General features: G+C 35.5%; 3 pseudogenes; all 3 read left to right on the forward strand.

Moving 5' to 3' along the window:
- The first annotated feature begins 9,556 nt into the window (after positions 1 to 9,556).
- On the forward strand, positions 9,557 to 10,753 carry LOC125866183 (ERAD-associated E3 ubiquitin-protein ligase HRD1B-like; annotated as a pseudogene).
- A 17,248-nt stretch (positions 10,754 to 28,001) lies between these two features.
- LOC125863807 (uncharacterized) lies at positions 28,002 to 36,028 on the forward strand (annotated as a pseudogene).
- Positions 36,029 to 47,878: 11,850 nt separating this feature from the next.
- LOC125863808 (uncharacterized) lies at positions 47,879 to 55,878 on the forward strand (annotated as a pseudogene).
- Positions 55,879 to 72,089: the final 16,211 nt, after the last annotated feature.

A 72,089-nucleotide genomic window follows, 5' to 3' on the forward strand; every position in this document is an offset into this window, starting at 1 on the left:
CAATCATTACCTATCGCTATTAGATACTGATGAACTTCTTTTGCAGTTTTTTTTTATCTCCGGTAGCTATGCTTTCTTGTGAACCTTTCAGTGGGAATTTTCCCTTTCAAAATTTTTTTCTTGTGGAAGTTGGCTTAATGTTGACTTAAATTGATGGATGCTCCTTGTTGAATAGAAAAGAGGGATTTTTTGGTGTGGGGTGGGCATTGACGGCTCCGGCTAATTAGTTGCCTAAAGGCAAAAATAAATCAGAGGTCTAACTTTTAATTTGTTATTTTTGAAATGCCAAGTTATTTCTCTTTTTTTTTATGAAAACAATGTGTGTGTATATATCTATATCTATATATATATATATATATATACATATGAAAATATTTTTTTAATTTTGTTGTCTTAAACATGACATGTGGAAGATAAATTTAAAAAGTGAGTAAAAAAGAAAAAAGCTATTCTTTAATATTTCGAAATGAACTAAAAATAGACAAATAAATTGAAAGGCACAATATAATGTTTTCTGTTAAAAGAGACTTGAAACAATTCTATTATTACTAAAATTGGGGGCTTCAAATTTGGTGACCTAAGACGGATTCCTCATTTTTAAAGGATTTATCCCCCCTGGGCGGGGTGAGTATGACTTGGAATGGGGGATCATTTTCCCCGCGTGCATGTGGATTGCGGTTTGGGGAAGTCTTGCGGTGGTTGAACACTTTAAGGATAGAGTTTTCCCTTTAGGTAATCTCGGGTATGATATAAGGAAATCCAATACAAGTTATAAGTTATTCAATATGTCAAATTAAGTTCCTTTGTTTTCCTCCGAGTGCATTCGATTCTCAATGAAGTACTTCAGTCATATATCCAAAATATATGTGGACAAGATAGTAATAACGGAAAGTGATTTTCTTGCTAGGAGCTCCAACAAGTTACCATTAAATTTATTATATAACATTAATCTATTACTAGTACAAGTGTAACGACCTGATTCCGTCGTATGGAAAAGCCAATGGAGAAAGAACTGGGGCCAAAAAACATTTTCGTAGTAACTTGAGATTTCCCAACCTTGTCAAGATTTGGACGAAATCGGAGTCATTGAGGTGTAGGGAAATCTGGTAACAATTGGGTGAATCATTTATGATTTAGATTACATGAGTAGTTAGATAACTCATTAAGGAATCCGTACGACTTTACGGAATTGAATTCGGGCGAGTAGAACTCCCAAAATCGTTCTTAGCGTAAAGGGTATTTACTAAGCGTCATGGGTTAGAGGTGTGTTATGAAATAAGAATTTTGGAATTCTTAAAATAACTCTGTCTCTAGAATGCCACTTTGGGGATGGGTTTTGCCGCTTTGGTGGGGTCGTTGTGTCGGGGTTGTGGCCGTTGTGGCGGGCCCGACATGAATTAAAGTCGTTAATAAACCCCTAAACGACCTCATTATGTACTTTTCAACTTTTAGAGCTAAGGAACGACCCCCAGGTGACTCCTACTCATTTTCACCATTCTTGAGGCTGAAGATAAGGTTTTAACTCCCTGAATCTGTTTTTCGATCCGTAGAACGTAATCTAGTGGGTCATTATCGATGGGGGAGGGTTTTGATCTAGAATTTATGGTGGAAAAAGCCCTAAATTGGGTATTAGGATCTTGGGTTCGGTCTAGGGTTATTGGGTATTTTAAAATCTGGATAATTAGACCTTTGATTGTTAATCCTTGCATATAAATTGTTGTTTGCAGTCCTAGAACAAGAGAAAAGAATTCGAAAAGGGAAGATCCAACTGCCTTAGGGGATTCAAGCTTGGATTCGAGGTAGGTGATGGTTGTGATTCTATGATTGTGTGATGTATGTTTGTTCTTGCTTTATTTGATACATGTATGTATGCGAATATTGCATTATTGATCACAGTTGTTTTAAATGAGGATAATTGAATAATTGTATGCCATGAATCACCTTTTGTTGTATGATTGTGAGAATATACATTGTGAATGTGATTGTGGTTTGTTGAATGGGCGGGTGTCACGATCTGACACACTAACTGGGATCGGTTGCCATGTTCTGACATAAATATGGGATCGGATTGCAACGTTTCGACATATATATGGGATCGGATTGCCACGTTCTGGCATAACTAACTGGGATCGGTTGCCATATTCTGGCATAAATATGGGATCGGATTGCCACGTTCCGGCATAAATATGGGATCGGATTGCCACGTTCTGGCATAACTAACTTGGATTGAATTGCTACGTTTCGGCATAAATATGGGATCGAATTGCCACGTTTTGGCATGCTAACTGTTTGGGTTTGGGTTTCATGAGAGGACCATTAAATTGGGTTCCGTGAGAGGACCATTGAATTGTGTTGTGTATCTACTTGTGATGAGTTCGTTCATATCTAATGATGATTGATATTGGAATACCTTATGTTGCTCTAAATTGATATAACTATGATATGTGAGAATCGTGAAGTTGTTCGTTGTTCATATATGTTGATGATATTGTATATGTTCGATATGTACATGTGATTATATTGTTGTATTGACTAATGTATGTTACACTTAGTGGGATAGCCGCGTGATCCTACCAATACACGGTGGTTATGTTCTGATACTGCACTTGCTCTTTCTTTGTTGAGTACAGGGCATCTTCAAGTGTCTATTGATAGACCTCAGCTAGGTGACTATGAGCATGACCGGATTCAAGGGTGAGCCAGTTCTTTTAGCCTGCCATGGATCTTCCTTGTTTAAGTCCACTCTTTTCAGACTCAGACTTTTGTTTAAGGTGTTGTTTAGTTTTGGAGTTGTACCCCTTGTTCTTAGACTTGTCGCTAGTAGAGTTTTGGTACATTGACTTTCAGGTTCTAGGTTAATTCTTCCGAATTTGTTAGTTATTGTTGAAGTTTTGTTAGAGTTTATGGAAACTCTACTTTCTTTCCTTAGTATTTGACTTAAATGCCTTAGTTTTTAGATTGATTGCTTGGTTTGGGTTGTAGTAGTGGTTCTCCCACCGGATGGTTAGTGTGGGTGCCAATCACGACGGTCTGGGTCGTGACGAAGTTGGTATCAGAGCCCTAGGTTCATTTATCTCATTATACCAAAACAAGGCTAGTAGAGTCTTGCGGATTGGGACGATGACGTTCGTACTTTTCTTCGAGAGGCTATAGGACTTTAGGAAAAACTCAATTCTTTCTACTCCTTCGTGCTATGACTTGAATCCAATTGGTATATGGGTGATACAAATTGGTATCTTTCCTCCTTCACTCTATGATCCGAACTAGAGCAACAAAAATAGTTACACCATTGCTAGCAAGAGAAGATGTGTATAGACTACTGATAGTTGAATAGGGTCGCCATTTAGAACAAGTATCCATTGCCTCAGATAATGACCTTTTTGACCAATTGCAAGGTGCATCAGTTTTCTCTAAGATTGACTTAAGGTCTAGTTACCATCAGTTAAAGATTGAGGCGGTTAAGAATTAGGTTCGACCGAGTCCCATGTTTGAAATTAGCAGTTTGTAGGGATCGCTAGCTACTATTGTCGCTTGTGGTATGAGTTGAGTCCAATTGGTATCTCCCGATTCCAATTGGTATCTTAACGAAGTGAACTAGATGTCGTGGTCACGACTTCGGGCCCCCAAGCAAAGTAAATTAGAAACTGAGAAGGTTCCAATTGGTATCTGGCCTTAGGGGTGGTGTGAATGCATAGATGATTAGGAATGGTCATCCATGGAGTGAAATAATGAATTAAGAATTTGGACTTATCCGTGAATTGTATCTTGGAAACTTTGAATGTGTGCTTTTGGTTGTCTCAAATAATTGTGAATGTGAAGTTGTAATTGCTTGAATGTGATGAGGTGATTATGTGCACAATAAATGGGTGTCTGAACTTTGATAGGTACAATATTTTGGTCTGGTCGTTGAAGTTATGCAAGTTGTAAATACTTGAGTATCGTGAAATTCGTTGTGAAAGGAAGATCTTGACTAATGATCGTGTGAGTGTCTCGGTGTATCCTGGGGATGTGTGGGTTGTGGTGCTGAATTAACGAGAATGAATTGGTTCGTGTATGGTGGGATTGACTGGGTAGACAACGATTATCCTAGTTATGAGGATTATTTTAAAATTGCTAAGTAAAGTTAGAAATCTTTGTGGAATTTAGAAAACAAAAGAACCCAGAAAAATTTATTCTTGGGTTCTATTTCCATTATGGCCGCTGGGGCGGGATTCTTCCCGCCAAGGTGAGGCCTCCAGTGCAGAAATTTTCCCGCCAGAGCGAGATGAGGTGAGGCAGAACCTCAACATGTCTCCCTTGTTTTCCCTAGTCACAACTATGGACCCCAAATTGTACCTGAACTAACCCCCGCGATCTAATTCATTGTTCAACAATCAAATATAAGTTGTAAAGTGTTTTAAATTGTGGAGAACCTAGGCATATGAGGAGGGAATCAGTGAGTGGAGGCTGGGGAAATGGTAATACGGGTAGAGGAGTAGTGCAGCCAGGCGAGAAGGTTGCCCGTCAAGATGACAGGGCTCAGTTATATGCTTTTCTAGGCAAAATCGAGTTTGAGGTATGATGCAGTGGTCACTAGTGCTACTCTTTTCTATGCCCGTATGGCTATTTTTTTGTGTGATATGGGTTATTCTTATTCGTACGTGTCAGTTCAATTGCATTGGGATTTGATGTGGTTTGTGATATACTTGATGCCCTCATCCATGTTTCTACCCTAGTTGAAGAGTCAGTCATAGTCACCCATGTATATCGTGTTGTCCTGTTGTGTTTATGGATTTTCATATTTGGGTTGATTTGGTTATGTTGGATATGGCTGACTTGATATAATCTTAGGCATGACTTGGTTGTCCCCTATTATACCAGGCTTAATCGTAATACAAAGCTGGTAACTCTAGAGATCCCTGTTAGGGAAAGGTTAGAGTGGGAAGGGGGTACAAGCCTAAGTCAGCTAAGGTCATATCTTTCGTGTGGGGTAGGAAACTGGTGGGGCAGGATTGTTTGCGTAATTGGCTCATATTCGGGATGTTGAAATTGAATCCCCCTCTATTGAGTCTATTCATGTAGTGTCAGAATTGAGAGAGCTTAAAGCTGAAATCCATGGGCTTCTTGAAAAAGGTTTCATCTGTCCTAGTGCTTCCCCGTGGGATGCTCTTGTCTTGTCTTGTCTTGTTTGTTAAGAAGAAACAGGGTAGTATGAGGACTATTGATTTTATCTTGAGCCATAAAGGAGTGAATTGATACTGGAATGACAAGCCTATGGATAAGGAAGGTCCTAATGAGTATACTTGAGTTTGAGGATGAAAAGGTTGACTTCGTAGTGATAGTCAAGGATGACGGAGCGTAATGGTAATAAGAGTTCGCGATGGATTGTGATGGGATGCAACTATACAATGAGATTGTTGATTAAGCGAATTTTGTATAGTAATTACAACTTGTGAGTACCTAAGGTTGTGGTTTCCTAATATTTGGTGAGTAATGTGGTTGTATGGAAAGTTTTAAGAGATGGTGGGATGCCACTTTATAGAATTTAAAAGAATTAGGGTCATGACGAAGAAACATAGTGGGATGTAGTACAACCTTTAGAGAGAGGCGAGAGGAAGAATATTTTATTTGATTGCAAAAGATAAAGAGATATCTTCAGAGGGGTAGATAATTGGGTTCATAGACGCATGATTTCATTCGTTTTGATGTGGCTATGCTAATAGTGTCACAAGTCCATCAGATGGGTCAAAAACTATTGAAAAGACTTGAGAAAGGAGTGTACGAACATTAGCTTGAGTGTGATGACAAGTGCTTGGTTTTGTTTTTTTTTAGTTTTGTAATGAGTATGATTGAAATTTTAGTGAAATATATGGTAAGATCGATGAAGATGCGATCAATGATAAACAGAGATCCATGAATTCATAAAAGGCTTTAAGGTATAAGCTAATGTTGATAGAGAAAGGGATTGTGTTATATGGTGGAATTTACAGTTCAGATTTTTCATTGTGAGTCTACATTCATGGTGATGTATTTTTTCAAGGTATGAATTAGTAAGGTGAGAAATGATCAATTGTATGCAGTATTGAGCATTTGAAAGGACTTACACCTGGGTTGAGTCGTAAGTTTACTACTATTGATTGTTAAAGTACCTAAGAAAGGTTTCATTTAAAAGTGTTGGTTTATAATAAGGTAAATGGTCGGAGTGTTTATGATGGTTGCTAGTATTGTGAGTATGATTCACTAGCTATGCTTTTCTGTGTTTTCACTTTTGTGGGTGGATCCCTAGTGGTGGATTAGAGGTACCAAATCCTGCGATGTTCTCTTGGTTGAGTGGGAAGATTAGGAACATTTGATTACTTCGAATGACATAATTGGTGTTGTCTTAGAGTTGTTAAAGCATTTTAGTGGGTCTACATGTACCGCCTTGCTTATGAGAATTTATAGAAGAGTTACCATGCGTATTTGTAATTATTCGACAATCTTAATTTTCCTCTAGTCGTCGAGGTCATGTATCGATTATGTGTGGTTGAATATAGGGATAATTGGATCCAATTCTACTGTTCTTAAGAGGTAATCTACAATTACTTATTCTAGCATTTCAATATTGTTGTTGTAGGGTTTGTATGCTTGGGCATATCCCTCGATGAGTATTTGATGTCTAAGGATCAAATTTTTATAGCTTAAACTCATGAGAAATTGGGTTGTGAGATGGAGATGTTGATAAGAACTATGATTGTTTAGGTATTAGGATTGTGTGTTGGTTGGTTTAGGTTCACCTCTAATTGTGGCGAGTTTTGATTTAGGATTTTATCATGCTTAAGTGCTAAAGGATTCGTCCGGATGATTGTGTCATGATCCTTGATAACATTTGGCAAACGTGTGTACGATCAAATTTGGTGGTTATTGGGAATCGCTTTTGTTGTAGTTAAGTTACATACAATAATATTTATCACTCGAGTATTGAGATGACTTCATTAAGGCATTGTAGGGGAGGATGTGTAGGTATTCAATTGGTTAGTTTGAGGTTGGAGATGTGAAACCTTTAGGGGGTAATGAGATTCAGTAAGAAGGGCATGCAATACAAGTATCCCCAGTAATTCGACTGTTCATATACTACTTTACCCTTACTTTAGCCAGTCTTTCCTAGTTGATCACTCGGGGACGAGTGACGGGTAAATTGGTATATATTGTAACGATCCTATTTTCCTCGTATGGAAAAACCAATGGGGAAAGAACTAGGGCCAAAAAACTTTTTCGTAGTAACTTGAGATTTCCCAACCTTGTCAAGATTTGGACGAAATTGGAGTCATTGAGGTGTGGGGAAATCTGGTAACAATTGGGTGAATTATTTATGATTTTGATTACATGAGTAGTTAGATAACTTGTTAAGGAATCCGTACGACTTTACGGAATTGAATTCGGGAGAGTATAACTCCCGGAATCGATCTTAGCGTAAAGGGTATTTAGTGAGCATCGTGGGTTAGAGGTGTGTTGTGAAATCAGAATTTTGTAATTCTTAAAATAACTTTATGTCTCGAGAATGCCGCATTAGCGGTGGGGTTTGCCTCTTTGGCGAGGCCGCTGTGGCGGGGTGGTGGCCGTTGTGGCGGGCCCGACGTAAATTAAAGTCATTATTAAACCCCTAAATGACCTCATTATGCACTTGTCGGCTTTTAGAGTTAAGGAACGACCCCCAGGCGACTCCTACTCGCTTTTCACCATTCTTGAGGCTAAAGGTAAGGTTTTAACTCCCCGAATACGTTTTTCAATCCGTAGAACGTAATCTAATGGGTCAATATCAATGGGGGAGGGGTTTGATCTATAATTTATGGTGGAAAAAGCCCTAAATTGGGTATTAGGATCTTGGGTTTGGTCTAGGGTTATTGGGTATGTTAAAATCTGGATAATTAGACCTTTGATTGTTGATCCTTGCATATAAATTGTTGTTTGTAGACCTACAACAAGAGAAAAGAATTCGAAAAGGGAAGATTCAAGTGCCTTAAGGGATTCAAGCTTGGATTCGAGGTAGGTGATGGTTGTGATTCTATGATTGTGTGATGTATGTTTGTTCTTGCTTCATTATGATACATGTATGTATGCAAATATTGCATTATTGATCACAGTTGTTTTAAATGAGGATAATTGAATAATTATATGCCATGAATCACCTTTTGTTATATGATTGTGAGAATATACATTGTGATTGTGATTGTGGTTTGTTGAATGGGCGAGTGTCACGATTCGATACACTAACTGGGATCGGTTGCCACGTTCCGACATAATTATGGGATCGGATTGCCATGTTCCGGCATATATATGGGATCGGATTGCCACGTTTTGGCATATCTAACTGGGATCGGTTGCCATGTTCTGGCATAAATATGGGATTGAATTGCCACATTTTGGCATAAATATAGGATCGGATTGCCACGTTCCGACATAACTAACTTGGATCGGATTGCCACGTTCTGGCATATATATGGGATCAGATTGCCATGTTCTGGCATGTTAACTATTTGGGTTTGGGTTCCATGAGAGGACCATTGAATTGGGTTCTGTGAGAGGACCATTGAATTGTGTTGTGTATCTCCTTGTGATGAGTTCGTTCATATCTAATGATGATTGATATTCGAAGATGGTATATTGCTCTAAATTGTTATAACTGTGATATGTGAGAATCGTGAAGTTGTTCGTTTTTCCGTATATGTTGATGATATTGTATATGTTCGATATGTGCATGTGATTATATTGTTGTATTGACTAATGTATGTTACGCTTAGTGGGATAGCCACGTCATCCTACTAGTACACGGTGGTTGTGTACTGATACTACACTTGCTCTTTCTTTGTTGAGTACAAGGCATCTTCAAGTGGCTATTGATAGACCTCAGCTAGGTGACTATGAGCGTGATCAGATTCAAGGGTGATCCAGTTCTTTCAGCCTGTCATGGATTTTCCTTGTATAAGTCCACTCTTTTCGAACTCAGACTTTTATTTAAGGTGTTGTTTAGTTTCGGGGCTGTACCCCTTGTTCTTTGACTTGTCGTTAGTAGAGTTTTGGTACATTGACTTTCAGGTTCTAGGTTAATTCTTCCGAATTTGTTAGTTATTGTTGAACTTTTGTTAGAGTTTATGGAAACTCTATTTTCTTTCCTTAGTATTTGACTTATATGTCTTAGTTTTTTGATTGATTGCTTGGTTTGGGTTGTAGTAGTGGTTCTCCCACCGAATGGTTAGTTTGGGTGCCAATCACGACGGTCTGAGTCGTGACAAAAAGTAACTCTACATGTATTTAAAATGTTGTAAGTTATGAAACTACTTTCCATATGGTAGTGAGGAATAAGTTAGTATGTAACAATATTATCTTTATAGATGATAATATACACTAGACTTTCAACATGTTGCTTTAAAGATCTTTTTGTGTGACACACGTGTTCTTTGTATGTGCTAACCATTGTTTGCTCATGTCTCTCTCATGTGCTTTGTGCACACTTTAGTTTTTTTCATTTCAAAAGAAGATTTCAAAATCTCAACCAACCAGTCTAACACACAACAAACCATTGTTCGTTGCAGCTCAGATGGAGAACAACAACTCTAACGTTGACAACTCGACCTTTAGTGGGAATTCAATCCATGCTAATGTGCCAAGAGATGTAGGCACAACTGAAAGTATTGTTGGTAATATCCTACCCCAAATCCAGGAATATTGGGCTGCCTACTAGGAACTTTATCGTACATATCTTTCTTTTTTTCTTACAGAAAACCTTATTCCAGTTAAGTTTCTTCACTTAACCAAGGTTGTTTTGTTTATCTTTTCCATGCCTTATCAATTAAACTGTGTTTGTCACTTGATTTGAAACTTAATCATATGCTTATATTTAATTTAGGTAGTTGTTGCTTAGATAAAAAGATGCTATCTCAGAAAACATTTATTGTTATTTTTCAATAATTCTTGGTTGAGTTATTCTCAATTGAAAATATTCCAAAAATTGTCACATGTTTTGATAGCATTCAACTTCTAATTGTAACCTAAAATCTTGTGGTCCTAAATTAATGTTATGTCAAATGTACCAGAATTCCCTTTAATCATGTGGCTTTAAACATGTTACATAGAAAGTTGAAATTAAAGTGTTGGTCTTTTCATTTTCTTGATGCCTTTGATATCCTTTTCATCTCCTTGTTAGTTAATGGTTCGTAAAGTCTTGTGAACTTGTATGTTTTCCATTTAGATGTTTTTTCTATTTTTTTGTTCAATGAGTCTGCTCCTAAAGGAGTTCAATATTTCAGGAAAGATATGGAGATGATGGGCAAGTAATGCTTTGAAAACACAATAATTGAGAGGTTGACACTTGAATTTTCTTTTTATGGATATGTTATCTTGTTACATGGTGTTTTATCTTTTAGGCCATTTTGGAACTGCACAGGTGTATAACTGCTGGATTAAGATTAATGGCTTTTTACTTAAGCATTAATGTCCATACATACCAATTGCCCAATTCAACATGTCTTGACAACAAGGAGCATTGATCCATATGCTTGGTAAGTGACACCTAATTTTAGAACCCCCACCCCCGAGTCTCTAAGCTTATTTAAGTTTGGTTCTGACCTTCTCCTTTTTTGGGACATGTTTGTCTTAGGATGACTATTACGACAAGGAAAAATTCACTGAAATCAATTGTGGTCATTTATTCCATTTTGGTTGTATTAGAGAGTGGATCAAGCTCAAGAATTCTTGCCCTATTTGCAAGAGGGATGCAGCTGCAAGAATCAGTTAATTTTCTGGTTGGATGGACTAACTAGTGGAGTGGCACGGTTAAGCTCAAGAGAGTTGAATTAAACTTGAAATTAAGGAACCATTCTAAGTTTGATAAAAACAAAGAATGGTTTTTAAGTTTGATGTGTTTTTCTTTCTTTTTCGACTATACTATGTATTATCCAGACTTTTAAGATGAGCATAAGTTGGTACTCATGTTGCTTTGAGTTGTTGATATCGAGCAAAATTTTTGTTCATAATTGATGCTTACTGCAAGTTTGATAACCTCTTGATTTTTAGTTTTGAATGCCTCCCGATTTTGTTCTTATATAGAAGGTAGGCATTCTATTCAACTAAAGACCAACAACAATAAAAGTATTTATTGTCATTCCAAACCATCAATAACAAAAATCGCTAGGCTGATTCAAATCTGTAAGCTTCTCCGTTGCCATAATCATAGAGATAACCCTAGAAATCACAAGCACAAAAATTTGGCTGAGAGAGAGTTCGCCATCAGAGAGCATCTAGGTTAATTAGTGATTTTATAATATATATACTAGGCAGTTAGTTAATTTCCACTATTTTGCTTCAGTAATTTTTTTTAATTATAAAAATGTTGAGCGGAGGTGCAAGGCTTAAATAACTTGAATCGACAATGTCAATGAAAATATAGATTCCATTGTTTGAACATGAATATGAGAAGATTGACATGATCTATGATCTTCTTATGTATTATGCATGATATTAGTTCAAGTCTCTACTTCCTTTTTATTTTGTTGTCTCCGTGAACATCATCTAAAATGAACAAGTTCTGTGTTTGTCATTTAAAATAGATATTCATATCTTTCTCATGCAGCAGGTATATTGTTTCCGTCAGATAAATTATAATCAAAAAATCTTTTTATTTCACCCAATAAGAAAAAATGACACGTAATAATTATTTTTTAAAATAAATAAGTAAACAGGGAACTTATAGTTTCAAGGGTATAAGTATGCCGAAATGGTCAATGAAGGGTTTTTAAAAACCTTTTCCTATAGTTCAACATATTCTTAATCCACATTATTTGAAACTTTTTTTTCATTGTTAGGAACTTTAGTGTTGAGTAGAAATCTCACACAACCCATGGCTAAACCTTTTATTTAAGATTATAAGAAAATGTGATGTTTGATCTCAATATCAAGTGAGTACTTATAGTGACAATGTCACACCCTGAGCATACACCATGGATGTGGCCAACACTGGAGAGTCAGTATTGATCCCCAAGCCATCCCTTGGCCTGGCTAACTACTTAGCAGAAGACTAACTCAACAAGATTTAAGCTATAAAACAGAATATAAAATTACAAGTCTCAAAATAGTATACACAAAAAAATGCCTGAAAAATACTCTAAAAACAATAATAGTTTGCAAAATAGTTCAAAGGAAATACTGAAAGAAACTCAACACTAGTTATCTATGAAGCCTATATAATTCAACATGGATGTCGGGAGAAGACTCATGACACCTCAAAACTACTAAACTGAAAGACAAAAGTTGAGGCCTCCGAAAAGCAAGGAAGGCTCACCAAAGTAGGAATAAGTGCAAAGTGATCTCAACGGAGTGCCTATTGATGATCCTGATCACCTGTATCTGCATCATAAAAAGATGCAGGTCGAATGACATCGATACATTGAATGTGTGAATATGTAATATAACTGAGGAAAATAAATAACTGAACTGAAGAAGCTGAAGTAAGGCACTCAACTAAATGTAAAGCATAAGTAGATATAAAATCATTTTAAAGATTTACAAATAAATATGCTAAATCAATGAACTATACTCATATAAAATTTGATAATGAAATACTCTATTAATCTCACCAAAAAACCATCACTATGATCTTTGTGATGATACATCACCCCGTCCACGCTGTTAGAACTATCATATTCCTTCACAGGGTATAGAACATACTCAGCACATGGATCCATCTAACAGGGCTTCTCAGAGGGAGTGAGGAGTCACTCGAATGTTGCTACGACCCTATCCCACACTAGCTATGGTTTATGAGGAACGTGAGTTGTCTGAGTTCTTCCCCATATCGGTTCCTGATACTACTCCCAAAATATAAAACTTCATGCTCAAGTAAAAATACTCTATCCGGGTTAAGAAAAGTTATCAAAAGGGACTCTTTCAGAGGTAACTGCTCTGTGTCGCGCCCCATTTTCACAAAACGGATTTTGATGCACGACCTAACAAATCTTTTGGATTTTGGGTGAAGTGAAAGTCGCCACCTAACGAGTTAAGGCGCGTTAGGGCACCTATCTAACCTAATTAAATCTACCTAAGGTCAAACGAACCAAAGATCGGGTAAGGGTTCAAATTACCTCAAGGGAAAGGTGTTAAGCATCCCTCAAGGTCCACAAAGGTGGGTCCCGGTCGTATCTCACCAATTTATGTGGGGTTATAAGTATTAATTAAGTTCTATTTTATTATTTAGTTCATTAATTAAACATGCGAAACTAGGTGATACCATAATATTAAATATATATTAAACATAAAACAGTTTTAGAAAATAAGCGAGAAGACAGAATTATACACAAGTATATAGGGGAAAACCATTTTTTTATTAAACTACCCCAAACAATTATGATTATGAACAGATAAAAGGGAAAAGGGAAGGGATACTCTAAACCCTAAACAAACACACTTTATGGACTAGCGATCGGCTTAATATTCGAAAAGACAAAACCAATGTTTGTCGTTTAAGCCTGAGTTGATTTTCATCATCTCCGTAAAGGACCTAACTACCCTTACCCCACCTTCCGCATGCATAATGTCCTAAAAGGTGTCTAGCGTCCCCGCTTAATGTCCAAGAGGCATTGGGCTACTATTTAGGAGGTTTTAGACTAAAAGAAAATATATGCTCCTAATTAGGCCCTCTAGACACCAAGAAAATCATATTGGACAACATTTAGCATGTAAAAGCTCATATTGGCCTCTAGATTTTAATTTGTTAGCACGCTAGAAAAACACATATAATTAGTGACAGGTCTCATGCTAAGTGTGTGGCATACAAACACATAAACAGACCTCCTCTCAAAAAATTTGCCCCAGTGTTGGCTTGCTAGAATAATGGAGTTTTTTAGACCCTCTCAAAAATTATGCCCCAATTGTGGCTTCCTAGAAAAATGTTCTTTTGATGGAATTTTTGAGTCCCTCTCAAAAATTTTGCTCCAGTTACATATTAAAAGGGGAAAATGAATTTTTTATTAGGATAAGACTGAACTCCATAGGAGCACCTACGTATCCCCTCTTAAACGAAAATCAAGTCTGACGCAGTCTCAAATACAAAGAGCATAATTCAAGACATTAAAAGGAACCCTCTTGAGCAACAACTATAATGATAAATTTGACCAACTTTATTGTCCATATGCTAACATGAGTACTTTTCTTAATAGAATTTGATGAAACCTGAATATGGAAAACTTAAACTTAAATGGCATAAGCCTTTATTGGAAACTGCTTCAAATGAACTTCGACATGTTTACTGTTGAGATTCCTTTGGCACAAGGTCTATCCATTGTATAACATTAGCCTCAATCAAGCACGACATGTTTTGGTAGTATGTCCCTTCATCCCTGAATGATATTTACAAATCTTGTTTGGATCATACCGCTTGGATTGATGTTTGGGTTCTTGGCAGGGATAGGTGTCACACAGCCAACCATTTTAAGCCTTTCGTAGAGTTGGTCAAAGGATTTAACATTGAATAGGTTTTTGCAAATATGAGGTTGAGTAAGGGTTTTGACATTGTGGATAGGATATGCTAGTTGTTGATAAGGTAGATGAGGGCTTTTACATGGAGGCATTTGGAATGGTATGAGAGGCGCGCGATACCAAGGAACTTTGTGAAGAGGCGTTTCATATCGAGGAGCTTGCATTGTGGGATTCTGCATACGTGAAGTAAGATATGGGGGTCTAGAAGCATAAGCATGATGTTGGGGGAGGATATGGGTAATTTGGAATGCGAGTGTTATTTGGAAGCATTTGAATGGAGTTTGGCTGATTTTGAGGATGAGAAGTAGGGTGAGTTGGTGGAGGATTATTTTGGAAAATGGCTTGGCTTGTGACAGGCTGCTTATCCATGTTTCTCTCCAAAGTGGGATTGGCGGAGAGTAACAGCTTGGCCCACTCACGCATATCAGATATCTCTTTTTCCAATTCCCTTATTTTATGTTTCAAACTTGAGACCAACTTGTTCAAAGGATGCTCCTATTCAATAGCTCTACCCATAACCTTATCATTAGTCACCTTCTTCATTCCTTTGCGATTCTCACTTGGAAGAGAAGGAGGAGTGCCTTTTGATCGTGTGTGGTAAACCATGGTCTACAGATCAATCATAGGGGAAGGGTAATATAAAAATAAAAGCAAAATAAAGCCCAAGTTAGAACATTGTATAAATTGAGATGTCAAACACATTGTTTTAAGATAAACGCCCTAAATGCAAGGAGTCTCGTTGAGCCAGAGGTAGGCCTAACACGACACATAAGTGATGCATAATAATTAATTCAAGCCTAATTTGCCAATTTGGAGTTTAGATTAGAGGAAATAAACCAACTTTCATTTATTATAGAATTCAATCATTACATCATAATTGAAAAGGAGACATGAAAATAAACTAAAGAGGAAGGGGTAACATGGGACAGTCACCCTAAATTCTGAAATCTTGAAGGTATCGATTCCAAGAGTTTGGCTCCAGTTGCCCTCTTGGATATGGAGTGACTTCATGCCTGATGTTCAACAAGTTGCTCGCACATGTGTTCTCTCTTTCATCAGTGAGCCCATAGTATCCTTCCCCACTCAATTCTCTGCCTTTTGCCTCCTTTAGGATCCAGATGCAGTACTCAAGTGTACAGAAGGCTTGTCGTGCACCCAGGCCACCCTATTGTCTATAGGGCCCCAACACCCTTTAGAAAAATTGCATATTATGTGTCAATGTGGTCATAATAACTAAATCAAGCCTAATTTATGTCAAAATGAAGTTTAGAACTTCTTTGTTTGCAGTCATGGTCGCTCCTAACTTCGCAAACACGCAAATGGTTGTAAAAGCGAATGATCTTCTAAAAAGATGGTGGGTGAGTATCAATGAAGACCATGAGTTGGAAACAAGCAAACTACTGGGTGGATTGACCTTTCTCTTATTTGTTGCTCCTGATCGCTACATGATTATGGCCTTGCTGAAATTCTAGGACCCCGCAAGATTGGTCTTCAAATTTAGGGACTTTGAGCTAACTCCAACACTCGAGAAAATTGGTGGGTTTGTTAACCTTCCCCATAAAGGGCATCAAATGATCGTGCCGCACAAGCAATCACTGAAAAAGTTTTTTGAAGAGTTTAGGGTTGAAGCGTAATCGGAAGATAGACTGTTTAGATTCTGGATGGATTTCAATAGAATTTTTGTATTACCGCTTTTATGACAAGAGCAATCATAAACATTTCAATGAAGAGTTCGGTTGTTCTGCTACACAATGGCAAAAATATCGTCTCAGAGTTTTCGCCATCGCATTACTGGGTTCCTTAGTCTTTCCTATTAAGGGAGGAAAAATTAGCACTACCTTGGGTTACGTGGTTCAAGATTTAGCTCAAAGAGAGGGTGAACCTAGGAAAACCATAGTGCCCATGATCCTAGCGAAATAGTAGAAGTTTGTCGGCATGTGTTAATGGCAGAAAATTCTTTGAGGGATGCAACCTCTTGCTGCAATTGTGGGCGATCGAACACTTCCATAGATGACCTGACATGGTAGACTCTTCCTTGGTTATGGCAACAAGATTGATAATCATCCAAGAAGAATGGTAGGTGTCAACGACCCTGTGGGATTCGTAGACTGGCAGATCTTTTTGACAGAACTCGACAGCTACCGCATCCAATGGAAGCTCTATTGGCTAACCACCCTCCATGTAACAATAAGAGGCGAAGAACGTTATTTCATTGAGCTTATTGGCTTAAACGGCGTTCAAGTACCACACGCTCCCATCTTGGAAGTATGTTGTGGACTTGCGGATTATCTAATCCAAAGTCATACTTAAATTGATCCATGTTGGATCGGGGTGGTATTGCTTGAGTTTGTCCAAATTGATGGAGTACTCGAAGCGGGTCATATCGTTGAACGCCGTTTAAGCCAATAAGCTTAATGAAATAATGTTCATCGCCTCTTATTGTTGCATGGAGGGTAGACAGCCAATAGAGCTTCCATTGGATACGGTAGCTGTCGAGTTTTGTCAAAAAGATCTGCCAGTCTACGAATCCCATAGGGTCGTTGACACCTACCATTCTTCTTGGATGATTATCAATCTTGTTGCCATAACCAAGGAAGAGGTCTACCGTGTCAGGTCGTCTGTGGAAGTGTTCGATAGCCCACAATTGCAGCAAGAGATTGAATCCCTCGAAGAATTTTCTGCCATTGACGCATGTCGACAAACTTCTATTATTTCCGCTAGGATCATGGGCACTATGGTTTTGTGTGTTTGGGATATGGGATTTAAGCATGAAAATACTCAAATAACGGAAAAAGGAAAAGGGTGAAACATGGAAATAAACAAATAAGAAAGAGGGAAAGGGATGGAACATGGAAAATAGACAATAAATAAGGAAACAAACAAATAAGGAAAAACAAATAACAACTTAACATGATAATAACCAAACAAACAATGAAGTAACCAAGAAGGAATAAAACCTACATAAGCATGAAACACGTAATGGTTAAAACCTAGAATCCCCAGCGGAGCCGTCATTCTGTCGCGCCCCATTTTTCAAAAAAAATGGGTTTTGGTGCACGACCTAACAACTCTTTTGGATTTTGAGTGATGTGAAGAATCGTCACCTAATAAGTTAAAGAGCGTTAGGGCACACATCTAACCTAATTAAATCTACCTATGGTCAAACGAACAAGAGATCGAATAAGAGTTCAAATTACCTCAAGGAGAAGGTGTTAAGTATCCCTCGAGGTCCACAAAGGTGGGTCTCGGGCATTTCTCATGCAATTTTTGTAGGGGTTACAAGTAACAATTAAAGTCTATTTTATTATTTAGTTAATTAACTAAACATGAGAAACTAGGTGATAACATATTAAATATACATTAAACATAAAACAATTATAGAAATAAGCAAGAAGACAGAATTATACACAAGTATATTGGGGAAAACCATATTTTTTTTATTAAACTACCCCAAACAATTATGATTATAAACAAGTAAAAGGGAAAAGGGAAGGGAGACCCTAAACCCTAAACAAACACACTTTACGGATCAACGCTCGACATATTATTCAGTTGGCTTAATATTCGAAAAAACAAAACCAATGTTTGTCGTTTAAGTCTGCATCGATTTTCATCATCTACGTAAAGGGCCCAATTGCCTCTACTCTACCTTCCGCATATATCACGTCCTAAAAGGTACCTAGCGCCCGTGCTTAATATCCAAGAGGCATTGGACTGCTATTTAGGGAGGTTTTAGACTAAAAGAAAATATATGCTCCTAATTAAGCCCTCTAAACACCAAACAAAACATATTGAACATCATTTAGCATGTAAAAGCTCATATTGACCTCTAGATTTTACTTTATTAGCATGCTAGCAAAACACACATACTTAGTGACAAATCTCATGCTAAGTATGTGGCATACAAACACGTAAACAGACTTCATAATAATGTAATAATTAGCTTTTAGAAATGGGCAGAAAATTGTGAGTAGACAAAGGTTGATTTTATTCGCTAATTAATAATAATAGGGAAAAATTTTACACATAAGTGGCAGAAAACTGATTAGATGCACAAGTTATCAGTTGATTTAAGTGGACAAATAGTTATGCACAATGCATAAATTTATTTATGTATTAGCAGTAATTAATCATGATGAATCAGTTTAAATAGGCGCAAATAGGGCAGAAATGTATTCAAAACAACAATTAATTTAAATTAGTGATTAATCTCAACAGGGCAGATTTTAAATTGAAAATGCAGAGGCCGATTTATTAATTTTATATCATGAAACAGTGACAGAAAAGGGAACATAAAGCAGAAAATAATTTCATCGTGCAGATTTGGACAAGACAGTTAAGATTTTAACATGCCGAAAAATTAAGAAAATATAGACATGATGTCGAACTGATTAACAAGTGGACAGATGTTGAACAATTAGTTAGACTAATTAGTTAGATCCTAGTTAATTGACGTGTTGCTTTTTATAAAAGGACAGACTAGTGCTTAAATTAATTTTATTTATTTTGTTTTTATCGATTTATCACACGGGCAGAGAAGATTAATTATTAAATATGCTGGTCATACGGGCAATAGTAACAGAGCACAATTATCAGCATGCCAGAATTTAAATTATGTAAGTCTTTAACATGGTTTCTAAATAAAAAAGTATGCATGTACAAACAGATTATTAAGAATTTTAGCATTATATTATTTAACCTCCTACTTAACCTAAGTTAATTTTAAAATCAAACCAAATAAGAAATCAACAACGTGAACAACTATATTACTGTTATCATATACTAGTAAATATACATTTATTAACATCTAACAAAACAATTAGAGAACAAATGATTAATTTTAAAAGTAAGGAGTAATAACAAGCAAAGGAAACCTACTCGGCTATTAAATCTCAACAAGATTGTTTTAGGTGTTAATCAGAATTAAGGCGAGCGCGATAAATTTGGACAAACCAAACACACACCCATAAGCATGATTTCTATCACAAATAAATAACGCTAAATAAACACGTAGCACGTAGATCCCTCCCCCTTTAGACAATCCCCAATTTATTTCATATATATACTAGAGTTAGAGTTTGAAGTTATACAAGTTAATACAAAATCGAATAAAATAAATACTCAATATAAAATAATACAATAGCTTCAATCCGATGTCCCTTCCCATGGCGATTCTTCAAATCCCGAACTTAAGTTCAAAACCTGCTTAAGTAAAGGAGATAGTGCGCCTCCAACATAATATGAAGAAAGCATGACAATATTTATTTAGCACATATGCATAATAGATACATACTGATTATTTCACAACCAACATAACAAACAACAAATATGACATCACATATAAAACATCACACTTATCAAGAAAGGAGAAGAGAACTGACCCGTGTGCTTTTTTATATTTGTTCAAACATACAACAATATTAAAAAAATAATGCGAAACGGAAAATAAACTAATGGAGAGCAACTAACTAATTAGGAAGAATATTTTATCGACAATGAAGTATTTAGCAAGATCTCCAAACCACGACAGCAACACAGCAAAATGAAGCTCAAAATTTACCAGAAATCCTCTTATTTTTAAGAGTAGAGAGTGTATTTTTTTTAAAGTCTGCAAGTGTCTTCCTAATAGTGAAAATAGAGGTCTCTTTATATAGTGAAAGGGAGCGGCACATAATAATGGAAGAAAATTATTTTAAGATCAATTAAATATTTTTCCTTATTTCAAAGAAGTCAAATCATATTTATTAATTTATTTTTATCAAATATAAAAACAAGAAATCTGCCTACTTTTAATTAAGGTAAAGGAAATCAATCACAAATTTAACCAAGTTCAAATTTACGGGTAGTCATGATTTCGCAGGCAAGGGAAGGGAATAATAATTCATAACATATAAAATCAACAAAATATTTACCATAATTCAATTTAAGCAAATAAGGAACCAATCATCGTATTAATCACACTGATTCAATATATCACCATATATATAATCACAACAGAATTTCCAATCAACTCACTATCTATGTAGTCAAAGTTAATAACTAACATTTTTTAAGAAAGCCTATATCACAGCAAGGAAAAAGCATGAATTGATCTGAGAAAAAGGGAAGACAATCAGTAATTTCACACCCAATCTTACCAATTTAGTCAAGAAATCAGCAGCCAAGATAATGCTAGAAATACAAGAGCATATTTTCACACGACCTACTTGTGAAGTAGACAAATCAACCCATCAAACAAGCAGAGATGGAGCAGACTATATTCAACAAGACTCAAATACAATGATATTTCAGAAAAGAAAAATGTAAACAAACATAATTCCTAGATCGGAAAATTCAAACTATTAGTTCAAACTTTAAAACGAAATGATTTTTACTTTTTGTAGAGCAAGCATACACTAAGAAATCTTTAATTCAGAAAATTATTCTAAAGATAAGATAATGCTTAAATAGACGAATGTACCGCAGACGGATCCTTTATCTAAAATTTGGGAAATTATTGGAGCTTTTAGCTTGTTTACTTGTTCTCATAGCTGCTGGTCGTGGCTTTAATGCTCTTGTCGCTATCATCCTCGAACTCACCGGAGAAGAGAGGAGCGGAGGCATCCAGGGGCTCGCTATCACTGCTGCTTACTGGAGTCGCTGGAGCACCCAGACTAGAGGACATCAGAGAAGAGAGAAGGAGGGTGGAGTTTGCCTAGCTGCTATCATCCGCGTGGCTTGTTCTTGCCGGAGCTCGCCATTGTTGGCTGCTCTCGCCAAGCTGCTAGTCGCCTGGGATTTCGTCGAAGAAGAGGGTAAAGAGAGGGAGCAGTAGCAAAAGCTAATGCTGGCGGTTGTCCTCGCTGGCTTTCGCGGCTGCTTGCTGAGGAGCTCTCGCCGGTGGACAATAGCTGGAGCCGCTGCCTAGTGGTCTTAGCCGGACCATGGGAGAGAGAGGAGAGGAAGAGTCAAAATGAAAATTGATTAGGGTATGGATCTTAGTGTTGGAATATGAAAGAATAGTTATTAGATCTCAACCTTTGGATTAGAATAGATGAACGCTTGAGATAAAAAGTTGGAAAGATTCGCTAAGATGGGTGTATGAGATTACACATGAGATTTTAAGAATTTGACTGAAAATGGCTATAATTGCAATGCATAAGGCTTCAATTGAAATGGATTTAATTATGAAAGGTTAGAATTGAAAATGAGAAAGGGGTTAGAATTGAAAATGAGAAAGGGGCTAGAATTGAAAATGAGAAAGGGGCTAGAATTGAAATAATTTTTAATAGATTAGGCTATTGTTTAAAAAAAATTGAGGAGGATTTAGGAAATGCTATCCAATTAATAAAATACTGCACATATTATAATATTTTTATACAAATTAAACACACTAAAATTTAAAACATTTGAGTAAAATAATTATCTCGAGTTTAACTATCGATAAATATAATAATTTAATTTGATAATAATAAATATAATAATTTTGTTTTGTTAATTATGAATACTAAAATATATCATTTTTTAGACAAAATCGATTAAAATTTTAGACTCGAAATATTTTTTTTAAAAATACGTATTTAATCGAATAGCACTTCCAAAAGAGTTATAGGTCGGTCAAAGTTGGGTGTCAACACTCTGCTACTAAATTTCTTGTAAACTCTGAAAAACTCTTTATACCATTCTGAAAAATAGTATTCTCCTTTCAACATAAAAGTGAAACACTTGGGAATCCTTTCGTTCCCTTAAACTATTCTCAAAATAGAAGTTTATAATTTATCTTGCTCTTGAACTCATGGTAACTTTTCAAAAATCAATTTAAGAAAATAATGCTCGTTTAACGATTCTCGATCATAATCACATATTAGGGTTCATGTGGGATTGTCAACATGAATAATAACTCAATGATCTCTGAGCATAATATAGTGCAACTCATAATCAATAGTTTAGAATTCTTAAACAATAACTCGACTCATATAAGAGATTCTTGAAACAAAGAGTATAACCCTAGATTTCACTCTTAGTAATTGAAATGAGACATAGGACATGAGAACAAACTCAGTCTATCACTATGAATAACCTTACATACCTCGAAGAACAAAGTTCTTGACGAAACTCGAAAATTGTCTTGAAAACCCTAGATTACTCCTCTTGGATCCTTGCTCTAAGACAAAGACGTCTTTAATGAATGTAATGAGGTTGATGAACACTGCCTAAACCCTTAATGAGATGGAAAAACATTGGGTTTAGGTTTAGAAGGAGGTGGGAAAGACCAAAAAACTCTTAAATAAAAACTACGGAGGGTTCTACACTTTCGACCTATGACTATTATGTTCTACGTCCCTTACTTCTCATCCATAGAACCAACTTTAGAAACCTAAAATTCCTCTAACTTCCTATGAGATATTTCTATGATTTGTTACGGTCCATAGACCCCTTCCGTATAACGTAACTTTAAGTCCAAAATTTCACTGTCTTGATCACTCCTACAAGTCCCTTCTTCGAACCTTAGATCCTCTCGTAGGTCTAAAATATTTAATAATTTTTTCTTTCTAAATGTGGAACCATTTTACAAGCACCTCCTACGGCCCGTAGAAGTTTTTACGACTCAACTTCTGCCAATCCGTAGAACACATTACTAGGACTTGACATATTAGAAAAACTTAATTTTATTTCTACGGCTCCCTTACTATGGCCTGTAGAACTTCTTACGGTCCATAGGTGGGTTCCGTAGAACCAGTCTCAGCAAAAAAATTTATAACTTCTTTTCCTTCCAATTTCAAAGGTATTACAATATCTATATCTTGGGAATATTCGTCTTCGAATGAGATCAAATAAATCAAGAAGGGGGTGGGGAAAGGTTTATAAACCCAAAATAATGCATAAATACACATAAAACTCATGAACTCAACATGCTAAACAAAAGGATACTTTTAGAAGAGTTAGTACCTTGGATTGGAACTAAATTAGGGGGGAAAATATGAGGGTATCTATCTTTCATATCCTCCCCAGCTTCCCAAGTTTCCTCCTCAATAAACTAATTTCTCCATAAGACCTTGACTGATGCAACAACTTTAGTTCTCGACTTGCAATCAATCAACATAAATACTAGGGCTCAAGAAACTTTAATAATTATACTTAAATAAGTGAGTGTCTTCATTGCTTTGTCTTGATGAAATCAATAGATCTGTCTATCTACTTGAAAAGAGAGTGAAAATTAGAGCAGAACAAAAATTTATATAGTACTAACTCCACTGATATGAAATTGAGGTATAGTTTATTGATTGAGTAAATAAATATCGAAAAGAGATCCAAGGATGAGATTTTCTTGGAACATCTGACTTATTTTATGATTATGCTACAACACTTTCTGTTACATTCTTGTAACGATAGGATTTCAATCCTTTCAACGGTTTCTTAGGGACAAATCCACTATATTGACTAACTCAGGAATCCTTCAACTGTGGGAAAAGAAAAAGGCAGAACCCAATTCTCTTTAGATTCTAATTCCTTTTTTGACTTTCTCTTCCTGTACTCTATGTTCTTATTGGTCTCTCTTCCTATTTTCTCATTTTTTATCAATAAATTTCTTCCTCAAAAGGAGTTAACCTACTCATGTTCAATGACAACTATAGCATAGTTGCACTAGGTTTAGTTGAACCTACTACTTTAAGTGCAAGAAGTGATATATGTAAAAATTTACTTAAAATGCAATAAATAATAGGTATGAACCTATAACTTAAGAAATGTAATAGGTTCAATGCTAAGACTTTTATTGAACTACTAGAACTTAAATCATGAATCCATCTTTGCTCATGTTGGCATGGAAATCGGCTAATAAACTATGGCTAGAACGACCATTGGATTGAGAAATTTCAAATTTTTGTCCCCAGCCAAATAGATAAGTTGAACCATCTCATCGGATCTATATTACATTTAATCCACAATACTCAACCAAAATAAGGAATTGAAGGAAAATAAGAAGAAAACAATACTCCCTAGCTATAGACATTCATATGTTTTTTTTCAATAAGTAGATAGATAGACATATCTATTGATTTCATCAACAAAAAAATACAAGGTGACATTTAGTTATTTAAATATAATTGGTATAGCTTCGAGCCTTAGAATTTCTGTTGACTGATCCATTTATTGGATGAGAAAATCATTGAAGGGGGAAAACATCTTGAGTGATTTCATATTATTTTATGTTTATATTTTTTTAAAAAAAATTGTTCCCAAATTTATTTTTTAGGATTAAATTTGCCTAATTTTCCAAAATATAGTTTAGAAAAGCAGTAAAATTTTGCATGTCATGCACCGCATAAAAATGTTAATGCTCTACAAATTTAAAGCCCACATTGCCCAAATCAAGGAAACAATAAAGTGAAAGCAAGCAGGATCTAAAAAGAATTGTATAAAGAATCAATATCTACATATTAATCTGCTATTAAAAGCAAAATGAGAAGAAAAAAATAGGTAGACCATTCAAAAAAGCTTTTAGGTTTCCTTGCGAATCATTTCTTTGCTTAAACCTGTAGAGAGGACTTCAAATATAGGTTTGATATATAAAGGGTTGATTGGCTAGGTGGTGGAGAATAATGTGACAGAATTGGTAAAACTACATCACATTTTCTAAACTCTTCTTTTTGCTTATTCGATGAAAAATAATAAGAAGTTAATTCATTTATGTAGAGTAAAAACTACATTTTCCTAACATGAGAACAAACATTCAGAATGAAAAGAATTTTTCTAAATAAAAAGAACATTTTGAATGCTTTTTCTCATGGTATGACGGTGCAACTTTTACTCTACAAATATAATTGACTAACTTTCTAATTATTTTTCACCAAATCATTCAAAAGTGGAGATCTAAAATATGTGATCAAGTTTTGTCTCTTCTGTCATATTATTTTCCAACACCAGGTATTGTCCCTTATATATCTCCTACCTATATGGGAAACCCTCAATTCAGGTGTAAAGAAATAAAAAAATCAAAAGGTGACCAAAACTTCTATAAATTGACTAAATGATTTTCTTCTCATTTTGCTTTTATGGTAGAGAAAGATTTAGGTATTGATACTTTCAACCATTCTTTTAGTTTCTTATTGCTTTCACATTTCTGTTTCCCTGATTTGTGTGTTGTGGATTTTAAAATTGCAGAGCATTAACATTATTTTCGAGGTGCCTGACATGCAATACTTCATTTCTCGTCTTAACTAGCTTTTGAGTAATTTTAAAAAATGAAATATGAAAAAGAAACTTTGGGTACAAAATTCCTTATAAAATAGAATTAAAGATTCTATGAAGGCACTCAAGATATTTTTCCCCTATTCTTATTTTTCTCATCCAATAAATGGCTCAATTAACATAAATGTTAGGGCTCAAGAAAATTTTAAAATCATACTTAAATAAGTGATTTTCCTCTTCTTTTCATCTAAATGAAATAAATAGATCCATTTATATACTTGTTGAATAATGAATTTCTACTGCTAGGGAGTATTGTTTTCTTCTTATACTTGTTGTGGTGGATAATTAAGGATAAAATGTGATATAGACTAGATGAAATACTTCAGCTAATCCATTTGGCTGAGAACCCGAATTTGAAATTTCAATCTAGTGATCATTGAGGCCATAGTTTATCAGTTGAATTCCATGCCAACACGAGCAGAGGCTGATTGAGGATAAAAGTTCAATGGGTTCAATATTTTTGTTATGTGTCGCCTCATCTAGATATTTCAACACATAGCTAGGAGATTAGTTTTTTTTTCTTTTAGTCATTATCCCAATAACTAGTTAGAGTTGTTCTTATTTTCTAGGCATGTTAGCAATTTTTTAGCGGTCCTTGTTCTTTTTCAATTATATTGCTCCTCTATTTACTGATTTAGCTTGAAGTTCAATATAGTGAGTTATTCTTATTCAATTCATCTCTCTGTTTCAGTTATAATAAGTATCCAAGTTGTACTTCTTAAGGGACACGTGAGAGACTTCTGAGGTTATTTTCTATTTGTTTCATCAAAATCTATTTCTATAGAACACCATTAAAACAATGGATAATGTTGAATTTTTTTCTGCTATAGCTCAACCAATTTTTGACAGAGAAATTATCAAAGCATACGTGTGAAAATGGAAGCTCCTTGTGATGACCTTCAGGTCATTTTTGTGTTTATGTCTCCTATTCGTCGTTTAGAGCATTCCTGTGGCGACCCAAGTCATTTATGACTTGGTGGGACTAACAGTTCGGTAACCTAGTCATTCATTTGGTTTTTAGGTGTGTTTAAGTGTTTTGGCAGTTTTTGAACCTTGAATGGTCATTTTTGATTAGTAGTTCAAGAAGATGGCCTCAAAATCCAATTCTAACAATTCCATCAACTCTAGAAGGGTCATTTTAGGATAGTAGCATATTCATCATCACTCTCTGCGATTAGGCATCTCAACTTTGAAGTTGAAGCATAAGTTTGGATTTAGTCAACATTGTGAGTAAACAAGCTAGGATGAGAATTATGTCAGGGCGGTTAGCTCTGTAATGTTGAGTTTGGTCTAGAATGACCTTTCGTTTTGTTCCCAAGGTTTCCGGGCTAATTCTAAGGCCCTTTGTGAAATTTGGCTTAAAATGAAAATTGGGTGTAGGACCCACATTTTAGTGAAACGGCCTCAAATTGGAAATTTTATGGTACCATTGAGTCCAGAATGATGTTTCCGATGGGGTAGCTATCTTTTCAAGACTCAGAGGCTAGTTGCTAGTAGGTGTTTGTCATATTTTTCCTTTGTGCGTGATGTGAGTAGGAAGGTTCCTCCAGTTTAGTCCTTTCTTATTGTCTGTGGTTTTGCAGATATGTTTCCTACCGACCTACCTGACCAACCCCTAGAGTGTGATATTGACTTTTTTTATAGATCTTGAGGCGACTAATCTACCTATTTCTATTCCACCATATTGGATTACCCCTGTAAAGCTCAAGGAGGTAAGTGTTCAGCTTCAGGACCTCTTGGGTAAGGGGTTCATTAGGCCTAGTATGTATCCTTGGGGAACCCCTATTCTTTTTGTGAAGAAGAAGAATGGTACGATGTGTATGTGTATTGATAATAGGCAGTTAAATAAGGTGATGATGAAGAAACGTTACCCCAGGGGTAGGATTGATGATCTATTCGTCCAACTTCAGGGTGTTGCAGTGTTTTTGAAGATTGATTTAAGATCTGGTTACCATCAGTTAAGGATTAGAGCAACGGACATCCTTAAGACCACATTTAGGACTATGGCCACTATGAGTTCCTAGGAATGTGTTTGAGTTGACTAATGCCCCTACCACATTTATTGACTTGATGAAGTGGGTGTTCAGGCCATATCTTGATTTGTTCGTCATTGTGTTCATAGATGATATTCAGGTCTGCTCACGGAGTAGGAGTGTTCATGAGCAACATTTGAGGATTGTGCTCTAGACTTTGAGAGATCAGCGACTTTATACCAAGTTCTCAAAGTGTGAGTTTTGGCTGAGTCTATAGCATTCTTGGGGCACGCGATTTCCAAGGATGATATCATGGTAATTCTGGTAAAGATTGAGGTTATTCATGATTGTTCTTGTCCCACTTCAATTACTAAGGTTCGAAGCTTTATCGGTTTGGAAGGCTACTATAAACGGTTTGTGGAGGGATTCTCCGGTAGTGCAACACCTTTGACATGGTTGAATCGTTTTGATGTACCTTTCGAGTGGTCTGAGGAGTGTAAGGTGAGCTTTCAGAAGCTCAAGGAGTTGATGATTACTTCTCTTATGTTAAGTCTTCCAGTTAGGGCAAGGGCTTCATGGTTTATTGTGATGCATCCGACCTTGGTTTGTGTTGTGTATTGATTCAGTGGAGTGGGTTATTGCTTATGCATCGAGGCAACTTGGGATACATGAGCGCAATTACTCCACTCATTACTTAGAATTGACGATGTTAGTTTTTGCGCTTATGATCTGGAGGCACTACTTATATGGAGTCCATTTTGAGATCTACATTGATCATGGGAGTGTCTAGTACATAATGAGCTAGAGGGATATTTATTTGAGGCAGCGTTGCTAGATTGAGCTTGTAAAGGACTATTACCTCTCTATTCTCTACCATCCGGGTAAGGAAAATGTGGTCGGGGATGCCTTGAGTCGGAAGGAAGTGAGTATGGATAGTCTAGTCTCCATATCTACTATGGAGCGACCTTTAGCTTTGGACATTCAGTCCTTAGCTAATCGGATGGTATAGTTGGATGTCTTAGATTCTAGGCATGTCTTAGCCTATGTGGGAGTTCAGTCCTCTCTACTTTATTATATTTGTAGCTGATAATTTAAGGATGAGGCTTTGGTGGCACTTCAAGATCGGGTGTAAGAGGGTGATTCCTTTTAGGTTACCTTGGATTCAGACGGGGTTTTGAGGTTTTCGGGTTGTATTTGTGTCTTTAGAGTCAGGATGTGATTTAGTTGATACTTTCTAAGGCCCATGATTCTAGATAGTCAATTCATCTGGGTACTGTGAAGATGTATCATGACTTGAGGCAACATTACTAGTGGGCCGAAATAAGTAGAGATATTGCAGACTTTCTGTCCTATTGCTTGAGTTGTCAGCAGGTGAATGCCAAGTATTTGAGACCTAGTGGTGAGTTTCAGAGATTACCCATTCTAAAGTTGAAGTGTGATCGCATCACTATGGACTTTGTGGCAGGTTTACCTCGGACTTTTAGAGGTATTGACAACATTTGGGTCATCGTTGATTGATTGATCAAATCAACACACTTCCTCCATATCTTGCCTTCATTCAGTGCCGAGAGGTTAGCCCGTAGTTACATTCGTGAGGTGGTTCATTTTCATGGTGTGCTTGTCTCCATTATACCAGATCAAGGTGCTTAGTTTACTTTTAGCTTTCGGAGGATTTTTCAAGATGAGTTGGTCACCCGTGTAGATCTTAGCATAATTTTTCACCCATAGACTGATGGTCACGCAGAGCGTACTATTCATGTTCTTGAGGACATGTTACAGGTTTCTATTTTGGAGTATAGAGGTCAGTGGGACCAGTTCTTGACGGGGATAAAGGAGCTGATTTTGTCATCCTATCTACAATAACCCAAATCGAGTCATGTTGTCACCGGTTGCAAGGCAAACCAACAATAAAGTCCATGTTCAAATCTTCCCACTTACAATTAGGGATACTAATATCTTAAGATAAACCTCTCGGCTTTTGATGCTCAACTTTCACTTGTTGACAATTGGGACACTTAGCCACAAATTCGGCAATATCATTCTTCATCCCATTCCACCAATAGATCTCGCACAAGTCACGGTATATATTGGTGGCTCCCGGGTGTATGGAATATTGAGAATTATGGACCTTTAACAAGATCTATTCTCTCAAGTCATCTACATTAGGAACACACAAATGACCTTGATATCTAAGTACACCATCTCCCCCTTGGGAGAAGACCTCTACGAACTTTTTAAGCACTGCTTCCTTCAATTCAACCAAAGTTGGATCTAGACCTTGCTTGGCTTTCACATTGGTCACAAATGATGAATCTGAACCATTGTGAACCATAACACCACCCTTGGTAGAGTCAACTAACCGAACACATAATCGGTCCAATCTATGAACATCTCAAACTAACTCTTTCTTATTATCTTCAATGTGAGCAACACTACCATCGATAATCGACTAAGGGCATTTGACACCACATTCGCCTTACCGGGGTGATAAAGAACACTCATGTCATAGTCTTTCAATAATTTAAGTCATCTCGTTTGGCAAAGATTTAGATCTTTCTGGTTAAACACATATTGCAAACTCTTGTGGTCGGTAAAGACATCCACATGGACACCACATAAATAATGCCTCTAAATATTTAAGGCAAAAACAACCGTCACTAGTTCAAGGTCATGGGTCGGATAATTATTTTCACCAATCTTAAGTTGCCTTGAAGCATAGGCAATGACTTTCCCATTTTTCATAAGGACACATCCTAACCCAATTCTTGAGGATCCACAATAAACGACAAAACCATCGGTCCTTTTCGGTAAAGTTAAAACTGGAGCAGAATTAAGTCTATCTTTCAATTCTTGAAAACTCTTCTCACAAGCTTCTGACCATAAGAATTTGTCTTTCTTTTGGGTCAACACTGTCAACGGAGAGGCAATCGACGAAAAACCTTCCACAAACCTTCTATAGTAACCGGCTATACCCAAAAAGCTCCTAATATTCGAAGGGGATATAGGTCTAGGCCAACTCTTGACCACATCCGTCTTCTTAGGGTTTACCTCAATACCTTTTCCGGAAACAATGTGACCAAGAAAAGCCACAGACTTCAACCATAACTCACATTTACTAAACTTTGCAAGAAGTTGTTGGTCCTTGAGGATTTGCAACACAATCCCCAAGTGATTAGTGTGCTTATCTTCACTCCTTGAATATATTAATATATCATCAATGAACACAATCACAAACATGTCAAGGTATTGTCTAAACACCTTATTCATCAAGTCGATAAAAGCTGCCGGATCATGGACATCACCAAAACTCATAATGACCCTACCAATTTCAGAAAGCTGTTTTCAGAAGATTATCTTCTTTTACCCTCAATTTGTGATAACCCGACCTGAGGTCCATCTTAGAGAAGTAACTTGCTCCTTGTAGTTGGTCAAATTAAACAAGTCATCTATCCTTAGAAAAGAATATTTATTCTTTATGGTAACCTTGTTCAATTGCCGGTAGTCAATACACATATAGAGTGAACCATCTTTCTTTCGGACAAACAAAAACACGAGCACCCCATGGAGAAATACTCGGTTGGATGAAACCCTTATCCAACAAATATTTCAATTGCTCTTTCAATTCCTTAAGTTCTGTCGAAGCCATTAGGTAAGGAGGAATAGAGATAGGTTGCGTATCTGGTAGAAGGTAAATAGCGAAGTCTATTTCCCTTTCGGTAGGAATACCGGGTAGATTATCTAGGAACACTTCCAGAAACTTATTTACAGCGGGGACCAACTCAAGAGTAGGGGTTTCAGAATATATATCCCTCAACCTAACTAGATGATAAATGCAACTGTTAGAAATCATCTTTCTAGCTTTAACACAAGAAACAAACTGACCTTTTGGCACATAATTTCCCTCTTTCCACTCTAGGATAAGCTCATTTGGGAACTGAAACTTGACCACTATGGTCCTATAATCAATATAAGCATAACAAGAATGCAACCAATACATCCAAAGAATGACATCAAAATCTAGCATATCAAGCTCTACAAGGTCAACAAGAGTGACTATATGGGATAAGGATATGAGACACTTTCTATAGACCCTTTTAGCCACAACAAAATCACCAACAGGAGTAGAGACAGAAAAAGGATCTAACAACACATCAAAAATAATATGAAACCTCATATCCACGTATGGCATCACAAAATACAAGGTAGCACCCGGATCAAGTAAAGCATAAACACCAAGTTGAAAGACTTTCAACATACCGGCAACCACATCGGGAAAACCCTCTTGATCACCACGAGTTTGAAGTGCATAAAATCATTCATGGGAGCATTGGAACCCAAACCAATAGGAGGAGCTTGATTACCCTCTCTTCCTTTAGCCGTAAGCATCGGACAATCCCTCATCTTATGACCACTTACCACAATCGAAGCAATTATTTGTGTTGGCTAAGAACATCCCCTCGTGCTTCTTTCCAGACCTAGCACAAGTAGACATAGGCAATGAAGATCCACTACCATTTCATCTTTGAGGCTTAGGGTTAGACACCCTATCTTTGTTGAACTTAGAAGGAGCATTGGAGGAACCTTCACCGGAAAACCTTTGTCGAAACTTAGAACGACCATGCCTATCGGACTTTGAATGTGAGAAGTTACCATCACCAGTCTTATCCCTCTTTGTCTCCCTAGAACTTTCCTTAAGTTTCTCCTCTTCTATTTAATGAGCATGAACCATGAGACGAGAAATGACCATATCATTGATAAGCATAGCGAGTACATCGCCAGAGTTGCGCCACCAAATTTGACATACCCCTGAAGAGATTCGTGAAGATTTCATTTCTGGGGATTACTCCCCACACTTCGAGGAATATTTTAGTGAAATTGCCAATCGATTAAATGGTGGAATCACCGACAAAGAAAATATGACCTTTTGGTCAGAGCTTCGGCGAACTCCATAGAAAAAAAAGAAAACTATGAGGACCCAAGGAAGGTACCAAATATTTTACCTGATTTGGGGTTCGTTTGAACTTGAAAATGCGCCCGTTTTCCCCTCGGGACCAACTGGATCCATTAACTAGGTCTTAGCGAGCGTCCATGAAAAATTTCAGCCAAAAATAAACTCAAATCCCGAATCACCAAAAATCCATGGACTATAGCATATGAAAATCGGTAAAATTTGGCTTTACCTGCTTTGGTGCTCCTTTGAGCTTCAAAATGTGCCCATTTCCCCTCGGAACCAACTGATTCTATTACTAAGGTCTCAACGATAGTCCATGAAAATTTTCTTCAGAAAACAAGCAAAAACCCTAAATCACCAAAAATCCATGGACTATAGCACATGAAAATCAGTAAATTCTGGTTTTACCTGCTTTGGGGTTCGTTTGAACTTGAAAATGCACCCGTTAGTCCCTTGGGACTAACTGATTCCATTAATAAGGTCTTAACGAACGTCCATGAAAAATTTCATCCAAAAATAAGCTGAAATCCCGAATCACCAAAAATCCATGGACTATAACACACAAAAATTGGTAAAATCTGGTTTTTCCTGCTTTGGAGCTCGTTTGAACTTGAAAATGTGTTTGTTTGTCCCTAAAGAACAACTGGCTCCATTACTAAGGTCTTAACGGACGTCCATAAAAAAATTTGGCCAAAAATAAGTCGGAATCTCGAATCACTAAAAATCCATGGACTAAAGCACACAAAAATTGGTAAAATCTGGTTTTACCTACTTTGGGGCTTGTTTGAACTTAAAATGCGGTCATTCGCCCCTCGAGACCAACTGACTCTATACTAAAGTCTTAACGGACGTCCATGAAAATATCGGCCAAAAACAAACTAGAATCTCGAATCACTAAAAATCCATGGACTATAGTATACGAAAATTGAAAAAATTTGGTTTTACCTGCTTTGGGGCTCATGTGAACTTAAAAATGTGTCTGTTTGCCCGTCGGGACCAACTTGCTCCATAACTAAGGTCTTAACGAACGTCCATGAAAAATTTCAGCAAAAAAAAAAAGTCAAAATTCCAAATTACCAAAAATCCATGGATTATAGCACAAGAAAATCCGTAAAATCTGGTTTTACCTACTTTGGGGATTGTTTGAACTTGAAAATGCACCCATTAGCCCCTCTGGACCAACTGACTCCATTACTAAGGTCTTAACGGAGGCCCATGAAAAATTTCTATCAAAAACAAGTCGAAATCCTGAATCACTAAAAATCCATAGACCATATCACATGAAAATTGATAAAATCTTGTTTTACCTGCTTTGAGTCTCATTTTAACTTGAAAATGCACATGTTTTCCCCTCAGCAAAATCTAGCTCCATTACTAAGGTCTTAACGGACGTCCATGAAAAATTTCAGCCAAAAACAAGCTAGAATCCCGAATCACCAAAAATCCATGGACTATAGCACACGAAAATCGGTAAAATCTGGTTTTACCTGCTTTGGGGCTCGTTTGAACTTTAAAATGCAGCCGTATGTCTCTTGGGACCACATGGCTTCATTACTAAGGTCTTACTAGACGTCTATGAAAACTTTCAGCCAAAAACAAGTCGAAATCCCAAATCACCAAATTTCATGGACTACAACACACGAAAATCTGGACATAGGAGTTCTTGCCTAATCAACACTTTGCCCCCTATAATATAATCAGTCTAACCACCATATTGTAGAACTTATCTTTAAGTTTTGGTGGCACATTCTTATAACACAAAATACCGGATGTGAGTCTCCCTTTCATCCACCCTGTCCCATTATGATGTGTGACATCCTCATCAATCTCCTCATTATCCTGGTTTACTAACCCCATGTACTTGAAACTTCCTTTCTTGGGGATAATCTGTGAGTCAAGTCTCGCATCCACATCCCGCTTCATGGGTTACATCACTTGTGCTATTGGTGTCATTTTCTGGATTTTAGTACTGACCTTAGAGCCTTAGATGATATTATCAGACATCACTCAAGTGTTATTCAATGGATTCGACTTGTATTTATCCTATGAGTATTAGACAACGATAATATAAAGGTTTTAGACTTTATTGTTTCTGTTAAATCCACTTTCAATTTTCTGTACCTTTCTACTCTGTTTGGTTATGAAAGCATTGATGTCATATGTTTGTAGCTTTTATTTTGAAGTTATATGTTTACGTTTATGATTTGTCAAAATCTTCAGTCTTTACTTAATTGACTAATTTCATTTAAGTCCTGAAGATGGAAAATCCTTGAGGCCTGTGTCTTTGCTTCATCTTTGCCACATTAGAGTAATAATTTATGATTGGTTTGACATTCCTTGGTTCTAGAACTTCGGGTTTGACCACTTCAACATATCCTGGAGAAAAATTGAAATATGGGGTCTTATTGATTGCCTCTTAGGAAATGCTGGTCCATTTGCTTCACGGGATTGGATACTTCCAGATCTTACCCTCTAGGGGTCGATCAAGTTGAACAACCACTTGCATACGTTTCCTAACATGTGCTACTTCAGCTATGCTACCAAGCGTACCGACAAAGTCATGGGTATAACAGTCCCTTTTGGCATACTAGGGATACATCCTCTGTTGTTCATTAGAATCTTGCAAATGAGCCTATGGCGCCATATTCCAGATGTCCCTCCCCTATATAAGGGCTATAGGTGTGCTTTTTTGCTGCCAAATAATAATTCCTATACGAATTATACACAATTTCATCATTTCACTATTTTTGGTTCCATCTAATTCTTGCAGGGATGAGGATTGGTGGGACAATGATGGTGCACTCAACAAAGATTCTGGTTGTTAAAGATTCTGATTGCCAGCCTTTTCTACTTGGCATCTGGTAGGCAACCAGTCTTAATCTTCTGCTATTATATTTGCTTTCCAATGCTTGCAATTGGATATTGGCACCTTCTTGTCGCTGTTTTTTCTCTAATATGTTTTTCACTTAAACCCATCAAAGAAGATATGTATCGGAAACTATGACTTTTATGTTTATTTAATCTGTAGTTCTTAGGTTTATTCTAATTATCTTTGAGATATGGAAACCATTTGACTTGCTTTGTAAATTTGCAACTATTGAACATACTGCATATTTGTTTGACATATCGAATACTTGAGATTGCTATTGTGTGTAGTTGTTATTTGAATAAAATGACAGTTATTTCAGGGAAGCTTTAGTACTAACATTTACTTTTTTTCTTATCTGGAATCAGGTAATATAAGATTGTCAAAGGTGATCATATTCTTTTCATTGTGAATCATGAAAGAGCTGGAGTTCAATTTGATTTGATCTACGACAACATATTTAAGCTTTGCAGAAAGAATGCCTTCAGAAAGAATCCAACAATGCCAAACCATATAATTTAATAGTTAGCAAAGATGTTGCTCTTACCAATGCACGCTACAAAATCTTAAGAGAGTAGGGGCTAAAAAAAAGGGAATATGTGATATCCAAGTACTCTTCTGGCTTCTTGCCTCTTTTTTCCTTCTGAAATGTAAATGTGAATAAACTTGTAGAGGAAAAACTATTTAGTGTCTAGGCTTGCAGAGGACAAATGTGAATTAAGGAGACATGGCACACTGGTCTCTTGTAATATCAAAAACATAAAGATAGATTTTCAGAAGAATATATTAGAGAGGTTTCGATTTTAACTATGCGGTAATCTGCAACATTTCAAACTTTTACATATTGAGCAAATGCAATCCCCTCTTGATTAAGATTTGAATTTTAAGTTAAAACTTGTGGTTATTGTTGCTCCCCAATATACACGCAAGTGTACGCGATCGCTCAAGTAATATAGATTCGTAAAGAAATGAGTTATCGTTCCCCAAGGACTTATGATCAACTTATATTCAACACTCAATTCTACAAATAAAATAGAAGTGACCGTTTTAAGAAATGGTGATGATTGTTAACCACTACTATGAATTATGAAATAAATGAAAGTAAATAATTGGGAATGACTTTAAGATGATGTTTCAAGCAAGTAAAAGACAATTCCTGCACTGCAGCATGCAATGAATCTCATGTATCATATTCTTGGCTTAGAACTAATTTTTGTTGTCAAATTACTAGTTTACAAGGTTAATTGTATGAGTCAGGTCTCTTGACCTCTAGTCGCCTACTCCAGTTAGCTATCTAACTACATCTTGAGCATGGATAAACAGGCCTAACTGGTGAGCATTTATATTTCATCATGTTTCGTAACCAAGCAAGTTTTTCGTCCGGGCCTCACTCCTAAACACAAATCACCTCAACCTAATGGATGATTGAGCTCTCTATATTCTCTGGTCTATCTACCCTCTCCTCTCTTGATTTTAAGAATAGAAAATAGATTTATCTTATGGTGATAAAACATAAAATACTAAAACAAGAATATAGAAGTAACTTATAATGACAACCAAGAATTAATTCATAAACCTTAAATAGTCAACATTCAATTTGTAGCTACAGCCCCAGAACTAGGGCGCTTAGCCATTCATACTATTAGAAAACCACAAAATACAATTTTTCATGCAATTTCCGGAAAATAGAAGAGTTGGAAGATTGAAACCTATTACAAACGATGAAACTTGCTCTTGCACACCAAAAAAATGTTGAACCCCCTATAATATATCCCTAAGGATCTATTTATAGATGTTAGGAAAATTAGAACCAAATTCTACTTCAACTAGGAGTCCTATTTAATACAATTTTGCTGAAAAAATTAGGACACTACTGGGGCTCCGCGTCTCCCATCACGCCTGTCATGACGCTCTAAAATTTACTCATTGGCGTGTCGCGCTTGGCAGTGCGCCAGTCAAGCGTGTCTGAAATTTTACTCTTGGCGCGTCGCGCCTTGCAGTGCGCCAACGAAGACCCTTTGAAGTTCCACCAGTGGCACGCCGCGCCAACCAGTGTGCCAGCCACTGGTGATTTCTGCCTTAGCCATTTTTCGCGTTTCTTTGCTCCTTCTTTCTTGTATCAACTCCAATTCCCTCAAGAGTTACTGAAACAAGTAATCATATGTTTTAGTGCATAATCATTGCAAGTTTAACAAAACCAAGCTAATAGACTCAAGATCATTCATTAATTCAATCAATTCATGGGAAAATATTGACAACTTAGGCATATAAATACGCCTAAGATCACCACCCCACACTTAGACCTTTGTTTTTCCTCAAACAATCTTTAGTCCATCAACTCTTTTTCATATCCCTTGGACTTATCAACCCACCTTAAAATCAACCAAACATTTTTAATCATGATCTTATAGTTCACAATGGATGCACCATTTCAAAACTTTTACAGCATGTTACAATACATATGCTCAAAGAATGACTCTTTTACTATTTTTCCGGGCTAACGCAACTTATAGAAACACACCAATTTAGACAATCCAAACATATGTCATGAATGCCCTCACTTATTTGTGTTTAGTATAGCCTTTCACTCAAGCAATCACATTAACAAGGCCTATTTTTCAAACAATGTACTCACTCTCACCTACGATGACTCTATGACTCAATAACGCAGTAAAACTAGTCCTAGTTGGTTCAAAGGGACTATCCTAAGTAAAAGTACCAAAAATAAACACTGAGGAACCCAAAATAAAAATGTGACATAAACTAAACAAATCTAAAACTAGACTCGATAAAGCATTGAAAAACCTATTTACACAAGAGATATATTTCCCACCCCACACTTAAAAATCAACAGTGTCCTCAGTGCACAAAATAAATAAAGTATAGAGATAAGAATACTCCCTCAGGCCTTTAGGCCTTGTCATCATCACGACCACCATCAAAAACCATTAAGGCATTCGCCTCCTCATCTACAACATCAGCATCCTACTCCTCCTCATCCATCTCCTCATCCACCGTGGCCTCATCGTCATCTAGAGGCTCTAGAAAAGTGGGACCAGTCCTGCATAGAAAAGATACACTATCCGTCAACGGATAGCGATCTGCCAGGGTCTCCATCTCCTCACCCGTGATCGGGCGGCCCCTAAACCTAAGTTGCAATTTTGTCATACCAAACATCCTAGCCATCATGCAGTCATCTCGAGCCTGTCACTCCTGGGCTGACATGACAGTTCCATGGGACTTGTCTAATGCCTTGGTCTAAGTCATATCTACTATTTTACTAGTCAAGTCGGGGTGGAAAGCAACAGTCAGGTCGACCTCTTCTTCCTCAGTTCCCTCAGCCCTCATAAAATGGGTTATCAGCCCCCCGTAGCAAAATCTCCATATCATATTATTTCTAAACTTCATCATATTCTGACTCAAAATTGCCCCAACATTAATAGACATACCCTTCATCAACATATACACTAGCACTACCCTATCCTACATCACATCTGAAATATGTTTGGCCGGCAACATCACACTACATATGATTTTCAACCACACACGTGCAACCTGATTAAAATTAGCAAAATAGAGGGTAGAATGCCTACCAGTATCCTTGCTCCTATCCCACCTAGCAGTCGATTCCACCCCACATAATGTATGATGTATATCTCTATAAGGTACTAGAAGAAGAAAAATGGAGAAAAGAAAAAAATTAGAAGGGAAGAGGGGTGGGGTCGGGTGGGCAGTGGAGTTGGAGAAGAGAAGAGAAATTTTTTTTAGAGAGAGAGAGAGTTGTGAGAAAGAGTTGGAAGATTCAGATTTGAGGAAGGAAAAGAAGGATGATGGAATGTTGGTTATATATAAGGGAGATTGGGGAAGAAGAAATGTTGAGGAATTTGGAAGTTTGAAGGTTTAGTGGGGTTTTAATTGAGGAATTTGGAGAGGAAGGGAAAAAGAAGAAAAATAGTTGAGAGAGTTTAGGGGTTGGGGCGGTGGAATTTTAGCAGTGGGGGGGAATGAATTTGGGATTTATGGACTTAAGAGGGGTTGGGTCGGGTTTGACTGAGTCAAAACCCGGTTTTAAAAAAATTCTGGGCAGTGGGGCTATTGTGGGGCGACGCACCAGTATGGCACCTGGACAGGCACTCTGAAGTTCTCCTCCTGGCGCGGCACGCCAGCCTGTGTGGCAAGAGATGGTCTCTGAACATTAATGCCAGGTGCAGCGTGTCAGCCAGTACACCTGGCTTAAAAGAAATTTGGTTTTTTTTCTTTTTCATTTTTTCACTATTACAAAATAAGTGACAAATAATGCAAAATCCTAACTAGTGAAAACTTAACTAATAATATAAAATTACTTCCTAGATTCTATGAATTGAAAATACGCGAAAACAAAAATTGTAGAATTGAAAACAAACTACCTATCTATTACATATTGTGCATGGGTTGCCTCCCGTGTAGCGCTTAATTTAACGTCGCGGCACGACTCAGCTTGGATCATCCATTGTTTAGCTTAAGAGCCTCCCAGTCACGATTTGAATCTTCACTAAAGTAGTGTTTCGCGCTTTGTCCATTCACCAAGAACGTAGGGCCAGTCTCACCTTTAAGTTCAACAGCCCCATGTTGTATCATTCTCACCACTTCGAAAGGACCACTCCATTTAGACCTTAGTTTTCCGAGTAATAACCTCACTCTAGAGTTAAAGAGTAGTACCTTTTCTCCCGGAGTGAAAGTACGAGAAACTTTGTGCTTGTCATGCCATCTTTTCGTCTTTTCTTTATAGAGCTTGACATTCTCATACACATGGAGCCTAAACTCCTCAAGTTCACGTAGTTGATTCACTTTCTTTCTACCGGCTAGCTCAGGGTCCAAATTCAATCACTTAATCGCCCAATAAGCTTGGTGTTCTAATTCCGCCAGAATATGACATGTTTTACCAAACACTATGTGATAGGGAGAAGAACCTATGGGTGTCTTATAAGTAGTCCTATACACTCATAAAACATCATCCAGCTTCTCAAACCAATCCTTCATTTGTGCATTCACCATTTTCTACAAAATTTGCTTCACTTCTCTATTCGAAACTTCCACTTGGCCACTCGTTTGAGGATGGTAAGCTTAGCAACCTTATGAAGAATACCATACTTAGCAAGAAGATTTTGCACTAGATGGTTAATGAAATGCTTACCTCCATCACTTATGATTGCCCTTGGAGTGCCAAAGCGAGTGAAAATATGCTTCTTGATGAACTTGATCACAAACCTTGAATCATTCGAAGAAAGAGCAACAACCTCAACCCAGTTACTCACATAATTATCAACAGCCACAAGGATATACTGGTTTCCACTAGATGGCGGGAAGGGACCCGTAAAGTCAATACCCCACACATAAAAAATTTCACACCTCCAAAATGTTACTTAGAGGCATCTCATGTCTTTTTGAAATAATACCCAACCTTTGGCATTTATCACAACCCTTCACAAAAGCAATAGAATCTTTAAATAATGAGGGCTAAAAGAAACCAGATTGTAGTACCTTATGCGTCGTGCGCTCTCCTCCATGGTGACCTCCATATTGGCTAGCATGACAACTTTTGAGCACTTTTTTGAACCTTATATTTCGGAATGCATCTTCTCACCACCCGATCCACTCCTTGCTTGAATAAGAACTGTTCATCCTAGATATATAACTTAACATCATGATTGGCTTTTTCTTTTGTTAGGTGGTTGCACCCAGAGGGTAATCGCCACTTACTATTAGATTCACAATGTCTGCATACCAAGACACTTAAGAGATATCTAGTGCCATTAACTGTTCATCTGGAAACTCTTCTCGGATTATTTCACCTTCATGCACATGGGAAAAATCCTCCAACCTAGACAAATGCTCAGTTATTTGATTTTCAGTACCTTTTCTATCCTTAATCTCAAGGTCAAATTCTTGGAGAAGCAATATCCACCGAATCTACCTTGGTTTAGCATCATTCTTGTTAAATAGGTACCTAATAGTTGCATGGTCAGTAAAAACAATCACCTTAATACCTGCCAAATACGATCTAAACTTGTCGAAGGCGAACACAAGAGCTAGCATCTCCTTCTTAGTCACTGTGTAATTAGCTTGTGTAGAATCCAGGGTCTTGCTTGCATAATAGATCGAATGGAACACCTTATTTTTCTTTGTCCCAACATTGCACCCACTGCTACGTCACTTGCATCACACATGAGTTCAAATGGTAATTTCCAATTAGGAGCAATTAAGATGGGAGCCTCAATCAAGTTCCTCTTCAACATCTCAAAAGTTTTCAAACACATATCATCAAAATCAAATTTCACCTCCTTTTCCAAAAGACTACACATAGGTCTTGCAATCTTGGAAAAATCGTTGATGAAACTTTGGTAAAAACCTGCATGACCAACGAAACTTCACACCTCTTTTTACAGGATTGGGAGGGGTTTTTCAATAATTTCTACCTTGGCTTTATCAACCTCTAATCCCGACTTCGACATCTTATGACCCAACACTATCCCCTCTCTAACAAAAAAATGACACTTTTCCCAATTTAGCACTAAGTTAGTGTCCTCACACCTACCAACTACTTTATCAAGATTTTGGAGACATACCTCAAAAGACTTCCCGAAGACGGAGAAATCATCCATGAACACCTCTACAATATCTTCCACCATATCATGAAAAATGGCCATCATACACCTTTGAAAAGTCGTCGGTGCATTGCAAAGTCCAAATGACATGCATTTGAAAGCATATGTACCATAAGGACAAGTGAACGTGGTCTTTTCCTGATCCTCGGGTACAATTAAAATTTGGTTGTATCTGGAATACCCATGTAAGAATCAATAGTACTCCTGCCCTGCTAGTCGGTCAATTATCTGATCAATAAAGGGAACCGGGTAGTGATCTTTCTGGGTAGCATCATTTAGTTTTCGGTAATCCATACAAATTCTCCATCCAGTCACTGTTCTAGTGGGAATCAAATCATTTTTCTCATTTCTTACCACTGTCATACCTCCCTTCTTAGGAACACACTGCACATGACTTAACCACTTACTAGCAGAAATCGGGTACACAATTTCCTTTATTACTTCCTTTCTCACCACTTCTTTCATCAAAGGATTTAGCCTACGTTGATATTGTGCACTTGGTTTGTGATCCTCTTCTATGTAGATTCTGTGCATACATAACGCCGGACTAATCCCATGAATATCAGCCATTTGTCATCCGATAGCTTTCTTTCTCCGCTTTAAGACCCTTAATGCTGCATCAACCTGTATTTTAGACAAATATACAGACAGTATTACAGGTAAAGTTTCGTTAGTACCCAAATACGCATACCTTAGGTGAGTAGGCAGAGTTTTCAGTTCCAACTTAGGAGCTTCTTCGATTGATGGTTTGGGTGGAGGCCCTAACTCATGATCTAATGGCTCCACTCTACGTTTGTGACTATCCACGAATGCCAGATTCAAACATGTCTCTATCTCTTGAGCCTCAGTATAACCATCTACCTCATGGCCTACTGACACTCTTTCTAAGGGATCTTCGGGCATAACTAATTGTGTTTTTACTATATGATCTACAACCGTAATAGCAAAAAACTCTTCATAGATAGAAGGAAATTTTAAGGCTCGGTAGACATTAAAAACTTCAACGTTATGATGTGCCATCATAGTTAATTGACCTACTACTACATCAATCAATGCCCTCCCCGTGGACAAGAATGGACGTCCCAAAATGAATGGAACTTCAGAATCAGGTTGGGATTCTAAGACCACAAAATCCATTGGAAAAATCAAGGAATCTACTTATACTAACATATCCTCTAATACCCCCTCTGGCCTAGAAATAGATCTATCAGCGAGTTGGAGAATGACAGTGGTTCATTTTGGACTACCGAACCCAAGATTTTTATACAATGATAAGGGCATAAGATTAATACTAGCAACCAAATCACAAAACCCCCAGGCATGAACACTTTGACCAATCGTAATCTCCAAGTAAAACTACCCGGATCTTTTAACTTTTTGGGTAGTCTATTTTGAAATCTAGAGCTGCACTACTTAGTAAGTGCTACAGTTTCATACTCCGTGAGCCTCCTCTTATTAGCCATTATATCCTTTACGTACTTAGCATACTTCGGGATACCCTGCAAAATGTCAACCAAAGGTCGGTTAATGTGAACCTGTTTAAGGAGAGAGAGAAACTTACTGAAGCATTCGTCTTCATTCTCCTCTTTGAGCCTTTGTGGAAACAGAGGGGGTAGTTTCTTTTGAGGAACGGGCGTCTCAACATTGGAGTTATTTACTACCTCTTCCACTTTCTTTTCTTTATTACTTGCCTCAGAATATCTTTTCTTTGGAGCTAGATCCTCTAGTTGTCTTCTAGTACTTACCACATTCAGTTGCTTTGGGTTGGGTTCCGTATCACCGGGTAGTCCACCTTGGGGATGCAAGTTCAAAGAATTGGCTACTTGCGCAAATTGTTTCTCTAAACTTATTTGGGACATTTGGATGTTTCTGATGTTGTCATCCTGCTTATCTATCCTAGCATTTATCTTTGTCCCTAGTTCAACCATGAGATTTTAGAGTAACTCCTCATTAGTCACCCCCCCCCCCCATTTGGTGCATTAGGATTTGCACCTTGGTTTGGATTTTGGTATTGTTGCCCAGCCCCTTGTGAAAGGTATTGGTTAGACCCTTGCGCTTGGTTTTGGTTCCCACCCTATGAGAATTTAGGATGGTTCCTCCAACTAGAGTTTTAGGTATTACCGTAGTTTTGCTGACCTCCACCTCTTTGCGCATTACCCACATAGTTTACAGAATCCGAGTTTGCCTCACATAGTTCGGTTTCATGAGCTCCACTACCACATACCCCACACCAATTAGCTTCCTATTGTACCGTGTTAACCGGTGCTTGGTTTAGGGACATTTGTTTGAAATGCATGTTTATATAATGTTGCATTGCATCCAATTTGGCATTTATGGCGGTAGCTTGATCTACATCTAAGATTCATGTGGCCCTTTGGGTTGTGGATCTAGGCATTTCCTCCTCATACCTTGGGTTTCCTTCGAAGATTCTACCGAGTAAGTCTAATAACTCTTCATAGGTTTTTGCTAGGCCTTGTCCACCTGCTGCACTATTAAGAAGTACACGTGCATTATAATCTAAACCCTCAAAGAACACGTGAGCAAGTACCTCATTAGTTTGTATGTGGTGCGGGAAAGCATTCAACAGTTGTTTAAACGAGCCCATGCTTAGTACATATCCTCCTTCTGGTTTTGCTTAAAGCTTAATATCTCACTCCTCAATCGTGTGGTTTTCTTGGATGAGAGAATCGACTCAAGAACTTCTTTTCTAGATAATCCCATATAGTGATAGAGTTTGGTGGCTCAGAATCTAACCACTTCCTGGCGACTCCTAACAATGAATATGGGAGCAACGCCAGCCTCACATAGTCCGATGAGACTCCATTTGGTATGTATGTATCACTAATCTCTATAAAGTTCCCAAGGTGGATTTGGGGATCCTCGTGGGGGAGACCAATAAATTGTCCATTACAATGGAGGAGTTGTACCATTCCCTATTTCAATTCAAATCTACCCCCCCGGTGGTGGTTTCCTTATACTAGACGCCACATTGGCTGTGAGTGGGACTGCCACGTCACAGACTGGTCTTGCTAATATGATTGGAGGTGCCGCTTGGTTATTCAAGTTCTCTTGATTATTCACATTGTCTTGGTTATTCACATTGTCTTGGTTATTAGCCTCATTTTTTCCATGAAGACCTACTCCAATTCTCCTTGACATCTTAGATTACCATTTTCCTGCATCGGCGTAAAGCTATTTCGAGTTTGTTGTCTGGTTCGACAAGTTTTCCTTTCTGAGCCAGACTTGAGAGTCAAGTTCCTGCAATAAAAAGCTAAGGTCAAGTTATTAACACCTAAATATTCTAATGGTAGACTTAAGACAGTCGAATATAAATCAATTTCTAAGTCCCCGGCAGCAGTGCCAAAAACTTGTTGCGCCCAATTGCATGCGCAAGGGTACGTGATCGCGCAAGTAATATAGTGGCTCTTAAAAAAACCGGATTATCGAACCTAGAGGACTTGTCAATTAACTATTTACTAAATTATACTAGTCTAATTATTTATTTAAGAGTGCCAAAAGAGTTTTATTTTTTTATTTATAAAGAAACGAATGCATGAATTAAATAATAAGATTACTTATAGTGATTGAGAAAATTCCAGGGTTGCAGCATATATCAGATTTCATGTATCGTATTTAGTCAATGAACTAATTTTGGTTATCAAGTTACTGATTTACAGGGTTAGTTGTATGAGTCAGGTCTCTCGACCTCTAGTCGCCTACTCCAGTTAACTGTCTAACTACATCGTTGAGCGGGGATAAACAGGTCTAATTGGCGAGCATTTTATTTCATTCTTTTTTGTAACCAAGCAAGTTGTTCGTCCGGGCGTCACTCCTAAACACAAATCAACTTGTAATGGATGATCAAGCTTTCTATATTCTCTGGTCTATCTACCCTCTCCTCTCTCGATTTTAAGAATAGATAATAGATTTATCTTATGATGCACAAGCATAAAATACTAAAACAAGAATATAAAAGTAACTTAAACGATAACCAAGAATTAATTCAAAAACCTTATATAGTCAACATTCAATCCGTTGCTACAACCCCAGAACAAGGACGTTTAGCCACTAATCTCTAAGAAAAGAAAAAAAGAAAAGAACCCTAAAAAGTATTGACAACTTTATACTAGATGCCCAATGATTGATCTCAATTGATCCCCCAAATAATTATTTCTATGGACTATTTATAGATATAGAAAACCCTAAATAAAATAACTGAGTCCAAAATAAATTGGGAAACCAAAACCAAGCGGAACTTGATTTTCGCGTGACCAGGTCGTCTAACCGCTTCAATTCTTTTTCTGCCATCCAAATCTGCCACATGGCAGACTTCACTTCCAATTTTTACTTCGACCAACATATATATTATTTTATAAAGTTTAATCCATTATGTTGGCGGCTTGATTTCCTTCTTCAATCTTCCATCTTTAATTTGTTTTAGCTCCAAATTTCTTTAACTTTACACCAATTTACTCCTACAAATAAAATACACTATTTAGCACAATCAATAAAATTCATGCTCAAAAAGGACAAATATAAATGATAAATGTGAGGCAATAGTGATTAAAAATATGTATTTTTTGTCTCACAATACTAAAACAAGAATATAGAAGTAACTTATAATGACAACCAAGAATTAATTCATAGACCTTAAATATTCAACATTCGATTCGTAGCAACAACCCCAGAACTAGGGGCTTTAGCCACTCATACTATTAGAAAACCACAAAATACAATTGTTCATGCGATTTCCGAAAAATAGAAGAGTTGGAAGATTGAAACCTATTACAAATGATGAAACTTGCTCTTGCACACCAAAATAATGTCGAACCCCCTACAATATAGCCCTGAGGGTCTATTTATAGATGTTAGAAAAATTAGAACAAAATTCTACTTTAACTAGGAGTCCTATTTAATACAATTTTTGCTGGAAAAATCGGGACACTGGGGCGCCGCACCTCCCATCGCGCCTATCATGGCGCTGAAATTTACTCCTTGGCGCGTTACGCCTGGCAGTGCGCCAGGCAAGCGTGTCTGAAATTTTACTCTTGGCGCGTCGCGCCTTGCAATACACCAACGAAGACCCTCTGAAGTTCCACCAGTGGCAAGCCGCGCCAACTAGTGTGCCAGCCATCGGTGATTTCTGCCTTAGCCATTTTTCACATTTCTTTGCTCCTTCTTTCTTGTATCAACTCCAATTCCCTCAAGAGTTCCCGAAATAACTAATCATATGTTTTAGTGCATAATCATCATAAATTTAACAAAATCAAGCTAATAGACTCATGATCATTCATTAATTCAATCAATTCATGGCCAAGATTGACAACTTAGGCATATAAATATGCCTAAGATCAATTATGTATGTAAATGACTATCTTTTTCTGATTGTATCGTGTTAAGAGCCTAGTAGTTCTATCAGACCCAAGAGTGTGGCCCAGTAATGAATGAAGTGGTTGAGATTCATGAGGTCTTAGGTTCAGATTATAGTGGAGACCAAAAAACATTAGGTTATTCTTCCCATTTGTCATATCCTTGGTGGATAGAATTACTTGGTATTTGTTGTTGATGGGAGATTGAGAGTATCTCGTAAAATTAGTTGAGGTGCATAGAAGTTGACCTGGACAAAACGGTTAGTAAAAAAGAAAATATTCTAGTAATTGTATCGTTGTGTTGCTTCAGGAAGCTTACTGAATACAAGATTTGATCCAGTAAAAGTTGATATTACAGCATGAATGGATACACCCTTGATCCTAGTACTTTGTTAGTACATTTATTAGCTACACATTTGTATTCCCCTCAAGTACAAGTAGTAAGGGTTAAATGGAGCGACTTGAACACTAGGCGTCCATATAACTGATGCTAACTTGCTTGAGATTAAGACATAATTGTGAATGGAAGTGTTAGTGAGGAAATTGTTCAATGATGCATGGATTCAACAACTTCTATCTTGTTTTGATTCTTTAGATTAATGGAAAACCAAAGATGACATAAAAAAAAAAACTGGTTACAATTATATCTTTGGGCTCTTAAGAGTATATGGCAACCTAAATAAAAATTTAACATTAAGAAATAACCTAAATGGAATGCTTAAATATGTGTTCTCAGCCTACTTATATTCATTTGTGGGATTGCCTTCTTCTTTACGTGAGTGACCTTGAATAACTCTTTCTGAAATACTGACCTACTTATTTCTTTCTCGCAAACAAAAGAATAGAATATTAAAAAATGTTTAAGTAAAATAATAATAATTGATGACTAAGCATTAAGAAATTAAAATTTAAAAATTGTATTGTATACACATCCCAGATGAAAGATTATACGGCGTAATAAACACATGTCAATATGAATATGATGAAACTGAATATAAACTTTCTTTCTATGACAATCACACTTATAAACTTTATTTTTATGAGAATCACACTTATAGTGAGCAAAATTTACAAAATTTAGACAATAGTGCTTGTTCTTAGTAATTAATCACATGGTTCTTAGTACATATTAATTCCATTAATTATAACCTGAATGATAATTCTTTTTCCTTTATTTGATTTTGAATTCGAGATTTCATGATTATTAACCTATTTCATTGACATTATATTAATAGACATTAATCTTTAATAAAATATTTAATCCATGATGTTTTTTCAAAATATGTTCTATTAAATTTTAGAACTAATTAAATTGAAAAATATTTATTTAAAAAATTATATATCAATTTTGTTTTACAATATTAGTCACAAATATTTGATTGTTAATTAATTGAGAAAATACATAAAAATGTAACGTCATGTTCCCGTCGTTATAGAAAAGCCAATGGGGAAAAATTTTGGACCGAAAAACTTTTTCATAGTAACTTGAAATTTCCTAGGCTAGTCCAGATTTGAACGAAATTGGAATCAGTAAGGTCTAGGGAAATCTAGTAACAAATGAGAGATCTAAATATGAATTTAGTCTCATGAGTGGATAGCTAAGACGTTAAGGAAATCGTACGACTTGACAGAATCGAATTCAAGCAAGTAGAACTCTCGAAACTGATCTTAGCATGAAATGGTAGTTTTTGAGTGTCACGAGATGAAGGTGTGTTGTGAAATAGGGGTTTGAAACTCTTAAATTAGCTCACTGTTTCCGTTCAAGCCACCAAGGTGGGATTTTTCCTGCAAGGGCGGGGCCGTTGTGGAGGGATGGGGGCCGCCATAGAGGGACAGTCGAGAATTAAGTCAGAAATAAACCCCAAAAATGCCATTATTCTGCAATTTTCATTTTTGAGAGCTAGGAGACGACACCAAACGAGTTCTTGACAGTTTTCCATGACTATTGGTGCTAAAGGTAAGGTTTTCACTCCCCAAATCCATTTTTCGATCGGTAGAACATAGAATCTTGACTTTATATTGTTGGGGAGGATTTTGAACGGTTTTGGATTGTGGGAAAATCCCTAGCTATACCTTAGGATCATAATTTGGGTCTTGGGTTATTGGTTTTATCATAATCTGGGTGAATTAGATCTAAATTATTGATCCCCGTATTGAATTATTTGTTTGTAGACCAAGAACAAGCGAAAAGAATCCAGAAAGGGAAGAATCAAGTTTCTTATGAGGGTTCAAGCTTTGTTCGAGGTAGGTGATGGTTGTAATTTCATGTTGGTGTGATGTATGTAAGTAATTACTTCATTTTAATGCATGTATGTAGTTGCATTATTGATCACACTAATCGTAAATGAGTATGAATGAATGATTGTATGCCATGAATCAACACTTGATTGTATGATTATGAGAATGTACATTGTGATTGTGATTGTGGCTTGTTGAATGGATCAGGCGTTACGTTCCAACACACTAACTTGGATCGGGTGCCACGTTCTGGCGCATATATGGGATCGGGTGTCACGTCTGGTACACTAACTTAAATCGGGTACCATGTATTGGTACATTAACAGTTTGGGTGTGGGTTCCATAAGAGGACTATTGACTTGTCATATAGATGTATTTGAGAATGTGGAATTGTTCGTTGATCCTGATAAGATGACTGATATTGTATATATTTGGTATATGTCTGTTTTATTATGTTGTGGTTACTTTGATATGTTTCACTCATATGGATAGCCGCGTGATCCTACCAGTACACTGTGGTTGTATACTGATACTGCACTTGCTCTTTCTTTGTTAAGTACAGGGAATCTTCAGGTGGCTACTGACAGACCTCGTTTAGAAGAAAAGTGATCGATTGAATTCAAGGGTGAGCCAGTTCTTCCAGGCTACCATGAGTTCTCCTTTTGCTCAGTCCATCTTATTCGGACTTAGATTAGTACATTCGGTATTCGTATGTTTAATTGGGTTGTACCCATTTTCTTTAGACTTATGGTTCCTTGTTAGAGTTTTGGTACATTGACTTTCAGGTTCTAGGAATTATTTCCGCAATGTTTTGTTAGTCGTTGTTACATCTTTTAGAGTTTATGGGAACTGTACTTTAGTTCGGCATTTAAACCTGCTTCCATATCTTTAAATGCCTAGTATTTGATTTAGTTGTTTAGTTTTTGGGTTAGCTAATTAGTATTAATGGTTCTCCAATCGGAGGGTTAGTGTGGGTGTCAATCATGACGGTCTGGGTTGTGACAAAGTTGGTATCAGAGCCCTAGATTTGTTGATGTCGATGTACCAAAATGAGTCTAGTAGAGTCTTGCAGAATGGTACGGAGACGTATGTACTTTTCTTCTAGAGGCTATAGGACTTTAAGAAATCTCTATATTTTGTTTTGTCTCCCTTCCTGCTATAACTTGGTTCCAATTGGTATTTGGTGATCCAAATTTGTATCTAATCTCCTTCACTCTTCTGTCCGCAGATGGTTAACACTAGGTTCAACAGCGTCAGGCCCATAGCTCCCATCAATGCGCCAGCTGAGGAATCTACAGCAAGAGGTCGCGGTCGAGGCAGGGGTAGAGGAAGAGTAAGGGGCAGAGGCCGAGGAAGGGTAGCACCTACTAGGGATGGAGCTCCGGTTGAGAATGCTCCCAGGAATGAGGTTCCTCCTACGCACCATGAAGAGGTAGATGAGAATGTAGAGGTTGAGAATAATGAGGATGTTGGACAAGAAGAAGAGGTGCAGGCTGAGACTACAGGTATTCCTCCCCTAGACCCAGTATTCTGCTCAACAGATTATGTCGTTCCTTAAAGGATTGGTTGGTCCTGGAGTGTTTCCCTCAGATCAAGCAACTAAAGTTCCCCCCAATCCCCCTATTGCTATCACTTTCCCTAATATGGGTGGAATTGTAGGTACTGATGCCTTCTTTCGTCCTTTGTTGGGTCCCGTAATGACTAGTAATGAGCATGAGATGTTGACTAAATTCTTGAAATTGAAACCTATTGTGTTCCATGGTTTTGAGAGTGAGGACACCTATGAGTTCATTATAGATTATTATGAGAGGCTTCATAAGTTGTGAATTGTCCATCAGCATGGAGTAGAGTTTGTGACTTTTCAACTTCATGGTGAGGCTAAGCAATGGTGGAGAGCTTATGTGGAGTGCAAATCTTCAACTTTACCCCTACTCACTTGGACCTAATTTCACGCTCTGTTCTTGCAGAAGTATGTTCCTCGGACTTTGAGAGATTGTAAGAAGGATGAGTTCTTGGCTTTGGAGCAGTGTGGTATGTATATGGCTGCTTATGAGGCTAAGTTCCATGATTTGTCTAGATATTCTACGCAATTGGTGACTACTAAGAAAGAGAGGATCCACCTATTTGGTAAGGGGCTGAAGTTTGAGTTACAGGTATTGTTATACATGAATTCTGCGGGAAAATTTTTAAAGAGGTAACAGATTTTGTGAAGAAAGTAGAGGGGGTAAGGCGAGACGGTCAGGCTAAGGCATTGGCTAAGAAGGCTAAGAGCACAAGTAACTTTCAGGTTCCTACTCCAGAGGTTCAAGTAGGCCGACCTTTGTAGCCCAACCAATTCAGTTTGTTATGCCCGCTTCTACACGTAATTACTCGGGAACTCCACCTCAGAATTTGATTCAGGATTGCCAGGGAGCCGCACCTTCAACGGGCAGCAGGCCATCCTTCGATCACACTTATTATAATTATAGAGAACCTGGTCATATGAGGAGAGATTGTCCCCATCCGCGCATGTTGGATTCCATGCAAAAACAGACTAGAGTAGTAGTACCCGCGGGCAATGGTAATAATGGTCGAGGACGTCCACAAGGTGGGCGAGGAGGAAATCAACGAGGCTGTGGAGGTCGGGGAAGTGGTAACTCAGGCAGAGGTACGGTGTAGCCAGACAGCGAAGTCGTCCATCATGATGACAGGGCTAAGTGTTATGCCTTTTCGGAAAAGACCGAGGTAGAGGCATCTGATGCAGTGATCACATGTACTATTCTTGTATGTGACTGGATGGCTATTGTGTTATTTGATCCGGGTTCTACTTATTCTTATGTGTCAGTTCAGTTTTCCTTGGTATTTGATGTGATTTATGATATACTTGATGCCCCCATCCATGTTTCTACCCCAGTTGGAGAGTCTGTCATAGTCATCCATGTCTATCATTTTTGTCCTATTTTGTTTATGGGTTTTCAGACTTAGACTGATTTAGTGATTTTGGACATGACTGACTTTGATATAATCTTAGGCATGACTTGGTTGTCCCTCTTTTATGTTGTGTTAAATTATAACACTAAGTATGTGACTCTAGAGATCCCCGGTAGGGAATAATTAGAGTGGGAAGGGGTGTACAAGCCTAAGCTAAGATCATATCCTATTTTCGGGCTAGGAAACTGCTAGGGCAGGGTTGTTTGGCATATTTTCCTCATATTCGGGATGTTGAGGTTGAGTCTCCCTCTATTGAGTCTATTCATGTGATGTCAGAATTTAGAGAAGTGTTTCCTACTGATTTGCCTGGTATGCCTCCGGATAGAGATATATATTTTTGCATTGATTTGGAACTTGGTACCCGCCCCATTTCTATCCCTCCATATCGCATGGCTCCGATAGAGTTGAGAGAGCTCCAAGAACTGCTTGAGAAGGGTTTCGTCCATCCTAGTGCTTCCATGTGGGGTGCTCCTGTCTTGTTTGTTAAGAAAAATGATAGTAGTATGAGGATGTGTATATATTACCTGCAATTGAATAGGATCACCATTCGAAACAAGTATTCATTGCCTCGAATAAATGATTTTTTTGACCAGTTGCAAGGTGCATCAGTTTTCTCTAAGATTGATCTAAGGCCTGGCTACCATCAGTTAAGGATTAGGCCGGAGGATTTGCCCAAGACGGCGTTTAGGACCCGCTATGGGCACTACGAGTTTCTAGTATGTGGTTTGGGTTAACAAATGCGCTTGCAACATTCATGAGTTTGATGAATGGTGTGTTCAAACCATTTATTGACTTGTTTGTTATAGTATTTAATGTTGACATATTGGTTTACTCGAAAAGTGAGGAAGAGCATGCCGACCATCTTCGTATTGTTCTGGTTATTCTTGGGAAACAAAAGTTATATGCAAAATTTTCTAAGTGTGAATTTTGGTTGACTTCGGTTGCCTTTTTGAGGCATGTAGTTTCAAGGGAAGGGGTAATGGTAGATCCCCAAAAGATTGAAGCGGTTAAGAATTGGGTTCGGCCTAGTTTTGTTACTGATGTTATGAGTTTTGTTGGGCTCACTAGCTACTATCGTCGATTTGTACAAAACTTTGCTTCTATTGCCACACATCTGACTAGATTGACCAAGAAATAGGTACCCTTTGAATGGACTGAAAAGTGTGATGAGAACTTTCAAAATCTCAAGACTCTTTCGACCACAACACCTATTCTAGCACTACTGGTGGAAGGTAAGGATTTTATTATTTATTGTGATGCTTCCCATTCAGGTTTGGGTGATGTCTTAATGCAGGATAAGAATGTCATAGCTTATGCATCGTGGCACTTGAAGGTGTATGATAGGAATTACCCAACACATGATTTAGAGTTGGCATCGGTGGTGTTTGTACTTAAGATCTGGCGACATTACCTCTATGGTGTCAAGTGTGAGGTGTTTACTCAAAAAAGGATTTGAATTTGAGACAACGAAGTTGGACGGAGGTACTCAAGGATTATGATGTAACTATCCAGTATCATCTAGGCAAGGCTAATGTGGTGGCAGACACGCTAAGTCGGAAGGCGGTGCGTATGGGTAGTCTATCTTGCTTGAGTGTATCCAAATGACCTTTGGCTAAGGAAATTTAGACCTTGGAGTATAAGTTAATTCAGTTGGGCATCTCAGAGAAAGGTGGGGTCTTAGCTAGCATTGAAGTAAGGGACACGTTCATTGAGGAGATCAAGGCCAAACAGTTTGAGGATGAGCATTTGAAAGAGCTCAAAAATAAAATAGCGCCTGGAATGGAACAAGAGACCACTCTTGATGCGGTGGGTGTGCTCAGTTTTAAATGAAGGATTTGTGTTCCTAGAATAGATGACTTGGTTCAGAAGTTGTTGACAGAGTCCCATGGTTCGCGATATCCCATTCATCCGGGTGTGACCAAGATGTACCGAGATTTAAAGCGACTTTATTGGTGACCTGGCATGAAGAAAGATATAGTGGAGTTTGTGGCTAAGTGTCAAAATTTTTAACAAGTAAAATATGAACATCAGAGGCCTGCAGGTTTGCTTCAAAGAATACCAATTCTGGAATGGAAGTGGGAAAGGATAACAATGGATTTTGTGGTTGGTCTTCCCAAGACTTTGGGAAAGTATGATTTTATTTGGGTAGTGATTGACAGATTGACTAAGTCAGCCCATTTTATTCCGGTCAGAATAGATTATAATGCTTAGTAGTTGGCCAAGGTTTATATGAAAGAGATAGTGAGGTTGTACGGGTGCCCCTTTCTATTATCTCAGACCGTGGTATTCACCTTCAAGTTTTGGAGGAAATACATGATAAATTGGGCACACAACTCATTTTTAGTACAGCTTTTCATTCGCACACGAACATGCAGTCGTTTAAAACTATCCAAGTGTTAGAGGACATGTTGAGAGCATGTGTCATTGACTTTGGAGGGCATTGGGATAAGTTCCTACCATTGTGTGAGTTCTCCTGTAATAATAGTTATCAGTCCAACATAGATATGGCACCATTTGAGGCACTCTATGGAGGGGATGTAGATCACCAATAGGATGGTTTGAGTCTGGAGATGTGAAACCTTTGGGGGTTGATTTAGTGAAGGATGCTCAAGATAAAGTGGGGAGTATTCAAGCTATGCTTTTAGCAACCCAAAGTAGACCAAAAAAGTATGTTGACCATAAGGTAAGAGACATGACATTTCAGACTAGTGAGAAAGTTCTTCTTAAAGTATCACCCATGAAAGGGGTGATGAGATTTGGCAAGAAGGGCAAGCTTAGCCCTCGATACATTGGTCCTTTTAAGATTATTGACTATGTAGGACCAGTAGCATATAGATTGGCTCTACCTCCTAACCTATCGAGAGTTCATCAGGTATTTCATGTGTCCATGTTGAAGAGATATCATGGGGACGGGGATTACATTATAAAATGGGACTCAGTGTTGCTATACAAAGACCTTCAGTATGAGGAGGAACCGATTGCAATTCTTGATCGTGATGTCCGGAAGCTGATGACCAAAAAGATTAAGTCCATGAAAGTTTAATGGAAGCATTGTCAAGTTGAGAAAGCTACTTGGGTAACCAAGAAAGACAAGCGAGACAAGTATCCCCCGTTGTTCGTTGATTCTGGTACTACTCTACCCCTACTTTAGCCTGTTTTTCCTAGTTTGTCACTCGGGGACGAGTGGTGGGTAAATTGGTATCTGTTGTAACGACCTGTTTCTGTCGTTATAGAAAAGCCAACGGGGAAAAATTTTGGGTCGAAAACTTTTTCAAAGTAACTTGAAATTCCTAGCCTTCTCCAGATTTGGACGAAATTGGATCTAGTAAGGTCTAGAGAAATTTGGTAACAAATGAGAGATCTAATAATGAATTTGATTGCATGAGTGGATAGCTAAGACGTTAAGGAAACCGTACGACTTTACAGATTCAAATTCGGGTGAGTAGAACTCCTAAAACTGATCTTAGCGTGAAGAGTAGTTTTTGAGTGTCATGGGATGAAGGTGTGCTGTGAAATGGGGATTTGACCCTCTTAAATTAGCTCACTGTTTCCGTGCAAGCCGCCAAGGTAGGATTTTTCCCACCAGGGCGGGGACACTATGGCGAGATGGGGGCCTCCATAACAGGCCAGTGACGAATTAAGTCAGAAATAAACCCCAAAAATACCATTATTCTGCAATTTTCATTTTTGAGAGCTAGGAGACGACCCCAGACTCGTTCTTGATGGTTTTCCATGACTTTTGGTGCTAAAGGTAAGGTTTCACTCCCCAAATCCATTTTTTGATCCGTAGAACGTAGAAACTTGACTATATATTGTTGGGGGAGGGTTTTGAACGGTTTTGGATTGTGGGAAAATCCCTAGTTGCACCTTAGGATCATAATTTGGGTCTTGGGTTATTGGTTTGTCATAATACGGGTGAATTAGATCTAAATTATTGATCCCCGTATTGAATTGTTTATTTGTAGACCAAGAACAAGCAGAAAGAATCCGAAAAGGGAAGAATCATGTTTCTTAGGAGAGTTCAAGCTTTGTTCGAGGTAGGTGATGACTGTGATTTCATGTTGGTGTGATGTATGTTAGTAATTACTTCATTTTAATGCATGTATGTATGCAAATGTTGCATTATTCTTCACACTAATTGTAAATGAGTATGAATGAATGATTGTATGCCATGAATCAACACTTGATTGTATGATTATGAGAATGTACATTGCGATTGTGACTGTGGCTTGATGAATGGATTGGGTGTTACATTCCAACACACTAACTTGGATGGGGTGCCACGTTTCGGCTCATATATGGGATCGAGTGTCCCGTCCGGCACACTAACTTGGATCAGGTACCACGTACCGGTACATTAATAGTTTGGGTGTGGGTTCCATGAGAGGACCATTGATTTGTCATATAGATGTATTTTGAGAATGTGGAATTGTTCGTTGATCCTGAGAAAATGATTGATATTATATATGTTCGGTATATGCCTGTTTTATTATGTTGTGGTTACTTGGATATGTTTTACTCATTGGAATAGCCGCGTGATCCTATCAGTACACTGTGGTTGTGTACTGATACTGCACTTGCTCTCTCTTTTTTGAGTACAGGGCATCTTCAGGTGGCTAGTGACAGACTTCGTTTAGAAGACTAGTGATCGATTGAATTCAAGGGTGAGCCAGTTCTTCCAAGCAACCATGAGTTTTCCTTTTGCTCAGTTCATCTTATTCGGACATAGATTAGTACTTTAGATATTCGTATGTTTCATTGGGTTGTACCCATTTTCTTTAGACTTATGGTTCCTTGTTAGAGTTTTGGTACATTGACTGTCAGGTTCTAAGGAATATTTTCGCAATGTTTTGTTAGTGGTTGTTAGATCTTTTGGAGTTTATGGGAACTCTATTTTAGTACGACATTTAAACCTGCTCCCGTATCTTTAAATGCCTAGTATTTGATTTAGTTGTTTAGTTCTTGGGTTAGCTAATTAGTATTAATGGTTTTCCCACTTGAGGGTTAGTGTGGGTGCCAATCACGACGGTCTGGGTCGTGACAAAAATTCCCCCTAACTTGGCAGCACAACTTACTTGAGCACTTAAACTACACGGGCGTTTAAATACCCCTTTAAGATCTTTGAAGTGTTTTTTTCACCTTGAGACTATAACACTACTCTCACCTGCCATATGATAGCCACGTAAGTGCCACATCATAATCACATAGGCACCATGTCATTAACTTCTATTTCTATTTTACTTATTCATCATTTTTCTTAAACACTTTTTAAAATTAATTACATCAATTAATTTATTTATAAATTCATACGCCCCCCCCCCCGGTCCCCTCTCTCTTTCTTCTTCCTTGTTATTCACCATTTCAACCATTAATACTTTCTTTTCTTCTTCTTCTCCACTATTCAACATTTTTTTAAATAACTTTAAAAAAGAAAATTGACTATAATATTCACTTAGCTACTTCGAACCCTCCCCATGAATTTACCCTCTTGGGAATGACTTTTTTTTTAAAGCCAATTTTTTCATGACAATTCAAATAAGAAATGAAGATTGCATATGAAAGTTGATCCAAATAAAATATAAATTCTATGAGAAATATTTGAGTGGATCTAGAAATCAAAATGGATCACTCAAAATTCAAGAAAGTTTACATTTGCGAAATCGACATTAATCATATGGAGTGAAATTGACGTCAATAAAATGACATTGGTATTGAATTTTACGGATTAGTAAAGGACTAGTGAAATAAAAATAGTGAATAGAGGTGGGGATGAAGATGGAAGAGGAGGTGTTTCAATGGAGAAAAAAGTGTATTAAAGAAGACAACAAAATGAAAAGATTTTTTTTTTAAGAAATTAAAAAGGGGACCCCCAAATTTCATTTACCTCCAAATAAGAAAATTTACATATTTTTAAATAGTTAATATATGAAGAAAATCTATTTAAAGTACTTGTTATATATTGGCCAATAAAAAAAGGTCATGTGTAGGATTTTAAAAAAATTAGCCTTTTACCCCTTTTTCACGCGTTTTTTGGAGAGTACACTCACTCTCTCTGCCATGTCATCCCTTAGGGGGTGTTTAAATCACTTGGAAGATGTTAAGGGTGGTATTTGAACGCCCGTGTAGTTTAGGTGTTAAAGTAAGTTGTGCTATCAAGTTTAGAAGGGGAGGGGGTAAATGTAATTAATATACTGCGTAATGACTAAGCTATGTAATAGGCACCTTAATAACTACATTTAAAATAGATAATTGCATTGAAAAAATGAAGGAGAAAATATGAATAATAAAAGATTAAAAATAATATAATATAATATAACAAAAGATGAAGAAGAATGCGGAAATGAAAATGAACATCCAACATAGCTAAAGATGATTGTTATTTATAAATGGGTTAAGTCATAATAAATTAGGTAGAAGGAAGTTGAGGAGATATGTTGTATAAGTGGAGAATGCAATAAGTTTTTTGTAACTCATGATATATAATTAGATGTAATATTATTTTAATTACTAAATAATTGATTAATTAATGAAAATAATAAAGTATTTTTTTTGTGAAAGGAGATAAAAAATAAATAGGTTTTTAGGCATGTGAAGAGTTTTTGTTGTAAATATACCTCCATTAATAAAAATATTTATTTGTAATAAATTAAGTAAATTATTTATTGATTTAATTATGAAAAAAAATTCAAAAAAAAAAGAGAAAATAAATAAATATATAGTCACGTGTAAGAATTATATTGCTTAATGACTAAGCTATGTAATAACTACCTTATTATAGTGAAAGGTATCGCATCACCTTATCTATATTTCTCTTTTATTATATATAGAGAGGTGTTAAATCACCTTATCTATGTTTCACTTTTATTATATATATATAGATTATATGACAAATAAACACGTGTAAGAATTATAATGCGTAATGACTAAGCTATGTAATAACTACCTTATTAACTACATTTAAAAATAGATAATCTATATATATATATATATATATATATAATAGGAGAGGTGATAGAGCTTAGGTGTCAGCGCCACAATTAATCTCACATTTTTTGCTTTTAAAAATCAATTAATAATTAATTATATATATATATATAGCATTCCGTAAAAAAAATTCAATTTTGTTTTAAATATACACGTGTCATCTTCTTAGTTATTCACTATTATTATTAATTACATAATAATAAATTACTATTTTATTTTTAAATTATTTTTTAATTTCAAACGTGTATGATTCCTTTTTTTGTTGAAAAATATTTTTAACTATCTTTCCACAACTTCCTTATTTATAGCAAAACAAATGCATATATAATAATAATAATAATAATAATAATAATAATAATAATAATAATAATAATAATAATAATAATAATAATAATCTATCTATATATAAAAGGAGAAGAAAAAATGACACATGTCAGCACCACAAATTTTCAAAATTTTAAATAATTGATAATTAAATAATTAATAATCAATAATTAAATAATTAAAAATCTATCCATTTTTAATTTAAAACAGTTTTAACACTATGCACAAAAAAAATGCTCCTTATTTATAGCAACTAAAAAATAAATATAAATTGTTATCTCCTTTTTTTCTCTATTTTATTAATATTATACTTATCCAAAATCCAAATCAACATCAAATTTTCATATTAATGTATAACTAAAATTAATTATTTGTAATTATATATAGATAGATAAATAACAATTTAAAAAACAATACAGTTATTTTGAAAATCAAAATAACAAACTCCATATGATTTTAAAAACACTATTTTTTAAAAGTAAAAATTACAAAAAATAGATTTGCAAAAAATTAAAAAAAACAAAGACACGTTAATGTTTTTACTTTTTAAATTTTGATTTACGGAAATAGTAGTAGTGATGCCTAAAATATAGGTAACAGATTAAAATAGGATAATTCTTTAACAGATTAAAACAGGGTATTTTAAAAAAAAACAATAACAATTGACGAAACTAACTAAGAAAAAATAGTTTTTTTCTTTCAAAAAACAAAATAAATAAATAAAATAAAAAATACTCCTAATAGAAAGAACTACCCACGTTCTTTAGAGTGTCTTATTCCCTTTTTGGGGGGAAGCTTTCATTAATAAATATCAATAACATCAGTAATAATTTATTTATTATTTTCTGTAAAAAAATTATTATTAATATTATTATTATCTATATATATATATATATATATATATATAATAGGAGAGGTGATAGCGCCTACATGTCAGCACAAAACAAAACAGATTTTTATATTAATTAAAAATTATTATTAATTACATAATAATAAATTACTGTTTTATTTTTAAATGATTTTTAAATTAACTTTAAATTTCAAACGTTTATGGTTCCTTTTTTTGTGGAAAAATATTTTTAACTATCTTTCCACAACCTCCTTATTTATAGCAAAATAAATGCATATAATAATAATAATAATAATAATAATAATAATAATAATAATAATAATAATATAATAATAATAATTTATTATTAAATTATTTAAAATCCAAAAAAAAATTACAAACATAAAAGGAAAAAAACTGAAAAAAAGGTTATGAGTTCAATTCTATATATATATTAGGAGAGGTGATAGCGCCTACGTGTCAACACCACAATTAATCTCTTATTTTAACTTTTAAATTATCAATTAATTAAATAAAATTAATTCAATATTTTAATCAAAGAAAAAAAGTCACTGTTTTAAAAGAACAGTTAAAGGTTTTTTACCCCAATTGAAATTGTTAGTTTTTCTAAATTAAAAAAAACGTTGCAGTTTCTTTAAAAGACATGCTATAGTCTTTCATTTTCAGTTTTCAAAAAAAAACAATTAAATATATAATTATATTATAATATTAATAAAAATAATAATAATAATAATAATAATAATAATAATAATAATAATAATAATAATAATAATAATAATCTATATCTATATCATCTACATATAATAGGAGAAGAAAAAGTGTCACGTGTCAGCACCACAAAAATAATTTTTAAATTAATGAAAATTAATGATGTGTAATTAGTTTGAATAATAATCTACTATGTTATTTTTAAAAATTATTTTAAATCAATTCTTACATTTAAATGAGATAAAATTTTAAAACAATTTTAAAATAACGTAATGTAACTGTAAATTATAATTTTTAAATCAGTTTCTAAAATTAACCAAAAAGCAAAAAGAAAAGTAACGGACCAAATTATCAGTTTTATGGGTAGTTCTTAGTTTCTTTATATCAAATATTTAAAGTAACTATTTACCGTTACTCCTTCTTTATAATAATATAAAGACAATGTAAATTGTTAAATAATAATAATTTATCAATATCTATATATCTATATTTATATTATTTTTGAATCTATATCTAAAATTAACCAAAAAGAAGAAAAAGTTACGAAATAAATAATTCCATGAACATTTTTTTTATATTAAATATTTGAAGTAGCTTTCATCGTTACTCCTTCTTTATAACAAAAATAAAATGTAAATATTTAAATTAATAATAATAATAATAATAATAATAATAAAATTAATAATATATATATATATATATATATATATCAGGAAAAACAAAATATGCACCTTAAACTTAAAAATAAATATTTCATTAAAAAAAATTATTCAAGATTAACGTAAGTTATGGATTTTCAACCTTAGCACAAGATAATTGAGGAATCGTCATAGCAAAAATTAATCTCTATCACTGTCATAAACATAGAAGGCATTAAGTTATGTTTTCATAATATTACTTTTAAAGGACAATCAAATTTCAAAATTGGAAAATAATTTTATGCAAAAATAAAATTTAAACTTTTGAATTTAAGATAAATAATATTTATCTATATCTAGCTAGCATTAAATTCTATCTTGAACAATATCACTATTATAAGTCATTTAGCAAATTTTAGACTATTCACAATATTATATAACAACATTAAATTAAGTTGAAATTGTGATTTTAAAATATACGATAAGTTTTTAATTTTCAATTTTTACCTTTTAAAATCTAATTCAAAGATAACTATAATTACACATAATATGATTTATTGGATAAATTTCAAATAAACAGTCTCTCCTTCATAGCCATATGTTTTCTAATATAATTCAAATTAAAATTTAATATATCCTCTACATACATTGATTAAATCTAATATAGTGTTGTACTAATTAAGATTATCATTACATTTATATCAATTTTCTATTATATTTTACACAAATTAATACAATAAATAATATTTTGAATCTTTTAATTTTGAATAACACATATATAAAATGTTTCAACGTGTTATTTAGTCTTTTATGATATCAAATATTTCATTTGGAAGGTTAGAAACTTATTGATAAATTATTAATATTTTTTTTATTCAAACGATATAAAAGAATATATATATATTTATATATATATANATATATATATATATATAATTTTAATATAATAAATTAAATTGTGTACTAATAATATTAATTTAATATTGCTCAAATACACAAGTTAATGACTTCTTTTATTATATTTTTTTTATAATATATTAAATATATTATTAAGTGCATTATACATTTTATTAATTATTTTTAATTATAAAATTATTACATTTTAAATTATCCTCGCAATGCGCGGGCACATATACTAGTTAGATTTATTAGGAGAACCTATTTTAAAATATAGTCAAATTACATGAAAGACTTTTGTTGATGTTAACAAGTGCAGTTCATAAGAAAATCCATTCAAAATTTTGTATATTAATTAAAAAAGATTTTTGTTTGCAATTAGACTTGTCTCCTTCCCTATATATAGACCCAAAATCTTTATACTTCTCCCACAATTAAGCTTATTTTATTTTATGGATTTAAGTTTTTAGAAAAAAGAGAGAAAAATGTCTATGTATGGAACAAATGGTTGCCTTATCAAGTATTCTTTAGTTCAATGTTCTATTATTCTGGATCTGTGTATTCTTTTACAATTTTAATTCATTTTTTATTAGAATGTTTCTTATAAGTTTTAGGCATGAGTCAAATTTTTTTATATATGAAATCACCAGTTATATCCTAAAGAAACATATACGAACATGGTTCATGGAAAAATTTGAATTAAAACATGAATCAAAATTCTTTTTCTTTCTATTCTTCAATTTTTTATTTAGCCACATATATTTGCTTCCTTTTAAGCTTATATCAATAAATTCGCAATAATTATTAATATTTCAGAAGCCAGATGTTCGCGGAAACCTAAGGGGATTTTCCCCTTTTTCCCGAATTATGAAGTATTTCACTAAAATCTTCACCTTTAATTCATTTACTACAATAGTTATCCTTAATCTTTTTTATATTTTGCAATAAAAATTTGCAAATATTTCTACAAGTACTAGCATATATCTATATTATCTCAAAAGCATGAACGCTTAACTTGAATGTTAAATTACTATAATATCCCTAATTTAGGTTGTGACTATTTCGATGAGTTGTGACTTTTGCGATAAGTTGTGACTTTTCTCAAAGGGTTGTGATATTTTGATGAGTTGTGACTTTTTTAATAAGTTGTGACTTTTCTCAAAGGGTTGTGATATTTCGATGAGTTGTGACTTTTTCAATAAGTTGTGACTTTTCAAAAAGGTGGTGATTTATCGGAAAGGTCATGACTTTTCAGATAAGACACAAAAACATTTGTCATATGAGTTGTGACTTTTTCGATAAGTTGTGACTTTTCTCAAAGGGTTGTAATTTTTCGATAAGTTGTGACTTTTCCAAAGAATTGTGACTTTTCAATAAGTTGTGACTTTTCCAAAGAGTTGTGATTTCTCAGAAAAAGATAAGACACAAAAACATTTGTTCATACTACCATTTGTTGACTATAAATAGAGGGACTTCCTCTCATTTTTCAACCACAATTGTTTTTAATCTTCTACTCTTCTTCTTCTTGTATTTTAAAATTTTTGTGTGATTTATTATCGTTGAGTGAGTTAAAAGTTTAGCGGAAAATTAGGTACCACTATTCTAATGAAGTAAATTGTTCTATCCTAAGATGGTATATTCTATAACCTCAAGCACTTGTGGAAAATAATTTTTATGATACAATAATTACTTTTTTTTCTTAATATATACATTATTATGTAATGTTTCAATATATGAAGTTAACATGATGTGGTCTAAATTCATTTGTTTTTGTTAACAATTTCTCTTGTGATGTAGATATATGCTTTTGAAGATCTTTTTGTAAAATTTAGAGAATTGTCATGATTTGTTTTTTGATGCTCAAGACAAAAGAATGACTTTTTTTTTTATCAATGCTACTTATGTGATTTAGATTGTTAGAAAGTTTGCTTCAAAATAGTTAATACTATATAAACAATGCCCTTTTGTTTTACTTATTAACTATTTCTTAATATTTCACTATTTTAGAAGAAGAAAAGTTCATATGACTTGTAATAACGCCAATTGAAATTTGTATTAGTTTAATTTTATATACACAACAAATATCGTCGATAAGGTAATATTAGTGAGACACAACTAATTACGTGATTGAACCTAATCAAATTAAAATAAATATAAACATTATTAAATTTAACTAATAAAATTTTCATTGACCATCTTCGCAGGTTCGCGTGAATAAGAAATATATATGATGATCCAGAGTGAACATTCACAAAAGAATCTGCAATATTATTTTGTACTAAGCTTATTATTCAAATCTTTGCTTAAATAAAAATATTATTTACTATAACATATATTTTTGGAATTGGTAATCACGTACAACGCACGTGTCAAAAATCTAGTATTATTAAATAACCATGAGGTATTTGTATTGCTTACCTTGACCATAACATGTATTTTCTATACAGTTGTAGAAATTTCATCTAACTTCAGGAGGTTATCATCCCACAACACAACAATTCCACTAGAGTTTCCAATAACTAGGACCTCAATCATATTGTTGAAAGAAAAATCATCAAGTAGAACTTAGTGATTAGCATTCTGTCTCCCGCAAGGCTACCAAGGGAGGCCTATGCCAATCCAACAATGACCTAAAGTTTCTCTTGAAATTCGGGCCATTCCCTCCCCTACAGTTCTATATTATGATGTTCATGGATCTGTTCAGATTAGGTGGGTTTATCATGGGAATGTCCCTTTTGAATTCTATCAAGGCATTTGTGTTTGAATTCTTTACTGTTGGAAATAATTTCCTATCTGAGGGTTAAAAGGGCGCCTAATATCTATTAAACTTTTAAAAGATTCGATAAAATGATAAGAATGAGTTTCTTATCTTATTTCTCATTGTAAATCATTACTTTTATTCCCTTTTAACACAACTATTGATGTTCTTGTTTCTCTCATTAGTTCTAGGGATTCTTTTAATTTTTGGGTGTTTCTATTTACAAGTTTAAATGGAACTAGGTTTACAGGAGAGGTACCTTGAAATCCATCCTATAAACTTAGCTCAACTTAGACTTGTGAGTACAAAACCTATGAAGTAGAAGAAGCTCTAGACTAATGATAGATATAAGGACAAAAATAGTTGTGTTAAAAGAGATAAAGATAATGATTTACAATGGGAAATACAATAAGAATTAATACTTATCTATCTGCTAAATCTCTTAAAAAGTTTAATTGCTATTCATGTCACACTCTGATTCTATGCCTTGGACGTGACCAACACTTGAGAACCATCGCTGGTCCCCAAGCGAACCCTCAGCCTGACTGACTACTTAGCGAAGACTTACTCAAGCAAATAGGAAACATTAAATGCATAATTAAACTCAATAGTCTTAATTAAACTCAACTAAAATAAATGTCTAGAAATACTTAATAAGGTATAAGTTATAGTCTCAAGATCTCAAAACAGAAAGGAACATACTTAGAGACTCATCAACTCTAATTGTCCATAAAGCCTCTAATACTAGGATAGATATTGGTACAAGACCCACAACAACTCAACAATAACAGAAAAATAAATGTAAAATCCTTCGAAAAGCAAGTGTCCCACCCTGGGTCGTGACATTCACTCAGTTGAGTTAGACATGTTGAACTTCGATGTTATTCTAGGTATGAAATGGCTTCTTGCTTGTTATGCCTCATTTGATTGTAGATTTTGAGTAGTAAAGTTTCAGTTTCCTAATGAGCCAGTTTTGGAGGGGAGGAATAGTTCAGCAGTGCACAAGGGTTGTTTCAGATCATACCTTAAGGCCAGAAGTTAGTTTCTAAGGAGTTCATCTTTGACTTATTCTGAGTTAATGACTCTAGTGTTGAGACACAACCTATTTAGTCAGTTCCAATTGTGAGTGAGTTTCTAGAGGTCTTTCCAGACGATCTTCCCGGACTCCCTCCTGAGAGAGAAATAGACTTCGGAATATATATTATTCCCGATACTCAACCCATTTCAATTACGCCATATAGAATGGATCCATCTAAGAGAAAGAGTTAAAAAAGTAGTTGAAAGATCTTCTTGATAAGGGTTTCATCCGACCAAGTGTCCCACCTTGGGGTGCTCCGGTCTTATTCTTGAGGAATAAAGATGGTTCCCTTAGGATGTATATCGATTACCGCCAATTGAACAAGGTTACCTTAAAGAATAAGTATCCACTTCCAAGAATTGATGACCTTTTCGACCAATTTTAGGGTGCCACTTGTTTCTCTAAGATAGACCTCAGATCTGGCTATCATAAGTTGAAAGTGAGAGAAAGTGACATCCCAAAGACAGCATTAAGGACCCGTTATGGTCATTATAAGTTCCTTGTTATGTCCATTGGTTTGACTAACGCTCCTATATCATTCATGGATCTTATGAACAAAGTGTTTAAGCAGTATCTCGACATTTTTATTAACATATTTATTGATGACATATTGATATATTTGAAGGATGAGAAAGACCATGCTTGTCCCCTCAGAATAGTCATCATAACTCTCAAGGATCAGGAGTTGTATGCCAAGTTATCTAAGTGTGAGTTTTTACTTGAATCTGTGACGTTCTTAGGCCACATTGTGCCTGGCAAAGGAATTTGAGTCGACACTCATAAGATTGAGGCAGTGCAAAATTGGGCTAGACCCACCTCCCTAACTAATATAAGAAGTTTCTTGGGGTTGTCTAGTTACTTCAAAAGGTTCGTCGGTGGTTTTTCATCTATTTCGTCCCCATTGACTAAGTTGACCCAGAAAACAACTAAGTTTCAATGGTCTGAAGCTTGTGAGAAAAGCTTTTAGGAATTGAAAACTTAGTTAACCACTACTTTAGTGTTGACCGTACCAGAGGGTACAAAGGGTTTTGTTGTTTATTGCAATGCATCCAGAGTTGGACTTGGGTGTGTATTGATACAGAATGGTATGGTTATAACCTATGCCTCTAGACAACTTAAGATTTACTAGAGGAACTACCCGACTCATGATCTTGAGTTGACAGCAGTGGTTTTTGCTCTCAAAATATGACATTATTATCTCTATGGTGTTCATGTGGATGTGTTCACTGATTTCACGTATCAGGACACTTCATCCAATTCTAAGTGTCAACGATCGTTAGTCAGCAATATAATCCAACTAAGTGAGTTGGGGTCAAATCCCACAGGGAGTGGTACATGTTTGAGAATTAATGGAAAAGCATGAATATGTTCAAGTAAATCATAGGAATAGACATTTTCAAAGAAAACCATAATTCAAATAAAGAGTGACACGAATGTCAAATAAAAAAGGGGGATTTTGGCTTCAACCATCAGCTACAACAATAGCAAATAACACGAATTTAATAATAATGAGTCGGATTCTTGGGATGTGATTTGATTATAGACTAATATAGACAAATGGATAATTGAAACTATTACTAAATAGCTATAAATAAGTGAATAATATAGACTTTAGTGGAGATAAACTTTCTCTCGAACAATTTACCTCGAATCAAGTTGGTTTCTCTCGAACACCAATAAGCAAGCAAATAAGAGCAACCTACACTTTAGTCCATTCACTCACTCGAGCTGAATGTGTGGAAAAGGATTTAGGATTCACTCTCTCAAGCTGAACCCATGACAACCCAATACCCACAGACCATCAATTCAGTAATCTTGGTTTTAAAACTTCTCTCTCGAGCAAGCCAAAAACACGAAAGTAGAAATGCATTTGCAACTACAATCCTTTAATTTCAACCACAATTACTGAATGAAATCACTTCTAAACAGCATTTTAACTAATAATTAGCAATACCCATCAGCTAAATCAACTCATAATCACATAATCACACCCCAAGAATTGGGGTTTTAGCCAGACATCATAAAAAGATAGAAATCGTTACCAAATTGTGTTTCCATCAACTGGGTAAGATTAATTCGTCTTTACAAAGGTTCAAATTGAAGAATCTCAAAGACCCACTTCCAATTTCTCAAAAATGGAAAACTTCAATTCTTCAAAGCTACGGAAATGTTGTCTCAAAACTCAAAAATTATTACTCTAATGAATGTTCAGAATAAAATCTGATAAAGTATGATACTAAACTTAATGTTCAAAAACGTATTTATAGTCACCAAAAATATGTTGCGAAGGACCATTCAGCGCAGTAAGTCAGACACGTTGATCAGCTTGGCGATCTGCCCTTTGGTCACTTCCATCGCCTTTTTGCTTTGGCCTTCATCATCCTCAAGTTCTGTGACTTTGGGCGATCCAACACTGCATCACGGAACCATTCGGCGACTCGCCGACTGCTCCTTTCTATCGCCAAAATGATTTTCTTCTTTAGGGCTTGGCACACTAGAACTTTAGGCGAGGTAATGGTCATTCGGCGACTCGCCAAAGAGACTTGGCAATCATCAGGCCTTCATTTCTTCATTCTTTCAGCTATCTTGTTCCTTTTTGCCCATTAGTGTCCATGATTTGTTCCTCAATCCAAATACCTGGAAATCAAGGATTGAACATAGTTATTGGCACAAAATAAGTATTGGAGGACACTAAATCTATCCAAATAAAGCCCTAAATGAGTCCAAATCATGGACTCATCAACACCCCCAACTTAAACTTTTGTTTATCCTCAAGTAAAACTCAAGTTCAGCAATTCAACAAACAGTGCTACAGAAGACTCAATCATGAATGCACATAAAAAGACTCAACTTAATCATGCAAGGATCAATTGTGCGCTCAAAGATTCAAGTAGTGACTCACCATTAGAAAATATTTTCAAGTTCACCATACTTGCTTCAAATGCAAATTTAAGCTCAACAAAGGTACTCAAATGCCCTTATACAAAGAATGATTTCATATTCACACACAATAGTTCAACAATTTATAGCTCCGGAATCACTGTCAACACTCACACTCACAAAGATGAACACAATGCATGATTTCACCCATATGTTTGCCCTTATTATCCAACCAACCATTGTTTCAGCTCCCTCAAGATCAAAAAGGTATTTTCAAGGCTTGTAACGGGGCTGAGTGTAAAGGTTTGATCATTTAGGCTCAGTGACTTCTATCCTCATGCAATGTGGTATGAACAACACTTCCTTTCCTTCTCCTCATCATTCTCATTTATGCTCAAAGGTCACCCCATTATTCACTTTCCATGGAATACCGGACACCCCATTTTCTTTGCACTTTCACAAATTTTTTCATTCTTTTTCTTTTTCTTTTTTCTTTTTTCTCTTCTCTTTTTGTTTTTTTGTAAGGAGATGTTCCATCTTTTTCAAAACCATGGGTAAAGGGGACTTCTTTGCACTTCTTGATTTACTTTCTCTTTTCACTACACCCCCAACTTAGGCTTTTGGCCTAAGTTGGCAATTCACACAAACCACATCTCATGAGGATTAAGGGTGAAGGGATAAAGAAAGGTCACAATTTCATCAAGTTTCTTCCAAGGAAAGGCTAAGTCTCTAAAGGTGTTCAAGAGAAGTTCACACACTCAGAAGGTAGGCCACAAAAAAGGTATAATGTCAAATTGTTTCACTCTTTAAAGTTACCTAAAATCATTACGTGTTCTTTAATAAACAAGTAATAACCAATTAGACTTAATTCTTTTTCAAATACATATATTATTAATAGAATAATGCTAACTGTTTGCCATCTGTTAATTAATGACTTGTGCATCTAAGAATTTGGTTAAATTCCTAGATAGTTCGGATGGGTTTGGAAACATTTAGCATAAATAGCATTTTTAGAAATAAAAATTAAAAATTAACCCCTAATTGTATGCATATGTGATCCAAATGGTAATTTGATCGCATTGTTAGTGTGTATCATAATTGTAACTCGTAGAAATTGTTTTCGTCTACATTTAATATTTTCAAAAACATTAAAGTGAAATAAATGAATGCAAATTTTTGTGATCCAAAAATTATATAAATGTTAAAATTATTTTAATTGTGTTATTTGAGAAAATTTAGGAATCTTAGTAGTTTTGTTGGTTGGCTAACTGTGGATCTTAGTTATTTCGAGGCATGGAAAACTCCCCGAGCCAGCGTGATCAAGATTGGATAGTTTTAAAATATATAATATTGACTGCGAGATTCGTAAGAATGTATTTTTCACCATTAAATACTTTTAGTAAAATTTAGTTTATGCCATGATAAATTACAATTTTATTATTGAATAATGTTATAGACTTATGTTTTCTCTTTCTCTCCAATTATATTTACTCAAGTTATGTTCACATTTATTTTATGTTATATTAGAATTTGACATAAAAGTACCATATTAAGCTTCTTCTTTTTTTGGAATTTTTAATTAATTAGGTTATATTTTTTTTTAATTTATATGTTTTTGTACTATTAACTTGCTATTTCACAGTGCATATTTTCATCTTCACTTACAATTGATAGATTATCTTTTTCAAAAAAGATGTATGAATAGTTTTATGAAATTATATTTTATCAAATATTAAGTCCATGTGTTCTTATAATTTTTACCATTAGTTAAATTGAAAATATTATTTATTTAAAAGAAATATATCATTTATTTTTACACAAAATTAGTTACAAAAGATTTGATTATTAATTTAATATATTTTAAAGAAATAGTATGTGTCTTAAATGTTTAATCTAATATCATTTATTAAGGGATGTACTTATCAAATATTAATTCTTAAATTTTGATAAATACTTTTTTTTAAAATTAATTTAACTGTGTATTATACCTGTACCATCAATACTATGCTTGTACGTATCCTGTCATTAAATTATGACAAACAAACATGTGTAATTTCAATATTAAGTAATTACTAAGTTATGTAAGGTAACCTCACCAATTTCACTTACCATGTGGCAACTTTTCAAATAGACACTTCAGTATTTATTCTCCTTATTACATTGAAAAATTTCAGGATAACTAAAATTAAAATTAAATGAGAAAAAATCAAGATTAGAAAAGAGATAATTGCAATTCTACTCCAAT

The sequence above is a fragment of the Solanum stenotomum genome, chromosome 5, assembly GCF_019186545.1.
Source record: "Solanum stenotomum isolate F172 chromosome 5, ASM1918654v1, whole genome shotgun sequence".
Lineage (NCBI taxonomy): Eukaryota > Viridiplantae > Streptophyta > Magnoliopsida > Solanales > Solanaceae > Solanum > Solanum stenotomum.